Source organism: Phragmites australis, chromosome 7, assembly GCF_958298935.1.
Source record: "Phragmites australis chromosome 7, lpPhrAust1.1, whole genome shotgun sequence".
NCBI lineage: Eukaryota > Viridiplantae > Streptophyta > Magnoliopsida > Poales > Poaceae > Phragmites > Phragmites australis.
In genome coordinates, this window is record NC_084927.1 from 8,425,584 (window position 1) to 8,496,111 (window position 70,528).

The following is a 70,528-nucleotide window of genomic DNA, read 5'->3' on the forward strand; positions in this document are numbered from 1 at the left end:
GCGTCGCGCCTTTAGCTTGGCGCTGCTCAAGCCTCTCGCTACGTGTATCCTAACCATCGTCGCCACACGTGATCCAGACGTTGCTACCGCTCAAGTGGGAACAGACGAGTGGAGTTTGGCCGCTTCGTGGGAAGCCAAGAGGATAAAGTAAGAGAAAAAAAATAAATTATTTGAAAATCAGCTATACATTTGATGAGTTAGGTAGGATTTGAAATAGGATTGTGATGATCTATCAATAGGGACCGGATCTATTTAAATTAGGTTAATTTTTTTAACTAGAATGGATCTATTTCGATTTGGACCGAAATTAACGAAATGAAATTTCACCGATTCTTTTTTCGCCTACCGTGAACTCCTTGCGTGCGATGGGCCCGCGCGCTGAAGGCCACATGGGAGCCGGTGAACAGCCGCCTCGCAGCTCCTCACCGACGTTGGCTCAATGTGCTATATGCTCTGCCGCTTCCCTCCCTCGGGCGGTCAGCCACGTCGTGTCCGAATGCGCACATCGGTGGTGATGCACAGAGGAGAGGATAGGAGGTGCACAGTGGAGGCAACGACCGCGTGTAATGAATGGGGGCGCCGAGCCCGATTCGGGAGGACTAACTATCTGCCCGTTAGACATATAACATTTTTGTAATTTGTAACTGAACTTTTAAAACCTTAATACCATTTTGATTGAAACTATAAAAATGATAGAGATGCTAACATACTTATTGCGTGATTGCAATTCGTAAAATTAAATTAAGTTGCAACATGCGTTTGCCGTGGAGTATTACTTTCAGTCTGATCCATTTCAACTTTTGGTCCTACAAAATGAAATGCCTTTGATCTATTTTTTTCCCAATATATATGAGGAAAGTTAATAATTTTCATAAAAAATGAGTAGAACATAATGAAGCAGTTGTATTGCAAAACCATAGATTTTATATGAGAGCCAAACATCAATCTCTTGGTGACGAAGCAGCTAAAATCTATAGTTTCATGATGCCTTGACACACCAAATCTGCAATTTGTGATACAACTTGTTAAATATAAAGTTTTGCTTAATTTTCGTAAAAATAGTGTTTGACATTGTGTCTTGATAGTTGTACTTGGAAGAGAGTAATTCTTATTCAAATTTTTAAATCCAAATTGTATTTATAGTATTAGACATGTTTGCTGACGAGTGGGCTCGATTAGCTAGAGAAAAACTCACTTAATTAGATAACCCCAGGTGCTCAGTGTAATGTCAGATCTATAGTTGGCAGGATTTTACTGCCATGGGTGCCGAGTGGGCCTATGTAACAATAGAAAAAGATATATTATCTCTCTCCCTCGGTCTGGAGCATTCTTTTACCCGTAAATAAAAATTTATTAGAGATCATAAACATAGGTTATCGGATATATTAGATAAAAATTTAACAAAATTTAAATTAAACTCAAATAAAATATAAGTAAACATGGTAATTTTTTTATCGGTTTCACTGGTAGACCCAGTAAACTGGATATATCATCTGTTCATGCTCCTATACCATTGAAAAATAATTTTATAAGATCTAATCTCATATATTTACGATTTAAACCTAATTTATATCGTGACATATGACAAAAATTACTATAAAACTTATGATAAAAATAAAAAATTATATATGATAAAATAAGGAAAGAAAAGAAAAAATTACCATATGTCACACTATAAATTAATGCTCAGATCCAAAATCAGTTCTCCTAGGATTATTTTCCTAAACGACCCGTGCAGTGGATTGCCGTCCCGAGCCACCTGATCTCCGCGGGAGCGAGCAAATCACGTGACTATCCCTTGATTAAGGTGTGATGGAGTTAATCCTTGATTTTTGTGGTTAAACCTAGGATTTAAGTGATTTGGGCATCATGGGACGGATGGAAGACGTGCGTGCAGGCGAGGTGCAGAGGAGGGACTAAGATCTCCTGACTTCACATCGTTGTTACTGACATGTGGTGTCGGGCTCAACTGTCAGTGATAATGTCACCGACATCTAGGAATCTCGATCCGTAGAGAAGAAGAGCAGTCAGATGATACGACAAACCATGGAATTGATTAGAATGTCCGAAGATGCAAATTAGTATGTGGTATACACTAAACAAGGGTTGATGCAGGGTTTGGCTTACCGACCGGAGCTCGGTTACCGAGCTCCGGCGGTAACCAAAAAGTCGTGGTTACCGTGGTAACCGGTCGAAAATTAAAAAAAAAATCGGACAAAATTCATTTGGCGAAATTTGAAATTTAGGGGAAAAATCGTGATTTTAGCCGTTCGGTAATCGGTCGGTTTGGACCGGTTACCAAGCGGTTTTTGCGATTTATCGAGCGGGTTTCTCGAATTTTCTGCATTATCGGTAACCGCTCGGTTTTCTCTATTTTCAGTAAAGTTCAACAAAAAACCTAAAAATTATCTAAATCTTGTAAAATCAATAACTAATTCATCTGAGCTTAAAAATCAAGTGAAACAAAATTTGTTGATTTCCTTGTAACATGATCTACATGATAAAAGTATTTATACTCATAAAAATGTTCAAAATTTTCTGTGAGAAATTGTATTTGTTAAACCAAGTTAAATGCATAGTTTACTCTTTGCTAATCCAAAAATTATGAAACTAATTTTGTTAGTCTTCTTACATGATTCTATATCTTTTAAAAATACATGAACTCATGAATTAGTTATTGTAACATTCAGGATTGTGTAAATGTGTTGCGACTAGATTAATTCATAACTGATCCATCACACCTCAAAAATTAGTGAAACCACTTTTATTAGTTTATTTATACTATTATTTACGTAGGAAAAATAATAGTAGACATGAAAACTAAATTACAGTGTTGTTTCTTAACATATTCACTTTATGTTTGTGAACTTTGTAAAAATCATAGAGAAATTAATAAAACTCTAAATAAAGTGAAATTAATTTTAAAGATCCTCTTAAGATACGTTTTACATAAAAAAAATTATGTGTTTGCATGTTAAACTTTTCCTTAACATGAGTTAATAACTGAGTCGCACGCTTCAATTTTTTTCATTTTTTTCAAACTTCCTCCCTATAGAATATAATGTAAATGATATTATTTTTGAAATTTTTTTCACAGAAGGTCTTAGAATTGTTTCTAGTTTGTTTTAAGATTTTTTTTTGAATTTTTTTTCAAATTTTTTAAATTCAAATTCAGTTACCGTTCGGTTTCTGAAACCGAACCGGACCGAGATGGTTGGTTATCACGATTTTTGCTCGGTTACTGTCGGTTTTTTAACCCTGGGTTGATGTAACTAAGAAAACAACTTGTGCTTTTTACTGAAGTAGATTAAGAATGGTTGATAAATCCAAGCTAAACATTTTTCGTAAGAAAAAAAACCCGTCTAAGAAGGGTCGACGAATCATGCTGGTTTTGCATACTCCTTCCATTTTTGTTTGCAGGACTGTTTTAGAATCTAGGAAAATTTTCGTTTTACAAGGCGTGCAGCAGCACCAAATAATGCATGTGCACGAGAACGCATGCAGCTGAGTGGAGCTTCTCTCACGCATGCAGCGGCATGGATTGCTCGTTTTCTTTGCCCACGGTAGGAAAATGAGGCTTGCATGGTCTTCTCTTCGTTTGTCTTCTCAGTTTAGCAGGCTTCTTAATCTAGGTGCTAAGATGCCCTATATCTTAAAATAGAGGGGTATTCATCTAGTAATATATTACAAGTATATCATTATGTTACAGATACACTGCTACACAAGTACACGTATTGATAGGCCAAGAGGACTTAGGTCAGGCATGGGAAATAGTAATTCACTTGCAAAGGAGTAGTAGATCCAGAATAGTATTGACATGGTGGATGCTGAAATAAAAAGTAAAAACCCGTTCCAATTCCCAGACACGGCCACGCATAGAGGCATGTCGTCCGACGCTGCTACTCCCATATGATAGTGTAGAGCATGGTACCATATATTATCTCATAAAATTTGAGCTGAAGCAGCAACTTCTATAAGAAGAAAGAAAAAAAGAGAAATTTCTTCATCAGTGAATAAGACATCTGTATAAATCACTGAATTTTCTCTCTTTTATTTCTCTCTGTACAATTATTGTTCGAACTCAGATTTTATGAAATGTGAGATAATAACATGCTCTACACTATTATATTTTTATCGGAATTTTTTACATTCCTGATATAGTGTTTTGGTTGATTATTAATACACAAATCAGTTCTGTTACACAACAAAATTTCTCCTCGTCCAGACCCAACTCGGCTCTGAGTACAGGCACATGGGAAGACTGACTCGACCAGACCAGCCACCCCACCATCCGGATCCCTCCCCCATTCCCTTCCTCGTCTCGCCTCCTCGGGTGCCTTCCTTCCTCGTCGCCAACGTCGTCGAGAGCGAGGGGGAGAGAGAGAGAGAGGAAGAGACAAGGCGAAGCAGAGCGATGGGCTTCATCTCGTTCGTCGGGCGGGTGCTCTTCGCCTCCCTCTTCCTCCTCTCCGCCTACCAAGAGTACGCCCACCCCCTTCCTCTGCTCCCTCTTCTTCTTCCTCCTCCTATGCCCTCAGATCCCGTATCGTTTCACCCGGTCCCTCCCTCTTCTTGCTCGAACCGATTGAGCCCCATTTCTTTTGCCGCCGATCTCTCCTCTTCTTCATTTCTCCCCGATCTGGTCGTACGGGTCCGGGTTTGGGCTCGTATGATCGAAAGATTTCTGCTGCTGTGGTGCGGGGAGGTGATGTGAGATCCGGGCGGTGCGTTCTTGGATCTTGCTGCGGGGGATCCGAGAGTACGGTACTTGGGTTTTGAACTAGCGGTGGTGAGTCGTGTGGGTAGAGGTAGTGAGGAAAGTGGATATGGATCGGATCGGATCGGACCAGATGCTGCGTGCATTTCAGGTGCACATAGGTGCGTTTAGACTCTAGATACATGTAGACTTCACTGGTGCGTTGATGGTTCGACGGAGCTGTTTTCAGTTCCCCTGATCCCATCTGGTTCTCACCCAATCCCTCTAATGTATGCTTGGCAATTGGCTAGGCTGCGCAATGTGCTAGCAGCATGCTATTGGCCAACTGTGCCTGAGCCTTCATCCCATTGTCACCTTCCATGTTATTCGACTAGTAACATTTTCACTTCAACTTGTCTAATAGAATAATCCCTTCACTTCGATTACGTGGTTATGCTCTTTGTTTGAGGCATTAAGCATCAACAACAACTGAACAAGGTTGGCTTAAACTTTTCATGCTAGTTTCATCTTTCTATCCTGGAGTTGGTATTATATGACACATTGGTTTTTCCTAAGATGAAGATGCACTCTAAAATATTGATGTATCTAGTATCCCTGTAAAAGTACCAGCCAACTTTGTCAAATCAAATATTTGCATTACTGAGTTCAAAAGCATGTTAACTACAAACTGAAATAGCTTTTGTGAAGTTAAAGAACATTTCCTCGATTACTAGTAGGTTGCTCATTTTCCCATATGTTTGCCCTCCAAAACATCATTAGCGTTGATAAAGTCAGGGCAGTCAGACCTTTCTCCAACTTCCCCTTAGGTATATGCAACAGTTCTTGATTATCAAGGCACACTTCCAATTTTGTTTTGATGATTACAGCCCTTGATTATTCGCGCATGCTATTGAGCCCCAATGTTATGCTCGGAATTCTGCAATGTTTTTATGCTCTCTGATCCCTAAGATACTTTTGGAAATTCTCTCTTTTGGTTGTTACAAAATTCTTGTTGTTCTTCTAATGTTTGATTTCTTCTGTTTAGAATCTTGAAATTTTTCCATCGTATATGCAGGTCCATTGAATTCGGAGCTGATGGTGGACCAGCAGCGAAGACCTTGAAGCCAAAATTCAATCTCTTTGTCAAGCAAGTGTCCAAGAATACAGGGTTGGTGTTGCCACATATTGATGTAGGAATCCTTTTTATTTGACTGTCCCACTCCACTTTCTTTTTTTAGAATCCATTTGACCTGGTTTTGATATTTACTTTGTTTATTTGCAGATGAAAACTGTCATTGCTGCTACCATGTTTCTTAAAGGCTTTGGTGGTCTTCTGTTTATCTTCAGCAGTTCATTTGGAGCATTCCTACTGGTGAGCAACTAAGTACTGTTACACTCTAGTACAGCATTTGAAAATATCTCAACTTTCTCATTTCTGTATAGCATGGAACCAGAGATAGATTTGTTTCCTTTTTTGCAAGGCTATAATGATCAGATTTGTTTTCGTTCTGATGGTAAAATGGTCATGTCACTGTGTTCCTTCATTCTTTGACTTGTACAGTTCCGTAATTGCTCTAGTAGTTTTCATTCTTTTATTGCAACACGAAATTTGAAGGTGCTTATCTGTGCAGCTTATATACTTGGCGTTTATAACCCCTATTGTGTACGATTTCTACAATTATGAAATGGAGACACCACAATTTGCCCAGCTATTTTTCAAGTTCTTACAGGTTGGTTAGCCTGCTACTGTGCTATCTCACTGATGAAAGCTTTAATGTCAACCATTCCATCAATTGCTGTTTTTGAGCGTTACAAGACCCATACTTATTATCTTTTACAGAACTTGGCACTTTTTGGTGCGCTGCTTTTCTTCCTGGGAATGAAGAACTCTATTCCAAGAAGGCGCTCCAAGGGGAGGACAACAAAGACCAAGACAAACTGAAGTCAGCAATTGTAGGAGGGGAAGCTATTAGCTCTTTGTGTTTGCATACTATACAGCAGTAGATGTCCCACTTTTACTCTTGGCGCGCCCATTGAACTTAGTATATAGGATATTTAAGTTCTTGCACAATTCTATTTTCGTGTTGTGTTTTTATGTCATGATCCATTTTGCTGCAAGAACTGCTTGTGTTAATGAAAGATCGAAAGATTCGTCATAATCTCTCTGTGTGCGTGTGAACGGTGTGAGGGAGGCGAGGGGACCCAAACATCGCAAAAAGGTAGAGTGGATTAGGGTTTGTTTTATCTATGGTTATGCTAGAGTGGGCTCGTTCGGGTTCAAGCCTGAGCGGATAGGTGTAATCTAGGCCTTTTTAGGATAATTTTTTTCTGATGAGCTTTTTTGAGAAGCAGCTATATGAAGAAGTTGGTTGTTTGGCAAACCTAGTTCTTCTGAGAGATTTGTTTGTTCTAAGTGTGCAATGACTAGTGTGTCCTTAAATATTATGATGGCTTGTCTAGTTTCTAATTAAGTGTAGATGTCGATGTTCTAATTATTTTTGACATTTTGGAATAGAATTTCCAATTGTTATGTAAGATTTACAATTGCTGTGTAAGATTTTCATTAGAATTTTTAAAGATTTTATAGAGCACAAACAAGGGACGACAAGAAATTTAGGATGTGCTTGGTTACTCATATGGTTATTGTCCGTATAGATGGCATATGCATTCTGAGTAGAGTTGTATTTGTTAAAAATAAAAGTGTTTGTTTAGTTGTATCTGTTTGAACAGGTTGAGCTGAGTTTCTATTTTGTTGACTAAATCTGAGATCGTATGAATGACTGCAAGAGTTAAGCTTATAATTGATTATTCATATCAAAATGATTTTGTGATACTGACAAGTGAGTCTACCTATATAAGTTATATGTATGCCGAGTCAGGCTATGAAGGAAAGCTTGAATCAAGTTTGCTTCTCCGTTTAGGCTGCGAGCATATATTTGCATTTGTCGGATTAGATTAAAACAGTGTGTACGGATTAACTAAACATGTTTTTTCTTAAAATTATATGCATCATCAAACCAGGTTGCTCTTATGCGGATAACCAATCAAACCTTTATATTCTTTTCTTTACACAAGATCGAAACAGATGAACACAACAATTAAGAGAAAACTTGGAGGTGTAGATCTGTATGAAACAAAATAATTGTGGATAAGGCTACCCGTGTTTGTTCAACGGTGTATGAAACAAAATAATTGTGGATAAGGCTACCCGTGTTTGTTCAACGGTGTCGCATGATTGCGGGATACATTCCTATATAGTTTCAATTTGAATGCAACCATTTCACGAGACCAGTTCAACTCAACAGTGATCATAAAAAGTTAGTACATTTCGTGGTTCAAAAACAGGCACAAATATCTTCCATCACGAAACCAATTTGAATATGCACACATCAACAAATGAACTAAACCACCACATCAGATTTTTCGCACAAAAAATAAAGGGTATGTCTAGCTCTCTGGCGACAAATTTTGCAACACAAAATCTATCAAATTTACAGCCAATGAAAAATTGACACATCATCAAAAGAAACAACCGACGAATAAAGCCAAAAAAACTAACAGATTTCAGAGTCAGCCCAACATTACCTTAACGGGTACGAAAACCCAATTAGTTTGATATTGCTGCCTGATATCGAATATCATTTGCAATGCAGCCCACACTCGCGCAAATCAAACACGTATAAGCCCCAAAACAGACACGCCCAAATCAACAAATGTCACAGCTGTCAACTTGCATCGGAAGAAAGAAACTAGAAAAAAACATTCAGCACCACAACATGTTCTTTCATCACAGAAACATAGACAGCAAGCACACACAACCAAGAAGAATTCAGGCAAAGAATAAATTGGGAGAGGAAAAATAAATAATCAAGGTAAAAAAAGACAATAAGCAGCAAAATAGAAATGAGAGTAAAAAACATCTAACATAAATAATATAATTATGAACCACAAGAACAAAATATGCAAAAAAAAATGATAATAATATGCAAAGGTAAAATATTTCTATAAGACCTCTCAAGCATAGATTTGAAATTAGACGCATATGTACTATATGTGGAACATTAATTGCAATTGACGTGGCCACAATTTATACAATCAGGTAAAAGAATAGGAGATCGAGAATTACCATGACCAAGTCCTTCATCATTTCCAACCTTTTTTAGCTGCATAGAAACAAAAAAAATCACAAATCAACCAATTGAGAATAAAACTAACAAAAAGAATAAAATGGATAATGATGAAAAATGATTAAAACACATACATTCAATTGATTCAAATCATTTAAGTCAACAATGTTCAACTTCCTTTTCAGATTCTTCACTTTCTGAAGAAATAGAATTAACAAAATATGAGGAAAGTAAAATAATACATGAATCATACAAATAAAAATGTAAAGTAGATTAAGCACACAAATTACCTCTCTTTTACATAGCTCAAAAATAGCATCATCTAGTTCAGTGTCATCCCCTAGTTTGTTTACCTGTAATCAATAAAAAAGTTAATAGTAGCAATAAAGCAAAGCTAAAGTATAACAACCTATCAAAAAATAAGAAGACATACATCAACCAAATCAGGAGGCTTGCTGCTAGCATCACATAACATGTCATTGTTTAGATCGAATGAAATGCAGTCAGGGTCCATCTACAAAAAGCAAAACATCACATAAAAATAGTAAACATAACACTAAATATATAATTAAAATCACATGGAAAATGGCTGATAATAAAAAATAATGAAAAAAAGAAAAAAAAACTCATACAAAAAGTGCCAATATATATTATCATTCATACCAAAAAGGTTCATACATGAAAACACTAGTACTTAAAAAAGAAAGGCAAATAGAGTTTACAAAACACCGCACAAAAACACTAGATGCCTCCAACTCAACATCTATGATGACCCTTTGTGACACTATCACTTCGTGGCTGCATCACTAAGTGTTGGGATCTTCGATGTCTTTGAAGATTCAGCATCAGCGTCTTGCTTGTGTTTCCCAGCAACAGCTATATCAGCAAAAGAACAATCACCATATAGCTTCTCGCTATCATCTGGATCAGATTTCATCCTTACTATCTCTTTCATGTGCCAGAACCACACAACATTGAAACCAAAACGGCTACCCTTATTAAGTAAGCGATGGCGTTTAAATTCAGACTTGCAGTTCACAAAAATATCTCCATCATGACGTACACCAATAGAAAAAAATCCTTCAGGAATAAAAGACAACAAGATGCGGTTCACAACATAAACCCGGTCGACAGTGGTGCCCTTCACAGCAGCAAAAAACATGCTCAACACGTCCAAAATCAACACAAAGCATTCTTGCAGTAGAAGCAGCCATAGGGACAATGCCATTCTCCCAGCACTTAATAGCAACAAACAAAATCATTACACTATTGTAAAACAAAAAATCCTATAAAAATATCATTAACAAAAAATGAATTAATAAAAATTTAGCATACTAGTAATATTAAGATCACCAAAAAAAATTTACACAGATCATCATTTTATTTTTCCAAAATTTAGAAACTCCTTTTTACATGACATCACATAAAACAAATACGATGCACGAAAACCACCTCCCAAGTTGCAAACTAAGTGTGTTAAAAAATTCATACAAGATATCCTCCGTATCAGGTTAAAGGTCACCGTGAGAAACTTATGAAACTATATACCATTACCGATGGAACCTAGAAAACATATAATCAGAATAGAGACTAATAAGCTAGGGTCAAACATGTAGGGGAAAAAAAGAGAAAAGAGTCCATGCTATAAAATCAATAACAAAGGTATGCAAAATAAGCCTACAGAACGATGCTTAATTTCAGCTAGCACAACATTGAACACACAGAAACAATAGGCTTGAGTTTCAACAAGTCAAATCAAAGGCTCTTTGAATATTGCATGCTAAACATATAAATGATTAGTAAAGTACATATGATTACTAAACGTTTTGGTTTAGTTATCTTCAAATGGAGTTAGTAGCTCTCCGAGCCGGAGAGGTGAGTACACACAAAACCTTTAAATCTGATTCTGACCCAATCCCTTTTTTCTTTAGATGGAATATATCTTAAGGGACATCACATTAACCATATTTAAACTAACTTGAACACAATAAAACACAACTAAGGACATCACACTACTCAATACACCCCTAAAAAACAAATATGTAATAATCACATGATAAAAAGCACCCCCTAGTAAAACATATAGCAAAATTAAAACCATTCAAGGATGACATCAAAAATAACTATAATGCATATCAACAAGACTCATGTACTTGATTTGATAAAAATCTAAATTTACATGTAATAGAAGCACAAAACTCACCCTTCAAAACAAAAGACCATAGAAAAAGAGACTCTCAATTCCTCTACAACGCTCCCTGCTTCAGCACGTCTAGACGGACTAAAAACACAAACAACCAAAAAATAATGATCCATTAAATCAATCAAAAATAACTAAAAAAATATCAAACCCAGACATTGAAACTCAAAACTAGCCACAGTAGAATATAAATCACAAGAGCAAAAGCAAAACCTTATTCCTTTTACAAATCTCTAACCTCCATCACAAATCAAACCCTAGTAGATATCAAAAATAGAGAAAAAAAAGGGTAGTTACATCAGTGATGTGATAGACAATATAACTATATCCAGTACCAAATCGGTGTAAATCACTCGAATCAACCCCTTGAACTCACCGGTGCTGAAGGGGTTCGGGTGCACGATGTGGTAGTGTAACATGTAGGCCCATAGATAAGTGGTAAGTGTTTCAGTGATTAATGATAAACATATCATTGTGACTAATATGTTTGTTTTAAAGGGAATTAATTTTTTAGTTTACAATGATTGAATGAGTTTTCTTGGTTTCTCATGGAATTACATTGGTTGATCAAAAGGATATTTGTGTCAAGACTAAGGATCTTCTAGTTCTAAGTGTCACAAGATGATGAAGGACACTTAGAGTAGACATAGATCTCTTTGTCTTTTTGACTGTACTATAAGTGGGAGCTAAGTGTTGTAGCTTGACCTAGTTGAGTCTAAACATAGTTGAATGTACACTTGCAAAAATCTAACACTAGGTAGCTCATAGAAGCCCATGGGTGAAAAATTTAGAAGTTAGAACTCAAAGTTGATTGAATTGGATGAGTTACAGAAAATTTGTTCTCACCGGACTGTTCGGTGTGAGAAGCTTTAAACTCATTGGACTATTCTCCCTCTCAGTGATGGGTTCAAATGACCTCACCGGATTGTCCGGTGATTGAAGTAATTCTGCACCGGAGTATTTAACAGAAGAGTTATTTTTCAGAGAAAATCCGAGTTGAACTGACCGGATTATCTGGTGATCAGAAGGACGCATACAACGGACTATTTAACAGAAGCATTGTTTTTCTGGAGAAAATCCAACATAAACTGACTGGATTATCCGATGACATAAAGGAAGTTATCTAATATGTTTATCTAAGTCATGAACAGGTCTTAGTCTAAATTGAGAAGACTTATGACGGTTGACGCCCCTCGAAAAGAAAAGAGAAGCAATGAGTAGTACTCAATAGGATTTAAATTTTTCTATCTTTGAAATTGAGTTTAGGGTAGCCGTTCTACTAAGAGGGTTGCATTTGATTACTTGTATAGTATCTCAATGCTCAAGATAACCTTTAGAACCAATAAGTTGAGAGACATACTCACCCACGGACACCGGAAAGTTAGACAGAAGTTTACTGTGTCCGGAGTCTCCGGTGTTCACCGGATACTCCGGTCCTCAGTATTTAGGCCGGAGTCTCCGAGACAGACTCCGCCAGAAGGGGCTCGATTCCGATTTTTCTTTTTTGCCCAGAGTCTCCAGTGTTCACCGGATACTCCGGTGTTGGTGAGTTTTTAGGTCGGAGTCTCCGAGGGAGATTCCACCAGAGGTCACTCGGTTAAGCATTTATTTTTGTTGAAAAAGACCGGAGTCTCCGGTGTTCACCGGATACTCCGGTAGGAGAAAATGTTTTTACCGGAGTCTCCGAGGGAGACTCCGACAAGTGTGGCTCGGTTAGTATTTAGTCTTTTATTAAAAAGATCGGAGTCTCCGGTGTTCACTGGATACTCCGGTACTTGGAGAAGCCAGAGATTACGGCAAGTCTCCGGACTTTGTCTGAGTGGTAGCCCTGTCAGGACCGGAGACTCCGGTGTTCACCGGAGACTCCGGCAACTTAACAAAACCGTAACGGCTAGTTCTGACACAGTTCTGTAACCGTTCTGATGTCGTTTTGGATTTTAGACCGGAGACTCCGGTGTTTCTCGGATACTCCGGTCAGGTGTGTCAGAACAGTAACGGTTAGTTTTTGAGAGTGAACTATATATACTTCCACACCCCAAACATTAATAGCTTGCTGTTGCTGCTGAGCTCCACACTCATAAAGCCTTCCAAGAGCATTCAAAGTCCCTCCAAACATCTCTAGTACTTAGTTTTACGCAAATTTAGTGAGATTGTGTTTGGAGTGAAGTCAAGACACTTGAGCATTGAATTCTTCATCAAGCATTTGCTGTGATCATTTCTCTTAGAGCCTTGTGCTCCTAGACGGCAAGGCGTCGCCCGTAGAGCACCCAATCTTTGTGGAGTGCCACGGGAAGTTTGTAATCGACATCAATTTGAGTAAGAAAATTTTAGCTTGATCTTTGTGGTCGCTAGAAGAGGATAGGGTTGGAAAAGATTCGGCTCTTTGTGAGCTCCTCAATGGAGACGTAGGTACTTCTTTGTGAGGTGGTCGAACTCCGGGATAATCCCTTGTGTCCTCATTTGTGCAATTTATTTAAATTGTGTAGCTTTGAGATTTTTCATATAATTAGTCTTAGTGATCATCTTGCTATTATCTATTGTTGTTTAAGCTTTGTGCTATCGAGTAGATTTAGTATCATCTTTAGATTCTAGCTGTTCTCGTTAATTCTTAGTTGTTCTCGAGATCCTGTATAAACCAGAGACTCCGGATTAGACCGGATACTTCGGACAAACTGGAGTATCCGACCTTCACCGGAGTATCCGACCTTCACCGGAGTATCCGATATCTGTTTAATCGCTGATTAATTTTAATTTTCAGAAAAGCCTATTCACCTTCTCTAGACACTTTTAAGTACATTCAATTGGTATCAGAGCCTAACCTCCTACAAGGCTTCACCGCTTAGAGGAAATCATTATGTCGACATCCGGAAGCCCGAGGGGTTTAAAAGATGATCCGTCGAAGAATGATGATGGTAATGGTAAGGAAAACAGAAGTGAAGTTTCTTTCAATTATGATCGTTTAAATTCTTTATGCTTTCATGTTTGTTCTTATCATTCTAACTTGCTAGGTCATCTAGTTGCTTTTATTCATTCTAGACTAAGGTTTGCTCTTTGTTCTAGAATACGGTAGTTGGTTTAAGTTTTTATTAGTGCCCTATTCATCCCCTCTAGGACAATTAGATCCTTTCAGGTAGGAAGTGCGTCGCCTCTTTGCTTCACAAATCAAACCCTAGAAGATAGGAAAAATCGAAACAAACGGTGGTAGAATCAGTGAATGATAGACAAATGGGCAGATTGAGTACAAAAATAATATAAACCACTCGAATCAAACTTTGGATTCACCGGTTCTGAAAGAGGTTTGGGTGCACGATATGGTAGGAAGTGTGTCACCTCTTTGATTCGCAAATCAAACCCTAGAAGATAGCAAAAATCAAAACAAACGGTAGTAGAATCAGTGAAATGACAGACAAATGGGTATATCGAGTACAAAATCGGAGTAAACCACTCGAATTAAACCTTGGATTCACTGCTGTTGAAGGGGGTTCAGGTGCATGCCGTGGTAAGAAGAGTGTGTCGCCTATGTGCTTTGCAAATCAAAACCTAGAAAAAATTGAACAAAAAAAAAACACCAGTTACATCAATGAAACATCATAGCAAATGACTAGATCGAGTTCCAAATTGGTGCGAAACACTCTTATCAGACCTCAAACTCATTGGTGCTGACGAGAATCAGGCGCACGACATGATAGAAACTGCGTCGCCTCTATCGCAAGGGGAGAGAACGAAGAACAGCTGCGAGAGGGAAAGTGTGTGAGAGAGACAGACCATTTGGTTCCTGTCCTCATTCATAAGAGAGAGATAGTGGGGAGAGAGAGGGTGCGAAAACCGATGAGTCAAATTCAAAACAGTACAATGCCGACATGAGTTAGCGGGTAGCTGGCGCATCTAAGGGTCACAAAAATCCAATTAAAATAATCAACTCAACACACAACTGAAAGCACATCTAAGGGTCACACATTAGACAGATTTAGGGGCAAAAATATATGTCGATAGATAAATAGCACTAACAAAAAATAAAAAATTGAGTCACATACAGGAAATTCGAATTTGTACACTAAGAAATTAAAACAAAATTCCCCAGCACCGCTAAAGTCCTGTTCCTAGATTTGGCCCCCCTCCTTCCCCACCATGAGCAGACATCGAGTGGGTCGGTTCTCCCGACAAGGCAAGGTTGTTGGACCTCTCACACATGGTGCATGCAGCGAGCTATGAGGGATAGGGTTGTCAATGAGCTGGGTTTTCCCTGTCAGGCTCGGGCTCGACAAAAGATAGAGTCAAGCTCGAGTGAGCCTACAATGATGGTAGAGCTTGGGGATGCGCTCAAGATCAGCTTGAGTTCGGCTCATCTAAGCTCGGCAATGGAAGAAACCTTGAGAAATAAGAGTTATGCTAATGGAAATAGAACAAATATTATGCCAAGTTTTAGTAGGATTGAGGATGATTTCTCCCTTCTATTCCTTGTAATGTCTCTTTGGGCCTTGGGCCTTGGCGATACATAAGGAAAGTTAACATTATATAGACTTGGTAGGATAGCAAAATTATATGAAAATCGCAATACTCATTTACTCGAGCTATTCGAGCTTGAGATCCTGAGGCTGGTGAGCCAGCTTGGCTTGTTTTGAGATTGAGCATAGAACGAGTCGAACTCCAGTAGTTCGCGAGTTTTGAGTTTTTTTTAACAGCCCTAGTGAGGGACGTCGAGGAGGTGACCCTGTTCCTACGAGTTTAGTGCTTTCGCCACCGGTCATCTGTGTATAGTGGCGCTGGATCTACTATGCTGGCTCATGGGTCTATGTCGGCGGGTCATTGCACATATTCACTGCTTGACGGGATTTCATCTGCGGTACCTACACGTTCGTGATCTTTGTAGCTGTATCGAAAAAAAAACTTATGCTGCTTGGATGATGAGGAGGGCGACGGGGTGGGAGGTAACGCCGGGACGAGAACATTGGTGATGAAGAGGAGGTCGGCGGTGGTGGCTCCGGCGCCATAACCCTAGAAATCTCCATTTGTGTGAGAGGAATGAGTATAGGTCGTGGGTGCGGGGTGCAGGAGTACAAGGCTAGGAGGTAGGGGAGAGGCTATTTATATAGTGGCAATTGATGGTTAATTTTCATCAACTTGAGGGGTAGTCTCATAACCGCAAATTGCAGTCGGTGGCTTTTTCTACAAGTGAGTTACCGACCGCTTCTGTATATCAGTAAAAACGGTGCCTTTCGTAAAAGTACGTTTGAGAGAAATTGTGTAGAACCTGTTCAATAATAGAACACCATACCAACAAGCAAGTACTGTGTCCCAAGAGAGAGGGTACACAAAAATTAAGTGAATCCAAGTGGCATAGAACTATCTATTGAGATTATCACGTGAAATTCTCATGAATTGAACACGTTTCAAGCAAATACCGAGGAGAGGCCATTTAACTCAAAAATTGAAATTTCTTTGTTTCATCCGCTTTTCAGCGTAGATGCTAGATCGCCGATCAGACGGCCACTTTCTCTCCACTTGAGCACACGGACACCCAGCTTCCAGCAATCCAGTTCCACCCCAAAACGTAGTCAATTTTCCCTAGGGCAGGAGGACCTTCGCCTTCGCCCCGACTCCGGCGCCCCGCTTCGCCGCGCACTCCGCCGCCGAAGAGATGGTAAGCTCCACCGCTTCCTGTCCCATTCTTCCCTCATCCTTCTTCTCCACACAGCCGGCGAATCCGACCTGCTCCTCCTGCCCCATAACCCCCCGAGAAACCCTAGCGAGTGGCGACTAACTTTTGCTTCTCTGCTGCCCCTTGCCGCAGGACTATCTGAAGACGGTGGTGCCGTCGCAGCTCATGGCCGAGCGTGGCTCCAACCTCGTCGTTATCAACCCAGGTGCGCCCCCTCCGGAAACCCTAGCCCTAGTATCTGTTTTTCATCGCTACTCTTCTCGGCCTATTTTTTTGTGTAGAAATTGTGTAGAAAATAACATTACTTGATTTGGAACTCATCCTGTCGACAATCGGATACTGTCGTGGTTCTACAACTAAAAGAAATATGTAGCAAGGACAGTTGTTTTTCCTACATGATTCAGTTCATGGTTGGTGGCCATTTAAGCAAGTGCACGTCTTTTGTAGGATCTGCAAATGTGCGCATGGGGTTTGCTAGTCAGGATGTGCCATTCAATATACCACACTGCATTGCCCGACGCATCAATCCACAGCAGGACAAAGAACCAGGGTTCTCTGTGCGCGATCAGGTGATGCAAATAAGGGGTCCCTCTCCCGTAGCGTTTGTTGTATGCTTGCATTGCAATGTATCTTTACTGAACAAGAGTTGTGCTTGTTTGCAGATGCTCAACTGCCATGCTACTTCATCACTGAATGCAGAGCGGGAGAGGGCATATGATATTGTAAATGAAAAATTCCAACCATTTTCCTTTTGGACAATGTTTGCCACTCTAGCTAATGAGTTATTACTGTTACAGATTGCAGCACTGCTGAAAATCCCATTTTTGGATGAAGAAATGCCTTCAGCGAACCAACCCTTTCCTCCAAAGGTACTGTATGGTAGTGTATGACCATATGCCCTCACCTTTTGTCATGTTACACATACTTCAGCTTTTCATGTTAAGACTTACGAAGTAAGTGGCACCTGGAGGTAGGGTTTCCCTCCTTGAAGTTCTTTATCGGCGACCAAACTCTAGAATTCAGAGAATCCATTTTCTTTTCTCAATTCTTGATTGCCTATGAATAATCATTGATATTCTACTTGGGGAGTTGCAAAGTTATATTTAGGCAGTGGAAGGGGAGTTAGCTACATAGAGCAATTTACTGAGGAGACGCCAGACAATAGCCATATGCTATGTTGCTACAGGTTTCACATTTTCATTTCAGAAATGTGGCATTTCAATTTCCATGGTAATACCACACCCAAATTCTCTTGCTCATATAGAATGAAGGACCTTATCGTGGGGTGGCCGTGCCAAATGCTTAGCGTTTATCATGATAATGTTTTATTTCCACCAAGGAACTTTGGACTTGTTTGCTCTATCTTAAGCATTTCATCCTGTTAAGCTGATGCCACAGACAAAAAGGTGGATTTTTATGCTCCTCAGCTCATGTCATAGTGTTAAGGCTACTTCCTCACTTTCACTGTGCAACAGATGCCAGCAGGGTTGGCTTATGATGCATTGGGGCTTCTAAGATTATAGTTGTCTATAAGCTGACCAATACCTAGATAAGATTCTGGGCTTATGCAATAAGCTAGAGTACTTATAAATAGAACTTCCTGCAGTATCGTCCACTGAATAAGTGTGCTAATTCCTCCCATGCCATTGTTTTTAAAAGTTTGGCATTCCATGCCATCATTGTTACCTCCCATTTGTGGCCTGGCTTTCACCGTGTCTGTCTTTTGTGGTATTACCCAAAAAGCTCATACACTCAGTAAGTGGCAAGTACGACCCACACATCAAGGCATTGGGCCACCACCATAGACATTACTTACCAGCACAACCCTTAAGCATCAAATTTAAGCCATCAATCTAGAAGGGATCCGACATGAAGCAATCATCTTTCTCTAAACTGTTCTCACTCTTTTCTCTCATGTTGTCCGAGTTGAAATAAAAATCCAGTCTCAAATTTCCCCATTTCTGCTACAGAAGGCTTTGGCAGAACCCGAGATGTTGCTGCCAGCATTTGGCTGCTGTTCTGCTGTCCGTCTTCTGCCAATCATCTGTCCTGTATCACCACTCCCAACCGATGTTCTTCAGTGTGGTCAATTTAGTCACCTCCTTTATCATCATTGACCACCTCATTGTGGTGGCCAAGAAGGCAAGGTGCCAAAGAACTCATATAGGCAAAGCAGATCGCGGTATCTTATATGTCTCCTGCTGCCTCGATCTGTATTGTCTTGGTTGTGCTTGATGCTTGGATCTCTTGATTTCTTGTTCATTTTTTGGCCAATCTGATGGGTCTCTTGGAGAAGTATCGTACACGATGACAGATTGAGCTGAGATTTGGATGTGAATACATCTGTTGTCACTTGCCACCCACCGCGGAAGATTTTTTTTACAGAACAGATACACTCATTTAGGCCTGTGCCACTTGGTATTTTTTCTTCATTCCCATCTAAGAAAGGGCATATTGGTCTTTCACATCAAACTTAACCGCTTGACGTGCTGCTAACCATCATTGAAGCATGGAGTGCAACTTCTGAAAACCGATGGCATAGAGGAAATACACTTATTTTATGGCAGATTGTGCAATCAGGAGTTACTCGGCGGCATATGACAGATCTTCTCATTTATGAAATATAATGTCAACAAGCTAGCACATAAGTTAAGCTAACATTTTCAAGAAAGGTCCTTATACCTATCAATGAAAGATATGGGAGAAATTGGTAGATATCAAAAAATGCCTTTACGATGAAGTGTTGAACAGAATATTAGAATGTAGTATAGTAACTACATGGAATGCAGTTGCACAAGAAGGCTCTTAGATGTCCTTGAATGACTCATTGGTTTTCCAGCTATTATAAAATTGTAGAATTAGTTCTAAATTATCTCTGAGTGTGAAAATTGCTGTTATTTTTCCAGTCATGGAATGCAGAACCAAATATTTAAGACTTTAATGTTTGCAGTGCAGATATATTAGATGGTTTGCCATCACAATATTCAGTTTTCTTTTGTTTAAGAAAGGTTCCAGCATAGTCTGTATGCGCTAATGTCGTTATGTTTACCTCTTCAGATGGGACGTGTTGACGGCTTTTCCTCACAGCAAAGCAGAGATGATGGTAAATTGACTTGGACAGATGTGACGGAGAGAAGTATTAAGTCATCCACGATAATTGGTACTTTCTGATAATTTCACTTCATTCAGTGGAGTACTTCATTTTTCCTTTTTCGTTTCAGAGTTGCCGGTTGTTAACCAAAGTTAAAGTGTATATTTATGTTTAGGGTACTCCCCTTTTTTCTGTGACTTCAGTGTAAAACACCTGTCCAGTTAGTTGTGATCTAACTGATCAGTTCGTATGGTTGTGGTTGATCCAATCCCACATTGGAAGTTCACACATGGATGGACAGTATATAAACTAAAGAGAAACAAGTCTAGCAACTCTGGGTTAAATCATTTGTCAAAGCAAGGCAAAAGGCCCAAGCGAGTTGCTTTCTGTTTTTAGGTGTGTCTGTTGCCCGTCCCATGTAGGGGTGGAGCTGTAGGGAATATGCATTATGATCGTTTTTTGATGGAGCTAGCTAGCTCTAAAGTTCTAGAGAAATTAAGTTTTCCTATTATGTCTAATATTGCTTTGGTAATGAGTTTGAACCATGCGTGTCAAGTTTGACTCTGCCAGATCTGGGAAAAGCGGCCACTTGAAGTAGGCAAAGAGGATGTGCCTGACGTCAGAGGGTCTGCTACAGTCTCGTTTGGCGGGGGACTTGGAAAAAAATGAGGGAATGAAGGGATGGGGATCCATTGAAAGTAATTTGTGTCAACGATTAGGAAAAATCGTGTCGTACTTAAATAAAAGAATTAAGGTGCAGGACCTATGGCCCTACTTCAGAGATAGAGAGAGAGCATGCATCCAGGTTCAGAGATAGAGTGGTCAAGCCTCTACCCCCTTTCTATTAATCTTCTACCGTAGAGTGTGATTCACATAGCCTTGGTGAATGGTGATTGTATATCATCCCCTTACACTGCCCACTTCCACATCCCTAAGAAAGCTAACTAACTAACATGGGGGGGGTGGGGAGAGCCACCTTGGTAAACAACGAACTTCTAGCAAATAAATCTTATCTCAACAACCTCCTTCCACCTCTCACAATTATCGGGGATTTAAGACCAACATTGGTTGAAAACCTGAAGCTAGGGATGATAATGAAAACGGTAAAAATCGGAATTTCAGAGATCGTTTTCAAAGTTTTCCGATCGGAGAAGCCGGAAACGATATTTAAAAAAAAAACGAGAATGGAAACGATAAAACTATACGAAAACGATTTAGGCCACTTTAGATTGTTTTCAAGTTTTTCCATTTTTAGCAAGAAATTCCCGGTGGCAATTCTCGAAATCTGGCCCACGGACCAGCAGTCTGAGGCTCCAGGCCTCTAGCCTCCAGGCCATTGTGTGGCTGAGTATGTTACCCATCGTCCGACTCCAAGGTCCGTCGATCTGCATGTTCGAAGTGGGCGACAACACAGGGCCCACACCAGTTTTGGGGCCCTGATTTTTTGGCTAGCCTGCAGTTAGTAGAAGCTAATCAAGTCCACACTCCATTACTCAACCAAACAGCAACTCGAACATTGTTCTTGTAAACTGCACAAGTCTCTCTCTCTCCCCATACAGTTCATTCCTGCTTAAACATGTTTTAAATAATGCCAAAAGAATGCAACGAGAGATTTTAAATAATAGTGTCTAGTAGCAACTAATTCTTGAGTGCATTATTAGATATTAGAACTAAAGAAATTTTAGATCGATGCAACTAAAGTTTCTCTTTTCATATACTCCTCTTACACCTAGAGACAAACATTTATTTTCAAATGAGAGTAAACGATACTACGATTGTGTCCAATACAAATGGTTTGTTCTTTTCTTATAGAGTGCACAATGTCAGTTTGACGCAGGCCCCCCACATTTTGCGATACGGCCCTGACTCCGATGGTCCGAGTGTCCGACCCATCGTCCGACACTCCGACTCCTGTGAGGACCGCTTGATGTTGAATTGTTGATCGCTAATCGTCATTGCCGCTTGATGTCCTGCCTCCTGTTGCGTGAGATCTCAGATTTCTCGGTCAAGTTTTGGATGCATATGAACAGTTTGTGGACTGTAGGAAAACCTGTTCATACATCGGAGACTTGAGTTCAAATCAGATTGGTTCACTGAATCACTGCAGATGCAGATGGGGACTGAGCAGCTTGCGTGTTTGATAGTTTGAGACTGCGTTGTGTTCTGTATATGTATGTGTTCTTTTGGGTTTGAATTATCGATTCCCAATCGATACCAGCATGTTTCCGTCCCGATAACACCGTTTCCGGTTTTCTCATATTATCGATGTCATATTCGTTTCTAGTATTATCATTATCAACTTCATTTCCGAGGGAAAATGTGAAACTGAAAACGGTTTAGGCCTTTTCCGATTGTTTTCGAACCGTTTTCATCCCTAGCTAAAGCTAAACTAAACCAACGCCTATAACAGCACATCTCTGGTTGCTGGCTTACCTGGAATAATAGTGCCCCTAGGGATTGTCCTGCACCACGCAGGGCTTGGTCCGAAGAGGAGTGCTCGCTAAAGCAACCATCACACTGTAATTTGGATTAGTTTCTCACCACAGCAATAACTTGCATGGGGAAAGCACTATGGAAAGGAAGCAAGATGGTGGGGACAAGGACAAATGAAGATATGCTTCACACACTTTTCACGTCTGGCATATACTTGTCACTATAAAATCTCATGAACCATATTGTCTAGTTGGAGTTGGGTTGGGTACAACATAGGTGCTAACAGAACAGCTGGAGTTTTTTCAGGGTTAATTTTGTAGCTGCTGCTTTCTATCATCACAGTTACCCAGCTATGTTAAATTCATCTGTAGTTAAGAGTAAATTCTGCATAGCAATCTTCTTTCTTATAATTGTTTCGCTGAACTATTCAAATTGGCCAGAGGGGTCACTTAACAAGGATGCTGCGGAAGATACTCTGCCAAGCACATCAGGTGATGGTAATGAACATGACTTTGAAGAAACCAAGTATAAGGAAATGATATTCGGAGAGGATGCTTTGAAAATCCCTCCTTCTGAGTCATACTGTCTGAACTGCCCGATCAGGAGAGGCCATTTCAATGTTTCTAATATTTATTCATTGCATCAGGTAGGAAACCAGATTATCGCATGTTTCTTTTCTTAAAAGATAATTCAATTATAGTACTGCTTCTCTTAGTACATACTTGACAATACAGCCCGTGAAATTGTTAGGTTTGTTTCTGTTCATTTGCTGAGGTCTCCTGTAAGTTCTAGAATGGTTGAGTAGGAGTGTTTTGGCTTTAAAGTATTTGGTAGGGAACAAGATACGTCCCTTGCAACAGTGTTTATTAACAGTGTAAGAGAATAACACAATTATCCTCACCTGCAACAATTAACAGGAACATGTTGGAAGATTAATCAAATGTTCCAGCAGATCTGAAGTGATTCCTCACACACACACAGTTCCACTAGGCAATCTTAAAAAGAGAGCTTTAACAAATTTCTCCTTCATCTGAAAATAAGTATCAACATCGTGTTGAAAGATCCGCCTGTTTCTCTTATTGAAAATATCCAGCAGCCAAATCGTAATGACACATGTAGAAATCCCTAGTTCCAGCTGTACATCTTGTATGGTCTAAACTCTAAAATGTCGGTAAGATCTAAAGAAGCATCCAATGCTTTTCTAATGAGAATTCCAGCATGACACTGTAGCTTTACAATCAAATAAGGAAACCTTTATGCTAGGTAATGTGGAATTTGGGCTTGGAACTGAGATTATTTGGAAGTTACCTGCTATTCTTAGCCTTTTTTGTTTCTTCTTACATGCATTTGCTGCTAAGTTTAGGCAATGAGTTGAACTCTGGGCTGCAAATTTTTGATAATTTGCATTTTAAAAAGACCTTAGCTGGATGCTAGTAGCAGGTGGTATCTGGCTCCAAAAAGTGGTGGCAAAAAAAATAACTAAGAGATGAGTTGTCACACATATGTGACTATGTCTGTCATTCTTGTTTATGTATCATCTTACTGAAGTTCTTTTTATTTAAATATTCTGTTGCAGGTTTTAGAAGATTTACGCACTATTTGGAACTGGATACTGACAGAAAAGTTGCATATCAACGCAAGAGACAGAGGTCTATATTCTGCAATTCTTGTTCTTGGGGAGACATTTGACAACCGAGGTATTTCTCTTCCATCCAATACAATATTAGGAGGTGCAAAGATGAGCCCACCTGTTTATTAAGGTGTGTTTGGTTGGAGGGCAAGGATGGATGGGATATGGCCGCCCCTGTTTTTTGGGATATGCCCATCCAAGTTGTTTGTTTGGTTGGGTGGATGTGATGAACCGGTTTTCTGTTTGGTTGTGGGGATGAGGGTGGATGGGATGAGAGTAATTAACTAAATTATATCTTTTAATTTAAAATAATAATAGTTAACTGTACACTAATCAACGGGTACTAACACTTATCAATGCTAATCTTATCGTAGTACCTACTAATTAACAACAAAATATGCTAATTATCACTAATCACACACTAATCGATACCAATAATGCACTAATAAACACACTAACACTTAACAACCATAATCTCATAGTAATAAATACTAATTAGCAACACCATGCTAATTATTACTAATTATTTTACTAATGATTGTGATTAGCCAAGGTGGATGACCTCATCCGGCCAAAATGAATGGATCACTCCATCCAACATATTTGAGGAATATTCCCAAAAGTTAGATGGCCCCATCCACCCGTCCTCGAACCAAACGCCTAAAAAATGTGGATGGCCATGGCCATCTCCTATCCAACCTCATCCCACCAACCAAACACACCCTAAGTATGTGTCAGTACGTCTTGGTACAAACTTTCTTGGGTTAACAATACAAAGGCTTATCCAATTTCCTCTCAGAATAGATCACTTTCTTGGGTTTGTCAGTGACTTGATACAACTTTTCATGTCAAAGAGTACTACTGCCTTGTGTGATGTCAGTACTCTGTGAATTGCTGTACTAGGCTAGACATCTAGATTTTAGGGTAATTTAAGGGAGTAAACAACAGATGAAGGAAGAAAAATATGGACACGTTATATCATTGTATGCGAGGAGAATGGAGTCATGATTTTCCAACATCCGATTTGGTCAGTGTGGTATGTGGGGGTGTTCTGTTTGTATTTGACTATTTGTTAAGCTAATACATTGGTATTGATTTTCTTTATTAGTTTAACATCCTAACAACTTTTTTTTTTCAATCGACATGAATGTCAAATGTTAATTCACAGAATACACTTTCTTAGCAAGACGGTTTGGAATGTACACGCGTAGTTCTCTAATCGATTCTTTCATGTAGCACATGTTCAGATACTATGTGGTCATAGTCTTCACCAAGCTCGATTTGATTAATTGATCCTTGTGATAGTTGTGGACATGATCTTTGTGATAGTTGTGGACGTGATCTTTGTCTGGTGGCATATCTTTTATTTGTGTTGTGATCCCTAGTTTGGTTTCTGAATCTGCATCCTCTGCCAGTGTTTGCCATCACTCATCATTTGGGATGATCTCTTTTTCTAATGTTGTTCATTGATATGTCTGTTGTGCATTTAGTTCAGGAGCCTTAAGTTAATAAATTCATTATTATTAGAATTTTGAGTATACAGCTGACAAATGTCTCTTGTCAGCTGTTCGCTTTGCCTTTTTTTTTTGGCACTATTTTGTACTGCAAAGTGTCTGTTCTGTTGTTTAAGGCAGATTCTGTTAATTTTTTTCTGGTGAAGAAAAGTTAATTTGTTCAATCCATGACAGAAATAAAAGAGATGCTGTCTATTGTCCTTCACGATTTGGGGTTTAGCACAGCAGTGGTACACCAGGTTTGTCTTTGCCTCCTATCTCCAAGCATTTATCACCTACATGAAATCCTTTTTCTTTACCTGCATTTGGTATCCCAATCACTCCGTTTCACAATATAAGTCCTATTAGTTACTCTGGAGTTGCCATTTCAAATAATAAGTCCAGTGAGGTGAAATAGAGTGTAGTTCTTGCTATGTTTCCATTCTCTACCCCTACTTTAATGATGTGGGAGAGGTGGAGTAATTGTATCATGTTATTTATTATGGGCATGTGTGGTAATTTCTTATCTACTTCGCATTAGACTTAGTGCCTCCTTCCCTCTGTATGCAACTAGCAGTATGCAACTAGCTATGCTGGAGAGGAGTAGGTCAATTTGCCAAAACAACTGAGTTTTAGAGGTTCGTAGTGTAGTAGAACCATAGTTGTTATGGCGTCGGGATATCGTCGCCATAACGACGATATGTCGTCGTGGCGGAAATCCGCTTGTCGCCACAGGGACGCCACAGCTCCGCCGTGTATGGCGTCCGCCATATCGCCGTGGCGTCCCTGTGGCGTCCTCGTGGCGTCCCCGTGGCGTTGTATGGCGTCCTGTGGCACATGGCAGCTCACCGCGGCGTCCCCGTGGCGCCTGTATGGCGTCCTGTGGCACATGGCAGCTCACCGCGGCGTCCCCGTGGCGCCTGTATGGCGTCCTGTGGCACATGACGGCTCTGTGGTAGGCGTAATAGAAGGTTAGATTGGTGGTGACTTACCTGGTAATCCAGTTAAGGATTGAGGAATCCGCCCACACCATTCTATCCGCATCCATCGAGAGCCCGCAAGGACTGAGGAACCCTAGCCCGAGCCGCCAGTGGCGAAGGCGGGACAGTCGATCTCCGCCCGCCCCTGCACCTGCTGTGTTCGCCGCCCCCGCCTCGGATCTTCGGCCACCCTCGCCCTCCGTCGGCCTTGCCCTCGGTGTCTCCCTCGTCGGCTGCCCTCACCCTCGAGTTGACATCTCCCGAGCCGGCCACCCCCAGCCGCCCTCCATCGAGTAGCTCCTCGGCTCCTCTTCTATTGTGTTTTTTTTTTGTTCTGTTTCAACTCTCACGCATACTAGCAGCCAGCAGGCCAGTATCACACTATGAGCACACGCACACTAGCAGAGTAGCAGTATGCCAGTAGCACACACACTAGCAGTAGCAGTGTAGCACACTTGAGCACTTAGCACGCACACAGCTCAAGCACACATTGACACGCAGCAGTAGGCCCGTAACAGTGTAGCACACAGCTCAAGCACTGCTGCACTAGGCACACATAACAGTAGGGAGTAAGCATTAGCTATACTCTAAGCTGTAGCACACATAGCAAAGTACCACACTAAGCAGTTAGCACACATAACAGTAGCTTAAGCACACTAGCACACAATGACACAACAGTACAACTTTGAGACATGAGAGAGTTATATGTCTTTTGTGCTACATTTACATTGTTATTTGCCTTTTGTGCTACATTTACATTTTCTAATATCGCAGATTATAACTGTTAAGCTACATTTACATTGTTATTTGTTAATATCCTAGACTATAATGTGTATATTCGCCACGTGTGTATGGCGTCGCCACGCCACGCGCCATGGCGCTGTAAAGTTGTGAAGGTGGTGGGTTGCCGCGCCTCGCCATACCGCCGTAACAACCATGAGTAGAACTAGTGAGATTTGTGCTAGAGTGGAAGTTTGCTCCACTGCCAAAAGAATGGAACTTGAGCCATGGCCTACTGTCAAATGTACCGTTGCTCTAGATGACTAGAACAGATCGACACTGCTTGCTGGTGCTAGCTGTTCTGGATGAAGTGATTAATACTAGCCACTAGCTCAATGTTTTCGTAGCCATATATCAGGTACTGATGAACTTTGTGAACTCATGAGTTCATGCTAGTGGACTAATATTAGACTAGAGCAACTTGCACACAAAGGCTGAGCATTAGCTTTTAGTTAAATCTTGTCCATATAGTGTTAGCTTTGCCTGGCTGGGTTAGTAAACTATAAAGGAAATTGGTTGGTGACTAGGGGATCCGGCGTCCCCTTTAGCGAAAATGCAATGAATCCAACATGTTGCAATGTTTAAAAAATTCCAAAAAATCATGTTTGTAGTACACGTAAAGTTAAGTGAACCTGCAATAATTGAATTTCAAATTCATCTTTGATATCGATATTCAAAAACACAAGGGGTACTGTTAGCACATGATGAACAATGCCAGGTTGACTGCTTGTCTATTTTGTTTCTTGGCATATAGGATGAATTTGAAATTGAATTTTTGCAGGTTTACTTAACTTTATGTATACTACATACATGATTTTTTGACGATTTTTTTAAACATTGCAACATTCTGAATTTGCTAATGGGTACGCCAGAACCCCTGGGTACAAAATCCACACTCAAACTATAAGTATGCCTTTGTTGGGCTCAGAAGATTTGTGCTGGCAAAATTGGAGAGGCATGGCCAAGCTTTTGTATTTGATGATTCACAAAATGAAATGTGGTCAAGCATCTGACATCTCTAATTATTCTATGTTTATGTTTTATTAGGAAGCTCTAGCTGCAGCATTCGGAAATGGTTTGTCTACAGCTTGTGTTGTCAACATTGGTGCTCAAGTTACACAAGTAGTTTGTGTTGAGGTAATAATTCTCTTACTTTTATATTTCTTGCACTAACAGCTGGAAAATGTGGGACAAGGTAATAACCCTTCTATTTTTGTGGTTCTGTCACTCATAGTGAAAAATGCAGGTCCTATTTTGAATGCCAGTGACATTTTTCTGGAAAACACTACTTAGATATCAACATATCATCTCCCTTCTATGTTTGCAGGATGGAGTAGCTTTGCCCCACACAGCTTTGGCACTTCCATATGGTGGAGATGTATGTTCACCTGCACAACAGATTTCCATTACTTTGGTCATTCAATCTGTATTTTGTCACGCTCTAATGTACTACTATGCATTCAGTCCTATGTTACTTTGTGTGTCCGGAAAGGAAATCTTCCTTGGATTTGGTCTAATGTGATTGTAGTGTAGATGTAGCTGTTAGTTTCATCATCCTGTTCATAACATATATCTTACGAATATGAGCAGCAAATTATGCCTTGTGAATATTTCCCTCAGTCGAAATTCTGTAGCTATATTTTGAATTATTTTTATTTGATTAATATTTTGCTGTATAAAACAAACTCTTAACTTTATTGTGAAGGTATGTGAAGCAGTTGTATATTCCTTATTGTGGGTGTATATACCTTGCTGCTAATTGGGAGCCTTTTGTTCTGTTCTGTTTCATATGTTGGGTGGTCTGTTTTGTTGATCTTGTTATTTCCCAAGTGCTATTTATTCCCCTTGGTATTGGTGCTTCCTATTACTAGTATATGTATTCATTTCAAGAAGCGATGAAATCTGTGCAGTTTCTACATAATAATTTAATGGAACATATAATATCATGGGCTCATGGCACTCTACCATAGTATATATGAACTCTTAACTAAAACATAACGTAGTTTAAGGTATTTACTACATAGTTGTGGTTTTGTAATTTGCATGTGAGCTAGTGATAAATTGATTGTTAGATGTCATTACTGTCAGTTTTCAAATGAGGCATTCATCTCCGTGGGTAAATAGTGCTGTCTAGCTTCTTACTTTTTGTAACTGCATGAAATTACCTTTTTGGCTGTTGAATGCCAAGTGCTTGTGTTGTATACTTGCATATCATTCAATCATTATGCACTCCACTTCCTTTGTCAACAGTGCCTCCTTTGTTAACTTAATTGTCTTGTAGGACATCTCTAGATGCCTGCTTTGGGTTCAACGTCGACATGGCACATGGCCAAACTTTCAAACTGATCCAGCGAGCAAGCCTGTAGATATGCTAATGCTCAACAAAATAAAAGAGTCATACAGCCAAATAAGGGTAAGTGGCTTATTCTAAGCTTACTAATTCTTAAAAAGGTAATAACCGATAAGGATTTCCTAGATGGACACCCTGTGCCTGACTGCTGTCGTTTCAGTTTGGACATTTTGTTGTGAGAATAAACATGTGAATTATCTAAACGAGCTTCATTATGGTATTGTTGAATCGATTAGTTTCACCTGAAAGGCTAAAACTGTAGACAAAGAGGCAAATAAAAAATACTGTGTGCAGCTACTGCTGCATGATTGTACTGTTACGCAGTTTCTCCAGTGCATGGTGAGTAGTAAATATAGTATGTTGCAAACCAGAAAATTCTGCTTCCTTTTATTTTCTTTTTCCAGGTTAAATCTCCATCCTCCCCTCCCTCCCTTTCTTATGCCATTTGGAGCTGTACCTGACTGACTGCTCCAGTATGGTAAATTGGATTGGTTGTTGTATGTAGTGAAATCCTAGTAACTTATGGAAACATTTAGGGGCTGTTTGTAAAGGGTGGGTTGGGATCCAAATCTCTTGGATTTAGTACAAATGTGAACTAAACACTAAAATTCCTAGAGCAAGTCATATCAAATGATTCATCTGCCTAAGGCCTTATTAGCGGGCCTTAGGCAGGTGAATCATTTTATATGACTTGCTCCTTTTGTAGTGCATCATGCTTATTATTATAGTACAAATAGAAAAAAAGAACTCCAGTAGGATTAGGTGATGTTTTGCTGAAGAGATGACAAAATTCTCATGTTGAACACTGTAGGTTCATATCCCTTATAGGACAGATCTGGAGGTGCCCTATTGGTGTGAATTATTGCTAGTTTTGTTATCTTGCCATTTTTCATTTTTCCTTTATTTTTAAAATCCTTCATGAGTACACAAACTTATATATTATGTCGTATTCATATTAAACATGGACTTGATTTCTTGACCACATCATACTCTGCAGTATGTACTACCATACTTTGTGTGAAAATGGTCAATAAAATAAGCAAAACTTGGATTTTTTGTCTTAAAACTTTCATTGGTCATTTCTGTTGGTGGAATGTATCCATGAAATTTATTCTAGTACATTTTTTTCCCTTTTTACAGAGTGGGAGTTTTGATGCTGTTTCCCTTGTTCATTCATACGACAATGAAAGATCTGTTGGGCATCAGAAGACAAGACTATCAGCTCTCAATGTAATTCCTTGAACCTGCACATACTTATTGGTCTTTCCCTTTATTTCTTTGCTGATGTTGTCTTTCTGAGACAGCAGATAGACTACCTTTTTAGAATGGTTTGTCTTTCAAAATAGAGCATTGTCTTACGAAAGAGAGTATGTGTAAATAAGTCCTCTCTCTATCTCACATCTGCGTGCGTGCACACACACACAAACTGGATCTGTCCCAATAAACTGTCTATTGTACTGTTGCAATTGGTATTAGGTCTGATTAAGAAGGAAGATAACTCTAATAATGAATCAAACTTAGATGATTCTCCATTTCCTTGAAAAGGGTGTTCAACATACAATTGTAGTCAGGCGAAATTCAAATCCTGTAAATTGTGACCAAATAGGTTCCTTCTATGGGGCTTCTTTATCCAAGGGTTCTTGTCCCAGAAGAGTACCCTCCACCTCCTCGATCATGGTGAGATTTTGTTTTTCTTAAGTATTGATGATTGTGCTTTTGAATATGAATATTATTGTTTCATATGAGTTATGTGTACGCTTCCAGGTTTCAAGACTATGATGACATGCTGGAAGATACTTGGCAAACAAGCGACAGTCTTTACCCTAGTGGGAATGGTGGGTTTGGCATGTGGGACAGTTATCCTATGTTTCCCACTAGATTAAAGAAATTTGATAACATTGGCCTCGTAGAGGCCATTGTTAGTAGTGTTCTTTCGACAGGTAACATTTTTCTCAATATCTCATTTACCTGAAAAATAAACTTTACTTACAGTAACCGCTACTGATTACAGGACGTATTGACCTTCAAAGGAAGCTATTCTGTAGCATTCAGCTGGTATAAGTATCAGGGTTACTTTTCTTTTCTTTTAAAAAAAAAAAAATGAATACTGCTCTACAAGTCAGGAAAAGTTCTAAACTCTTTCGTGCTTTTCAGGTTGGTGGCACAGCTTCAACTGCTGGCCTTGCACCAGTTTTGGAACAAAGGTTTGTTAAATGTCGATCAGCTTGTTCTGGCCTGTTTCATCGACAACTACTGGAATAAATTTGAAAAAGTCTGCAAACATCCCACTATATGTAATTAGTGCACAAGTGTAATGACTATCTGTTATGGACTCGGGTTATTGGGGATGGATGAGGAGGATGTGCTCGGTGGCTGCTAGGGCAGCGGTATATGGAGGGGTGCTACGCAATGAGAGAGAGGGAGGCTCTTCTAATCCTTCTGTTGACGTGGAAAGATGCCACGCCAAACACCGAGCACATCGTGTGCAATATCCGGCAAGTAGCACCCAGGATACCCTGGTTGTAGCACTGCATCGTTTGACCTTCGTTGTCACCCACGCTCGAGAGGGACCCCGTTAGAGTGCAGATGGCCGGTGACTTGCCCTTGGTCGTCGAGATCAAGAATAGATATCAATGTAGATTGGAAAAGGGAAGATAATGTAAATTGTATTTGATCGATTGAATGATTCTCAATCGGCCATGACTCTCATATTTAAAAGGTGGCAGACGTTTGCCGTAAGAGATCAGGATTCATAATTCAAACCGAACAAGATTTACATATATATAATTCAGCTATGCCACGTCATCTGATCTCTAAATTTTCTATAACTAACATATCTTTCCTATTCATCCGCGTAACTCCCATATATTTACCCGAGTATTCTTTATTGCAGTTCGGCCTTGGGTTCGACTACATGCTCGACCCGAACATCTGCTCGCGTACTACCTTCTTAGTCTGACTATCTGCTTAGAGACTATATGCTCGATGCATCCATGTACTCAAATTCGTCCAGTTCTTCCACCTGTTTGGAGACCAATTGCTGAGATTCACCGTGTTCGAAGATCACCGTGGTCAGCAGTCACCTGGTTGTGGTCGCTGGTCGGTGGTCGTGGTCGGCGGTCACTGGCCGTGGTCACAAGCCGCTGGTTGTGGTCACTGGCCGTGGTCTCTGGTCGTGGCCACCGGCCGTGGTCACTGGTCATGGTCACTTACTCGAAGATCATCTCCCACATATTTGACCAGGTCCAACAATATCCCGTTGAGCCGATCATCGTTGTAATGACCATTCTAGATGCCAAATCTTGTCATCAACATCTTCTTCATCATAATGATACCCCCTGGCCTTATATTTATAGCCAAATGCCTAACAGGTTGGATCTACTAGAGATAAACCTTTACCTAATTAAAGAGATTAACTTTTTAACTAAAGGATTACTTGGTACTCAAGTTGGTGGTGGCTGCCCTAGGATTGCTGGCTACCACCCCACCTTGGCTGGGTGGCCGGCTGCTGTTCCTCCTGTTAAGCCCATAGCAGTATCGGTTCTGTTGTTTTGGTATTTAGTACTCCCTCCAGTCACAATTGACTTTTGGACATCAGCACGGTCCTCCATAATAATGCGTTTGATCACTAGTTTCTATTGTAATATATCTACAAAGGATAACAAAATTATAATATTATGGAACTACTATTCGTAATAAATCTATTCATATTACTTTGAAATGTTCAATATCAATAATTAAGAGGTATTAACGGTCGAAGTTTATATACTTTGACTGCACACAACCAAAAACTTCACTTTGAGACTAGAGGTAGTAAGTTTTTACTAAAAGCTCTGTTTCTTTGCTTAAATGAATTTTGTGATGCTGTTGCAATTGGTTATAACATTAACCCATTTTTGGACCCAATAAAGAATGGCACGATTTTTGTCAACGTAATACTCCTATTTCCTAACCATCAACAAAGGTGTATTAATCTACTTTCCATTTTTTTCAGGGTTCTTAATAAAATTCCATCAAACCAATCGATCGAGAAAGTTGAGGTGTGTCTTCGTGCAAACTTACAGATGTGGATGGGTTCCTTTTTTTTCTTCTTTTAGCAATGCATGCTCCATCTTCTGAGTTTATTGCTTGAATAGTTATGTGATTGGTCCATTTCTTGGATTTCCATTTTTCTATTCTATTAGGGAAGATCGATGTTGCTGTGAATCCACAATCTACTTTCTTGGTCTATTATTTCTTGGTTTTTAATCTCTAATATTTGAAATGGCAGGTATTGCAGTCTAGGACTTATCCGTTATTTGTTCCGTGGAAAGGTGGAGTGGTAAGTTACATCTCATCTTGATTGAAGTATGTTGCCCTTTTTTCCTCTATAGTTCAAGTTTTTGGGTGAATTCTTGGTGCATCAAACTCAATATGGCATCAGAGCCAAGGGTCATGACTTCAAGCCCTGGCTAACCAAATTTTAATAAGTAATTGTGACCCATTTCTAGTCCACGCTATGCATGAGGGAGCCCAGTTGTAAAGGTGTGTTTTCCAAATCCCAGTAGTAAACTAGTTACCTCCATGTACTGAAAAATCCCGGTGGGTATTGAGAGAATGTGATCCTGTTAAAATAAGAAGAAAATGTAATGCGTCTGTTATTAAACTGGGAACCATCTCCTGGCTAACGTCTGAAAAACTTCTGAAACAGTTTTTGAAAACCTTAAGGAGTGTTGTTGGTGCATATCACCTGTTCTAACAGCTTAAGTTTGTTGGTGCATCGAACTCAATATTCTCAATTTGGCCTTGTACCTGGCGTGATGCGTTATCAAATGGTATCACATTTTTTTTTTGTTTATAGATTGCTTAGAATTAGTGTTTCGAAAATGTCAGTGTGGATGGTGCCCTAGTGTTTCGAAAATGTCAGTGTGGATGGTGCCCTGTGGTTGGGTTAATCTTTTCCTTTCCTTTCTAAATAGTTCTGTAAAATTTCTATTGATATGTCTCAACCATATGTAAAATTTCTGTTGATATTTCTCACCATATATAAAGTTTCTATTGTTATTGTTCATTTTCCTTGTAAACAGTGCTAATAAGATAAACTGGTGCATGCAGGGAGCATATCTGGTGAAAATGGGCTAAGTGTTGGAAATTTGCAAATTCGTTAAAAACCCTACTTAGAAGTTCTAAAAAAATCGTGAGTTCTAGGTTAGGTTATGTTGTACATCCATGCAAAATTTCAAGTACAAATTCGGCCCTGTTTGTGAAAAACAAAAATGAGAAATTTCAGATGGCAGTTGCATGGATGTACAGCATAACCTAACCTACAATTCATGAATTTTTTAGAACTTCTAAGTTGGGTTTCTAACGAATTTAAAAATTTCCAGCACTTATCCCATTTTCACCAAATATGTGCCATCAAGTATTTGATATTTCTCAGATGTTAGTTGAATTTTTTAGTACAATTCTTACCAATGTTGAGGTGTCAAATCACATTTGGTTACTAAAATCCTAAAAACATTTCATGAAAATAATTTTTGTTTTACAAAACAAATCACAATTGTTATATGTTAATTTTGTATACTTGTCTGCATTGCTTTTATGTTTTATCTATATAGTGCTTATTGCTTTTTTATTCAATTAGAAATGTAAACGGGATCATAGCTTAATTTCAAAACTAACTAGGACTCTAGAGGAAAGAACATTCTGACGAGGCCAGTCACCTTCTTAGATAGGATCAGAGGTGCTATTGATCCGGAAAATTTTGACGATCCTGGTTGGTCTCTCATGATCTGGCTGACCCTCCCATCGAGTGAATTGTCTAAGTCTTTCAAGCTCACCAGTAACATCAGATCCCCAAAAGCTTGGCACTTTGACTTTAGCTACCAGCCTAAACATCATGTGCCATGCAACAGATGTGTGACTTATTGTATTGAGTTAGGCCCAAAGGGTAAGACATGAGACACAACCTCAAACCCTGGACTAGAGTACAATGACAATAATACCCGTGGCAAAAATTCACCACTTACCTTGCTCGTGGGCTCAACTTATGTTTTAGATTGCACTTTTTAAAAATATCGTACCATGTTCTTTGACTTTTATTACTGTTCCTTATTGCTACTTTATGGAAATTTCGTTGCATGATTGGTTGATCCAATCTCAAATGTATATAACTGATATTCTGAGTTGTTGGTGCTATAGCTAATGTATTTTTATTTGGTTGAAGTGTTCCTTCTTCTATATTTAGTTAATATTATCAATTTTATTTTATTTTTACAAAACATGCAATTTGACTGGGGACTGATGTCTGGGCTGGGTCTGTTAACACTGACCTTTGTGAGCCTAAGAGGAAATCCATTACTGAAAAATATTCAGTCAAGTAGTCAACTAGATCTTAATTACCAAACCAAAAAAAAAAAAGCTGTTCTCAGACAAGCACAACACTACTGTCCGGTTAGCAAAAGCCAGCCAACTTATATATTCAAAATGTCAGAGTTATATTGTTCAAGATTTTGTATTTGGAACATGTATATGAATTTAAACTAATTTTGTTCTGTAAGTAAAGGGCATAAAAAAATGTCAGTTAGACTCTGAAATAGGCCTACCGTCTGTTTTCTGTTTTCTGGCAAAAGTCGAAATGTGTTTGTCGGTTTCTTGAACCTGCTTCTGTGCTGGTGATTGTAACGTCAGGTAACAGTGTTCATGGTGAGGTGAGCTGAAATCCCCTGGCGGTCATGCTTATAATGTCATGAACAAGCATGTGCCATGGAGGTTATCGGATTCTACACTTCCATTTATGCCGAATCTTCAAATCTGCATTTCATTTAAAAGAATTGAAAATTCAGAATACTAGAAAATCAGCCAAAAACCTGGTTATGAAAACCCTGATTGTGTGTATCATTCTTAGGTTCCAAATTCATCTCGAGTTCGTTGTCCCATTTTTTTTTAATTTTATACAAAAATATGTGTATCATTCTTAGATTCCAAATTCCTCTCGAGTTCGTTGTCCCATTTTTTTTTAATTTTATACAAAAATGTAAATAATCTGTACATGTTGATTGGAAGTGTTCCAATGAAATAAAATATGAAAAAGCTATAGAATAATTGAGTTTGTAAAAAAAAAGGATGTATGAATATTGGAATTTGGCTGATATGGGATGGAGGTTGCTGGTTTGTTTATGGGTGCCATATGTTGTGTAATAAGTTCTTCCACATCAACCCAGTGTTGGTGAAATTGGAACTGATGCTAACTGATGGTACATATTGCCCTTTTTGCCCCCCCTTTTTGCTGTCCTATATTTGAGATTCCTAAATCCTTGCTTTACTTCCGGGCAGATTTTGGGTGTCCTTGATACTGGTAGGGATGCTTGGATTCATCGGGAAGATTGGATTAAAAATGGTGTCCACATTGGGAGTGCCAGGAAATATAAGGATTCCTATTTTCTTCAGGCACAAGTAATGTGCTACTACAATACATAACAGGTGTTCTCTTTCTCTCTCTAGGTGAGCACTTTGTACAATTGTGCTATCCTTTTTGCATATTTGCAGAGTAAGCCGTAGCTTTTCTGTTTCAATTGTCACATCATATCTATGCGTTTATTTTATTGTTTAAAAATGTATGCAATTCAAATGTTGAATCCGTTGTATACTAAAATTTCTGTCACCCGGTATAAAACTTTGCCTCATGGAGTCCCTTTTGCCCATTCTTTCAAGTTATAATGGAAGCTCCAATCAACATGATCTACCTAGTCTATCATGGTACGGTTTCATGATTCATGGCATAGCTCTTGATGGTAATAGATTTCTTGACTAACCCAAACGTGTCTAGTACCTAAGTGAATTTAACAAACAAATCTCGAGGACTTTGTTTGAATCTGTATAATTATCAGTCCCATTTTATAATGGGCCAGTAGGGGCTCATATTTCGATGGTATCAGAATGAGTGTACCAGTTCCAGCACACGTCCAGTTCAACATGAGATGCGTGGCTATGCATTAGACATATGGAAACAACAGAGTATGATTAGATTGACCTTTTTTGGTCAACAACTTAAGCTTTTGGCTAAACTAGTTTGTGCATGAAGTGCTACGTGAAGGATCACCCCGGATTCGGGGTAATGGCGGAAGTTAAGCATGATGGAATGGTGGACGGAGGATTAAACCACTTGAAGACGGAGGAGGGCTACATTCATCAGACGTTTTCCTGGGGAGGCACAAAAGCTGGAGATTTTGTTGCTTGGCCAAGAAGCTCGCGTAGTTTCGGTGTCTTCAATTTCTTAGAAGAGGGCCGAGGGATCTCTGTAGTGCGAGCGCTTCCGTTTTATTGGCACTTCCCTTTCAGTTTGAACAATTATGTACCACGCACCTATGTGTCTGGTTTCGCTAATTGAAATGGGGGCTCAACCCCATATCTAAAAAGATCGGTGGACTGCAATTAACTATGGGCCCAGGAAGACAAACAAATGCTCAAACAACATAAGCATGTACATGTGACATTAGTGCAAAACACCTGATTTAGTGTGCTGTTTTCTTAAACATGGCTCAAGATGGATTCCGCCAAAAAATACATGGCTCAAGATGCACTGGAAGTACTCCGATCAAACGGTAGTAACATATGGCACCTACCGTGGGTAGCAAATCCCCTCGTATTTTATGTGGGTTGTACTTTTTTTTGTTTGAAGTACACAGGTCCACAAACCAAACATGGATTCGCACGAAGCGTGGCACTAGGAAATTCGATTTTATTTGCCACGCTCATATAGATTGAAAAATGCATATATGCCTATTAGCTTTGTCATGACAACACTTGCCTCGTGCGAATCAAGGGACCTGAATTGGATTCGAAATCCGTTCTTGCAATTTAATCGAACAAGGGTGGTGGTAAGCAAAAATTGATAATTCCTTCTCTAAAAGGCCAAACCATATAAACGCAAACTTGGAACCAGTTCCAGTGATGATAATGTAACAGAGTAGGGACCGAGTGCTTGCTCGGTTGTGTGAGCTGGGCTTGAACCTAGGTGCCTACCTTCTTCTTACCTGAACAGTAGAGTTTCTCACCATAGTTTTTGTGAAAAAAATAACACACTTCCTATAGCACAGGGGACTGCAAATGCCTGAAATTTTAGTCCAGCGCCGCTGGTGAGGTCAGTGGAGGGGGATTTTAGCGTTTTGGATTTCAGGAAAGGCTGCCATGCTTAGAGGAAGGCTCGGGGCAGTGGACGGACTGGCGTTGGGATGTAGTGTGGGGGTGCGGCGCTGTGGGCTGCAGGCGAGCGGTGATGGAGGCAAGGAAGCGGCCCGACAACATTGTGTTAGCGTGGTGGCGGATATGGATCCGACGGTGAGAGTTGTCAGAGACCAAGGAGGCTGGCGGCATGGGGGCAAGCCGTGGGAGGAAGGTGAGCTTCTTTGCAAGGAAGAAGATTGCCGGAGGTTGAATATGTAGTCTGGATGGTAGGATCGCAATCCGAGGGTTTCGAGGCATCGACTGGAAAACGGCGGTTTTCAGTCGGCTACCCTATAGCAGCTCCAAAAAAATAATGTAACAGAGTACGGTTTTGAGTTTTTCAGGAGTAGCTAACATTTTCTCGTCGGTTCACGATTCTTAGAGCCTGATTTAACTAACACTTGTGCTGCCCACCTGCGCGGCTACATTTCTGTCATGTCGTCACCAAGGGCCACACGGCCAGCGACAGCCTCACCAGGTGATCCTAGCTCACGGTAAGAACAATCTCACCGAAGCTGAACGCCCCTGACGCCCTGGTCACTATGAACTTGATCGCCACCTCCCGAGTTCCTCCGGGAGCCACCTCGAACCACCCCGGCCGCACGGTGACATCCACGCCGGACGGCGGCAGCGAGGAGCAGAGGTACGTCTCGGGGTTGCTAGCCACTTTCGTCACCATGCGCCGGACGGACATTGAGCCCCGCAGAGCGGAGACGGTGACGGACGGCAGGTTGAGGTCCGCCGGAGAAGCTAGCGGCGCCTGGCATGCAGCTCCGGCAGCGGCCCGGACGTCGTCGGGGCCGAGCTGAGGCAACGAGCAGCCCAGGGTCATGTGCTCCGGCGGGGTTCACGAATCCGGCGCCGTAGTCGAATGGCGTCGCGGGGTGCAACGAGCTGATTTCGAAGCCCTCCGACATGATCGGCGTCCCCCGGTTGTCGTGCCTCCAGGCTGTGGTCGACAGGGCGGAGGCGATGGCTGAAGGTCCCCACGACGGGTGCCTCTGCTTGATGAGCGCCGCGACGCCTCCAACGTGCGGCGCCGCCATGCTGGTGCCAGAGATTAATGCGAAATGGTTGCCGGCTAGTATCGGCCCGTTGGCCCTGAGCGCGCTCCAGGCAGCCCAATATCTGGTAGCCGGGCGCGAGGATGTCCGGCTTGAGCACGTCTGCCAGCGTTGACCCACTGTCGGCGACGTCTGGACCTCGTGACAGTACCGGGCCACCACCGGCACCGTGTCTGTGGACGTGGCGACTCGTTCTTCCGTGATCGCCGCCGTGGCGCCGAACACGGTTGCGCTGCCCGCGTACACCGTGTGCTCCGCGTAGTACGACCATATCACCTGCAACACGTACACGTCTAATTCAGCACTGCAACTAGGACGAATCGGTTGGCAATTGGTACTCATCGATCCATCACCTGAGCGTCGTCGACTCGGGGTACCATGACGCCTGGAACGGGGAAAGGTAGCGGCTGCGCCACGAAGTCTCCGTACCGTGCGTCGGCCACGAGGACGAAGCCGGCAAACCCAAGAGCCTCCGCCATGTGGAGGATAGCGGTCACCGTCGACGTGCCGTTGTAGAACCCCTGCGAGAAGGAGCAGATAACGATGCTGCCGCGCAGCACGTCGGCACGCCAATGAAGCGCCTCTGCGTCCTGGCATTCCTCTGCGCGTTCCATGGAGGCGGCATCTGGAGCCGCGGCATCCTTGGCCGCGACGAACCTGAGCTGGAACGTTGGTGCTGCAAGAAATGATAGTTGTAGTATATACGTGTCAACGTGTATAGCTTGATGGGAACAAGAACAATGCGTTGCACTGTTGCACATTTCAGTGTAGCTAGTATACCTGACAAGCCGAGCCCCGGCCGGAATGTGGCGACCGTCGCCGAGGACCAGCCTCGGCGTGTAGCTCCGGCCAGTGGTGCCGGCGGCGACGGTCATCACCCACGGGCTGTAGGAGACGACGGAGGACTCGGTGGCCCTCGGTTGCCGGCGGCCTGAGCGACAAACACGCCGGCTCTCCTCGTGAACAGCAGAGCAACGTCCAGCATGCTGAGGAACGTGACTTTGCTGGTGGGACGCGCATCTGGTCCAACGGACAATACTAGCACGTCCACCTTGTCTTGTGTCGCCTAAAAGAATTACACGATGACATTTACAAATTAAAGTGGTTCATTATCTAAAAGAAAAATTAAAGTGGTTCAATTCACCAAATGGATCCGTGTCCCAAAATTGAGTCGGTGTGTCCAGTTACAAAATTGAGTCGGTGAGTCCAGTCAGAAACACGTCAAATTTGCAAGATTTCAGTACTAGAAACGGAAAGTCTAAGGACTGTTTGGATTATAATGTCTAAGTTTAAACAGATTTTTTTTTTAGGCAGTGTTTGATTGCTACCACAATTTCAGTTTATCTAACTTTTTAGCCTCCTAACCAACTTGTCATAGATAAAATATTTTATCAATGTTTGCATAATATTATTTAGTCAATTTTCTTGCCACAAAATTTTTAGCAAGACTAAACTTGAGAAAGCAAGTTGAGATATACCTTGATTTATGCTTTTGTGATGAGTGATTGATAATGTGTGGCTTTGATTGAGTACTTATTTGATTGCTAATGCATGGGTATGTACTGTAATGATAATCTTGTCTAACCAAAGTTGTAAGGAATTGGAGTTAGTTCGGTGCAGAAGGTTTTCACTCACCGGACAATTCGGTGTGTGGGTTTTCGATCTCACCGGTTAGTCCGGTGTATGACAGATATGAGCACTAGACTAAATTCTACAGCGAAGATTTTTTGGCGCCAAAATTTGAATCAAGCGTCGGATGGTCCGGTGTATGCACGGGTAAGCACCGGACTAATATTTTCAGAGAGGCTGAAATGTATCCCTAGAGCAGAAGAACTCACCGGATGCTCCGGTGAGTGGAATGTGATCACTAGAGGACAACACCAGACTATTTCTTGCAGAGAAGGTTTTGACGCCAAATTTGAAGTGAGGGCCCGATTGTCCGGTGTAGGCAAAAGGTGATCACCAGACCAATATTTTCAGAGAGGTTGTAAAACTTTGTTCCAATAGAGATGTACCCACCGAATGGTCTGGTGTGTGCTCAAGTGATCACCAGACCATATTTTTCAAAGAGGAATTTTTCTCGATGCAAAATGGAGATGTACTCACCGGATGCTCCGGTGTTCAGAGGATGAACACACCGGAACATCCGGTGTTCACATTTTGGGTCACGTCTGTTCTTCTCAATTGGGATTTGATTTGGACTAACATGTGATGATATTACTTGGCTCTGAAGATATGTGTCTGCTTGTCTATTGATGTGCAGGTGTTAGATGCAACTTGACAGTCAATGACGGGTGATCGGGGCCAAGTGGGGTGCTTGGTGCCGAACGATCAAGGAGGCCGAACGGAGTCAAGGGTGATCCTAGCTACACACATGAAGATCAAGCAAGGCATGTGATGAAGGTTGATGAAGACGACGTGTTAATAAAGTCAAGCGAAAGGGATGTCGGTGCAAGTGACAAGGGGGTCCGAGGGATCGGGAGTGGGAGAGACTTGCCAGCGGTCAAGATCGCAAGACGGATGACACACGTCAACATCGGGATGCTTGCTTGAGGGCAAGTAAAGTAGCGACAAGTCACGCTTTGAGAAGCGTTCGAGGCGGTTTCGCGGTTTGACCTCAAAACCTTGGAAGGATGGAGTACACGTGGCATCATCGTGAAGCTAGCGTCGAGGCGAAGCTAAGTCGTGCAGTGTCATGGCCGTTTGATGGACGGAACAAAATTCAGACCAAAATACCCTCGTGGTAGGTGGGAGACCATTGTTAGCAAGGGGTAATTTGGGGACAATGATGCTTAAGGGTTAAGCAACCCCTCTAGGCCTATAAATAGAAGGGGTTGGCTGGTGGTAACCCTTGAGCCAGCCATTTCAGATCCAAGAGATAGGCTTTAGGAGAGAGATGAGAGGATATGCTTAGCCTTGTAATAGGTTAGAGCTTGTGGAGAGAAAAAACTTCTTGTAATCTGTCTAAAATAGGGCTGATCTATGAGATAAATGAAGTGCAAGTTTCTTCATTCGCTCGTGCTCATCTCCTTCTAGTCTCCTTCTTTTGGCTCTGTGTTTCTGTGAGGAACCGTCCAAATAGTATTCTAATTAATCATCAGGAGAATCATTATTCATAATCACAACCTCGATGATTAACCAGAATACCATTCCGGTAGTCCCGGCACGTGTTTTGTGCATAGGATCGGAACACATGCTTTCCAACTCAAATATCACAACACAATTTAATAGAGAGCAAGTAATTAAGCTGTATTATAATACTTAAACATGCAACTGCTTCTACAATTTACAACAAAAGAGGAACAACAACAACTACGCAGCAGAAGATAAACCTATACAACAAAAGAGTATGGAGCCGTATGCCCTTGGGCTCCATACCAAAAGTGCCGGAGTTCGGAGTAGAAGGTGCTACTCCTGCCCGCCACCCTGATCGGCAGGCACAAAGTAGCCAAACACTGCCTCTTCCTTGCCAACCTGTGAACCTGAAACTTAAGGGCAGTACCCTTAGTACGAAGGTACTAGCAAGTCTTACACAGTATGAGTATATATATTCTCGACTCCAAGGATCATGCATTTAAAGCTGCAGCAAGGATTAAGACATGTTTAAGTTCATTAAGCGGTAAGCAACCTAGACTCTAGGTGTAAGCAAACGACTTAACCAACCATCAACTCAAACCCTGCCAACCAACTGATCAGAACAGATATATAAACAACAAGTATATAAGAGTAAACCATTACCCCAAACCACCGACCACATACTGACCAAACCACCCAAACCAACCATGCCACAACCTACATCGAAACTCTACGACCAAAACATGGTCGCTCGGTGGAGATAAGCGATAGCAATGCTCATGACCGAGAGCGCGGTAGTTCGAACTGATTATACACCCTGCAGGGGGATACTCCTGGACCCACACGACACAGGGACCATACGGCTTGTGCCACCCGCTAAGATGCACACAAGGGGTACCTGTGACAACCTTTCCCAACCAGGCCCAACCATGTGGATCAACCATAGCTCGGCGCGGCGGTATTAGAACTACTCCACGAGCAAACCAATACCGCTAAAAGCCCGGACTCAAACCGGACTCACACCATCTATGACGAGGCCCACATGACCACGTCTGCGAAGGTAATCAGCTCGCCTACCATTATATCAGCATGTGGTGAGTAAGGTAAGTGCTAAAGCCGACTACACCGACGGTCGGTGCTTAACCGGTACAAGCGGTCTACGGTGTCCGGGTTCCCTCCCCGAACTACCTGAGGACTCCTCGTGAGCAGATGACACCCCTAACACCGCCCACACCTCCTCTCAACTCACCACTCACCAAACCGACTCATCATCAACACAACCACAAGTGTGAACAAGTAATAAGCCCTAGGCTCGCGACAACGGTGGACGCCGTCGTCGACTTCTACCGGAAAGCCTAAGTATCATTAAGCATAGCGAACTATAATTAGACCTCGATGACTGAAATGGGAGAATGCATCGGCATAGGTTCTACCCAACTCGGTACCCGACACATGCAATGTATACATAAGCGTAGATAACATATTAGATTTTCAAGTAGACACGGTGCAATATGAACGATGCTTGCCTTGCTGCCCTAGCTGCTACTCACAGCTACCCGAACCACGATCACCACCGTTAGAACCTCCGGGAATAGCCTCGCTCGCCTCTGTCGTCGAATCGACGTTCTCTATAAGAATAACGCGTGCAATATAATGAATATTATGAAAAGAATGATGCTTCATAGCACGCGATAACAATGCAAAGCGCCATGGCACAAGTTTAACGCACTAAAGATTTCCTAATTGAGATTAGGGTTAACCATTCAATCATCTTTGGATTAATCCAAGCACAACCAAGGCTTAAACCAATTTAGGATGCTAACTGTGCTAAACATGAAAATGCATATTTTTACTAAACAGGGAATAAATCAACAAGATTTACAGAATTGGAATCATCACTTTTGGAATTACACATATTTAACTATGAATTAACAAAACTTAAACACATTTCATTAATTCAATAATTCCCAGAACACATTTCATGGCTGCTGGTATTTTTAACTTGTAGAGCATGGTAATACAAAGCCAACAAAATTGGTTTCAATATTTTTGGAGCTATATACATTTTTCTACGCATTATACAAGCTATCAACCGATTTATCAATACATATTTAAATCTATCTGCATTTTCCACTTAAACCAGATATTAAATAGCCTCAACCCTTTTTCTACTGGTGCTGATCTAGCTCAAGCCACTAACAGTGGGCCCAGCTCCCTTGACCGAAGTAAAAAATCGGCCCACGGCCGGCGCGCGCGCAACAGGCGGATGGCCGGCGGCCCTTGTGGTGGCTGCAGGCGGCGAGCGGCGGCCTGAACGGCCCGGCCGAGGGCGGCAACAACACTAGCACGAGCACACAGTTACGGTGGGGGCACATGTCGACACTGGCGACGGCCGGAGCACGGTGAGCGGCGGCGAGGGGTGAGACTAGCACGGCGGCGGCACGGTTGGCGTCGCCGGCGGCGAAACCGTGGCGCAATAGACTCGGACGAGGGCGGCTATAGCTTCTACGAGGGCGCGTGGACCAAATGGCACGGCCCAACGCCGAGGAGCTCGACGGTGGCACGGCCGGCAGCGAGAGCTGTGGCGCGGCGGCAGCCGGTCGTTGCGGACGCACGCGCCAGCGACGGGACGGAGGGAAAACGGCGCGCGCATAAGGTGTACAGGAGCACGGGGAAGCTCACCATGCAGCGGGTTGGGCCGGAGAAGTGAGGACGCGGTGGGTCGACGGAGGACGGCGGAGCTCGGTTGCCGCCGTTGGGGAAGAAAGCGCGGACGGCTCCAATTCGTGCGGGAAACGGCAGAGGAGGGCCTTGGCGTCCTCCCTCGGTGCTCCACCCTGCTCGAGCTCGGCAGAACACGCCGGTGGCACGTGTTTTTGGCCAGCGGCTGCGGCTCTGCTTTGCTCAGCGCTGCGCTGCTCTCTGTGCTCACTGGTGCCGCGCGAGAGGAGGAGCAGAGAGAGGAGAAAGAGAGAGGGCAAGGGGAGGGGGATAAGGCCTGGGTGCTGATCTTTTGGCCGGCAACGTGGAGGTGGCCACCAAAGTCAAGCATGGCGGCACCGCTTGTTCTGTGAGAGGGGACGGCAGAGAGAGCAGAGAAGCCGGAGGGGGGGATGACAAGCGGGCCTGAGGAACAGTAACCGGCCGGCAAAATATCCCCACTACTTTAGCCATCCGTTTGAATGCCTTCCCAAGGTCCAAAATTGGTAAAACAAATTTTGTTTGAAACTAAAATTCATAAGGAACCCATTTGAACTTGTTTGACCCAGAATGCTTGAGCCAATTTTGAATAAAAATTGTTCAAAGATGCTATCTTTTCCAACTTGTGATAATTTTTATGCCTTCTAAATATTTCCCAAAAATTTGGGAAAATTCATTTATATTCTTCTCCTGGCATCTACTAATTTCTAAAATTGTCACCAGACCTATGTTCCATAGAAGTTTTGGGAGATGCTTTACAACGCATCAGTTAAACCTGGTTTAACCAAATTCGGTTTAATCCACATTGCATGTCTATACTGCTCAAAACAAAAACAAATGATGCTAATGATGCTCATTAGCACTTAATTACATGTTTAGAAACTCTGGGCCGTGACAGTTTCCTTACGAGTTTGTCTTTTGGCTTGTGATTTTCTTTTCTCCTTTTGAGCTGAAATTTTCAGCACCATGCGAGGTTGATCTTTTTGTTGCTAGGGGCATAAAATACACGTACAATAGTATAAATTTGGGTATTGCATTCCATTGCCTCTAAGTCATCAACTTTGAGATCTTTCTTGTCCGATGCCCATCTTTTAGTCTTCTTTGTAAAGTTTGAAGCTTTTTGTGACAAGGATCATGGATTGACTTTATATCGAACCTCGTGTTCATACTTTATCCATAGAGTCACAAGGTTGCGGGTTTCTCTTGTGTTTCTCTCATTTTGCTTCCACTTTCTTTTTCTTAGAGGAGCGTTGGGAGATCAAGTAAGAGAAGGCCATCAAGTTTCGCAAGAAATTTTGTGAGATGCCTATTCACCCCCCTTTAGTCACCGTGTTCGGTCTTACAATTAGTATCAGAGCCGGTTAGATCCCTAGTTGATCTTAACTTTTTGTGATCTGTAGGCGACATGGAGAGACATGAAAAAATTCCTTTCTTTGATGGGCGTGATTTTTCGTATTGGAAGGTACGCATGGAGGCTTATCTTCTAAGCCAAGGAAGTGCTATATGGGAGATCGTGGACTCCCGATACGAGATTCCTGTCACTCTTACCACTCGGGTCCAAATTGAACAATATGAGTCCAACAACAAGACTCGTAATATATTGTTCACTAGCCTGAGTAGGAACGAATTTGATATGGTCGAACACCTTCGTACTACCCGGGAGATCTGGACTACTCTAAGTGTCTTTCATGAGGGCACTAATCAGATTAAGGCCAGACGCCAAAGCACATACAACCAAGAATATCAAATATCTGTACAAGGCCCTGGAGAGTCTTTGGATGCGATGTTTGCTCCCTTTGATGGCATCATTAGCAATCTTTGTTCTACTGGTGATTTGTCATATTCTGACCATGAGCGAGCAATCAAACTTCTCTATACTCTTGACCGTAGCATATGAGAGGTGAAGATCTCGAGCATTGAAGAGTCATGAAGTTACGACATGTTAACTTGTGATGAACTCTTCAGCAAGCTTAAGTCCACCAAGATCGCCAAGGCATCTCGTCTAGGCCTAGGAAACCCCCTGTCCTAGAACATGACGTTGGTTTCAAGCACTAGTGGTGGCAATTAGACTGGATCTAGCCTTTCTTGTGCTAACACTTCATTCGGTGGTTTTGCTTTGTCTTCCTTGGTTTCTATCACTGAGGAGGAAGTGGATACTTGGGATGATGAGGATCTTGCACTCATCGTGAAAAAGTTCACTCGCTTCTACAACAACAGGAGCGACTGGAGGAGGGGCGATTCCCCTGCTTGCTTTGAGTGTGGTGATACCACCCACTTCAAAGCGGACTGCCCCAAGCTCAATAAGAGGGAAGATCGTGACCACGACCACAATAAGCTCAAGAATAAGGGCAAGAAACCCTTCTTCAAAAAGAACAATGACAAGATGGCCAAGAAGGCGGCCAAGATAGCTTCTAGGGCGTTCGTGGTGGCTCTCAGCGATATCGACGCTTCCTCAAGCTCGGAGGAGAGCTCGGAGGAGGCGGAGCAGCCCATGAAGAACAAGAAGAAGGCCAAGGACTTCACCGGCCTCTGCTTCATGGCGGACGACAACGACAGTGACCTCGAGCTTGATCCCTCTGAGGTACCACTCACCTATGACCAGCATTCTGTTCAGGTTGATACCTTGAATGATGCGCTCATTAGCTAGGATAGATTGCTTAAGAAAGCGGTTCGTGAGGTTAAGGAACTCAAGCTTAGGCTAGAATATTCTTTTTCTGAGCTTGAGTTACTTAGGACTAGGGCCAAGGTTGTGGATGAGTGCGAGAGTTGCTTGATGGTCATGATTGAACTTGCCGAGCTTCAGCATGTGAATGCTTAAGTCGCCAGTAGGCTTGAGACTGCCGAGAAGAAGCTCCTTGGGGAGGAGTCTAGACCTACTCTCTTAGGCGCTTACAAGAATTGCCCTTTGCTCTCAATGGATGTTGATGTGAAAGCCAAGCGCATAGAAGAGTTAGAGTCTAGATTGGAGAGTGCTGAGAGTTCGAAGAATGTGCAACCTATCTATCCCACCTGCATTATCCTTAAGGACAAGCTTAGCTGGGTTAGAGGGCAAGTTGAGAAGCTTTTGGCCGAAAATGAGTTTCTCCTTTCTCTTGTGGAGAAGTGCTCAAAAGTAAAGGGCAAGATGGATTTGATCTTGGCCAAGACTAAGATGTGTGCCGATAAGGTGGGTTTGGCTCTTGGGTTGGGTTTTGAGAGGGTTGCGTATTCTGGGGTTGAGAAGACTGTTTTCACCACACCTACTACCCTAGAAGCTGAAAAGTCCAAAATCAATACTCCTCCACAACCCACCAAGAAAAAACCCACACCACAACCTCTCAAAAAGAAATCCATTCCATCACACAAGAGAGCTTCACAACCAAAGATGAGAGCCCATGTGAGTGAGCCTAGAGTGATCGGCAGTCGTGCTTCTGAGAGAGTCTATCACTACACCTACTGCCAGAGGGAGGGTCATCTAGTTGGGTTTTGCTTTCGCTGTAGGAGGGATGAGCGGCGTGAGTGGGAGTGGAGCAATCGGGATATGTACCACCCTTCTGTTGGTGTACATGGGCCTTTTTCTCGCTCCTACCCACGAGCTTCTAGTGCTCTTTAGTTTCTTTCTAGAGGTGCTGCCCGATTTGGATCTTACCATGACTCATATGGTTTTGGATCACGTGTAAGAGGTTTTGAGTCGCAACGCTTTGGCGAACCACGCTTTTCTCGTCGTGGTTCTCGCCCCCAACATGCTAGTATTGACTTGCATACCCCTGCTTTTACCTCTACTCCTTGAGTGTCACAGTGCTGGATTCCCAGGAAGTTTCTTACTTACCCCAGCACTGAGCACTCGAGCATGTCTTATTTGATGTAGATGGCAGGTAGAGGCCTGGAGAACAAGTGGCTCACTGACTCCGATTGTTTGCGCCATATGATCGGAGATGCATCATGATTCTCTAGCCTCACCCCGATGAAGCGACATGAGTATATTACATTCGGGGATGATAGAAAAGGAATGGTGAAAGCCAAAGGTACGATAAGGGTGAATGAGAGTTTACTCTCAAAGATGTGGTTTTGGTGGAGCATCTGGGATACAATCTTCTCTCTGTATCTCAGTTGTTAGATGAGGACTTGGAAGGGCATTTCAAATGCGATAGATCTCGAGTTCTTGATTCTTCTGGCACTTTGATTTGCAAGATTTCAAGAGTAGGGAGATTTTTTGGAGTAGATTTTTCTGAGTCTCTTGGTTCTTGTAGTTGTTTGATTGCTCAACCTTCTACTGAGTTTTGGATGTGGCATAGGAGATTAGGGTATATGAGTTTTGATTTACTTACTCGTTTGATTACCCTAGGGTTGATCCGAGGATTGCCCAAGCTCAAGTTTGAGAGGAACCTTGTTTGTGCTCCTTGTCGGTATGGCAAGATAGTTGCCGCTCCTCACCCACCAGTTAAACTGGTGATGACTGAATGACCGGGAGAACTTCTTCATATGGACACTGTTGGTCCATCCTGAGTTCATTCGGTGGGTGGAAAGTGGTATGTATTTGTCATTATTGATGATTTCTCTCGCTATTCTTGGGTCTTCTTTCTTGTGAGCAAGGATGAAGTGTTCTCACACTTTTGGAGCTTGGCTTTGAGATTGTTCAAGGAACTCCCTGATACATTGAAAGCAATTCGCAGTGATAATGGCACCGAGTTCAAGAACTATCTCTTTGATGCCTTCTGCCTTGAACATGGCATTGAGCACTAATTTTCTACCCCACGCGTTCCTCAACAGAATGACGTGGTTGAAAGGAAGAACTGGACATTGGTTGAGATGGCTAGGACGATGCTTGATGAACATAGGACTCCTAGGAAGTTTTGGGCTAAAGCCATAAGCACAACATGCTACATCTCCAACCGGATCTTCTTGTGCTCGATCCTGAATTTCACTTCTTATGATCCGCGTTTTGGGAGGAAGCCCAAGGTTTCGCACTTGAGTGTCTTTGGTTGTCGGTGTTTCATTCTAAAGCGTGGCAATCTTGACAAGTTTGAGTCGCGCTCTTCGGATGGTATTTTCTCGAGGTATTATCTTCATGGTCATTCTTACAGGGTTTTTAATCTTGACACTAACACCATTTTGGAGTCATGTGATGTGACCTTTGATGAAGCAACCCCTTGTGCTAGTCCTGTCTTTAAGTGTGCAGATGATCATGAGATGAGTGAGAGCATCTTTGTAGATGGTGACCTTCCAGCTCTCAGTGATGACGAGTATGATCCACTTCTTCCCTCGACTACACCTGCTCTAGAGCTGCTTCCTGCTTCTTTCACTCTAACAGAGGGTCTTGCAGCCACTACATCCTCTTCGGCTGCTCTCGAGCCTACACCAGCTGTGTTTGAGGGGGAGGTTCTCTCATAGTGTAAGGCCCCTCAACACATTCAGCGACTTCACCCTCCACAAATGATGATTGGAGGTCTTGATGAGAGGGTAACGAGGTCAAAATTTGCTTCTCATGCTTATTTTACAGATTCTGCATTGATTGCTTCTTTTGAACCCCATGATATTGGACATGCTTTATCTGATTCAAATTGGGTCAATACCATGCATGAAGAGTTGAAAAACTTTGAGAGAAACCAAATTTGGATCCTTGTAGAGCCACCCTCAAATTTTCACACCATAGGCACAAAATGGGTTTTGAAAAAAAAAAAAAGGGGAGGATGGGTCTGTATTGAGAAACAAGGCTAGACTTGTGTCTCAAGGTTTCAACCAGATAGAAGGGATAGACTTTGGAGAGACCTTTGCACCCGTAGCTAGGCTAGAAGCTATTAGGATTCTTCTAGCATTTGTGGCATCCCGAGGTTTCAAGTTGTACCAAAATGATGTCAAAAGTGCTTTCCTTAATAGCTTCATAGAAGAAGAGGTCTATGTCAAACAACCCTCGGGCTTTGAACATCCCAAATACCCAAATAGAATGTATAAGCTTAGGAAGGATTTGTATGGGCTTAAGCAAGCTCCTCAAGCTTGGTATGATAGGCTTAAGTCCTTCTTGATAGAGCATGTGTATGAGATGGGATCCGTGGATAAAACTTTGTTCACTCTCAGGCATGGCAATGATTTCCTACTAGTTCAGATTGACGTGGATGATATCATCTTTGGTGGTTCCTCTCATGCTCTTGTAGCCAAGTTTGCAGAAACTATGAGCAAGGAATTTGAGATATCAATGATGGGTGAGCTCAACTTCTTCCTTGGACTGCAAATCAATCAATGCAAGCAAGGTACGTTCGTCCACCAAATGAAGTACACCAAGGATTTGCTGAAGAAGTTCGACATGAGCAATGTGAATCCCTTGGCGACACCGATGGCTACCTCAGCGGTGCTTGATCCGGATGAAGATGGAGAGGAGGTGGACTAGCGAGAGTACAGGAGCATGATTGGCTCCCTCCTGTACTTGACAGTAGTAAGACCGGACATCCACTTCGCCGTTTACTTGTGTGCTCGCTTCCATGCTTCACCAAGGATGTCTCACCACCAAGTGGTGAAATGCATACTCAGGTACCTCAAGTACACCCTCGAGTATGGTCTTTGGTTTTCCGTTGTGAGGAACCGTCCAAACAGTATTCCAATTAATCATTAGGAGGATCATTATTCATAATCCAACCTCGACGATTAACCAGAATCCTGTTCTGGTAGTCCCGGCACGTGTTTTGTGCCCAAGGATCGAAACACATGCCTCCGACATAGTACATCACAACATAGCTTAATAAAGAGCAAGTAATAAATATTTATATTACAAAAATTAAATATGCAACTGATTCTAACAATTTATAACAAAAGCGAACTAGAAGGAGACAAAACCCCCTAAACTCCTAACTATCCAAAGATCTACGCAGCAGAAAGAATAAACTAGACAACAAAAGAGAGTGAAGCCACATGCCCTTAGGCTCCACTCCAAAAGCTCGAGCTTCGGAGTAGGATGCACTACTCCTGCCCACCACCGTGATCGACAGGCACAAAGTAGCCGAACACCGCCCCCTCCATGGCAGCCGGAGTACTTGCATCAACTTAAGGGCAGCACTTGGAGTACGAAGGTACTCACAAGACTTACACAATATGGGTATATAATATCCTGACTCCAAGGATTATGCATTAAGCTATTAGCAAGAATATAAACATGTGGTTAAGTTAATTAAAGTGGTAAGCAACCTAGACATATGTGTGAGCAACTAACTTAACCAATACATATGACATTACCCTGCAACTACCAACTGATCATATGAAACTGTAACCACAATAGTATCAAGGTATAACAAGTGCCATCTCGACCACCTCCCACATATCCGAACCACAAACCACATACCTGAACCATATAACCGAACCAACCACGAGAACTCTACGACTGGGTGCAAATGAAACAATAGCATGCTCATGACCGAGAGCGCGGCAGTTCGAACTGTTTATACACCCTGCAGGGGGTACTCCTGGATCCACACGACTCGGGGACCATACGGCTTGTGCCACCCGCTAAAGTGAACACAAGGGGTACCCGTGTCAACCTTTCCCATCCAGCCCCAACCGTGTGCGGCATGCATCGCTCGGCGCGGCGGTACTAGAACTACTCCCGAAGCAAACTAGTACCGCTTACAAGCCCGCCCGCTCACACCGTTGATGTTCAGGCCCCACAAAGCCACAGCTGCGAAGGTATTCGGCTCGCCTTAACATTAGATCGGCATGTGGTGAGTAAGGTAAGTGCTAAAGCCAACTACCCCGACGATCGATGCTTAACCGACGCAAAGCGGTCTATAGTGTCCGGTTTCCTCTACCGACCTACCCAGGGGAACTCCACATCCGAGCAGGACAAACACCTCCTAGCACTGCGCACACCTCGTCTCATACTCACCACTCGACCAACCAACACCAACAACCCAACACGGTAACCATTGTGAAATTAATTTAACCTATAGCTCACGAACGATGGGACCTATGCATTGCTAAGCATCTCGCATCACTTTTAAGTTAGACCTTATCATGAATAAACCCAGGCTACAAGGATATAGATCAACAATAATTCAAGGTATAGACAATGCAATTAACATAGGTTCTACCCATAAAAGCCCGACATCGACTTCCTATACATGCAAACCTATACATAAGCATAATTTATCAATATTTAGACTTTATTCAATTCAATTGATAGGGTGCAATATGTTAGATGCTTTCCTTGATGCACTGGCTCACAAAGGTGGGGTACCTCCGGATCACCCTCGCTCGCCGGGATCATCGGTTCGGTGTTCTCTAAAAAGAATAACGCGTGCAATGCCATGAGTATGGATGAAATGCAACAATGCATGCCACAAGATGCGCAAAACATGTTAAAAGTGCAAACATGAGAGCTAGAGCAAAATTGGGACTCAAACCAATTTGAAAAGTTGCCAAAAGTGCGGAACCTCCGGACATATGCGGACTATCCGCAAAATTATGCGGAACATCTGGACATTGCACAACTCCGGCAAACTCCGGACTATCCGGAGAATTCTCCGGATACTCCGGACATATGCGGACCCTTCGGACTTTTGTCCGGACACTCCGGACCTGGGCTGAAAATTTGTTTTCGACGATTCGTCGATCTATTTAACCCCAAACTTGAATCTATGTTACATACTCCTGTGCATATACCATACCAAGGGTTCTAGACTAACTTTGTAGCTTAACCCTAAGAAAATCTTGAATACAATTCAAATTGCCATTTTCCCAGAAAGTGCGGACCCTCCGCACTTTGATGCGGAACCTTCGTATTTGTGCGGACTATCCGCACTTTTATGCGGATACTCCGCATTGCCCAGAACTCCTCTGATTTTGGGGAAAAATTTGCCAAATCGAATTGCGATCTTTTCCAACTAAAGAGGAACATGTTTGAGATGGTTTATGGAGTCTAGAATTCACTCATCAACCTAGCAACTCGATTCCTAACTCAAATCTCATCTGAATCCTCATTTTGGTCCAAAATCTCAAAAACTCATGAACTTTGCTAAAACTCGAAATCAATCAACCAAATCATGAATTCTTGCCATGGGGAGCCTATGAGACTTACTCAAGATACTTGTGGAGTTGGGTGACCGCCGAGGAATGGAGGAAACAGAGGGAAATCGAAGAACTCCGGTGTTCCTTGTGCTTCAACCAAGAACACCAAAAGACATCAAATCCAGCTCGAATCTTTCAAGAAAATGAAAATGAATTGGATGGATGAGTAGCTTATGAACTCTAGAATGCAATGGTACCACATGCATACCTTCAATCCCTCTCTTGAGGTCAGATTTTGGAAGAAATAGAGAGAGGGAGTGAGAGCTTGAGTAGGAGGGGGAGCTCCTCCTTGTGGCCGGTTGGAGCACCAGAGTGAGGGTGGGAGCAGGTGGGAGAGAGAGAGAGAGGTCAGGTGGGGGCTGCCCACTTGAGTGGTTGGAGGGTGGGGCCACATGTGGGGCCCACAGGTAAGTGAAAAGGGTCCATTTTTGTTGTGAATTCAATCCTTTTCTCTCTCGGATTTCTTTCTCTCATTCAAATGATTTCAAACGAATTGCATTAATATTCCGAATTATAATTATGCAAAATTCAACATAATGCTTAAAAAGCATGATTATGCTTAATTGCGTGATTAAGAATTTAGGACGTGACAAACCTCCCCCCTTAAGAGAATAGGACAATGAGTCTAGGAACCATGTGAGAGATATCACGCGGGGAGATGCGGAACCTAATGCAATACTTTCATTCAACATAGTGATGAACATAGACATGCGAGAGATTCCAAATGTACAACATTTACACAACGCTTACAAGCTCTCAAAAAGCTCGGGATACTCGGAGCGGATTTTATCCTTATGCTCCCAAGTTGCTTCGTCTTCTGAGTGGTTTCTCCACTGAACCTTGATGAATTTGATAGATTGATGCCTTGTCTTGCGCTCCGCTTCTTCCAAGACATGGATTGGTTGCTCACAATATGACAAGTCTGGTTGCAACTCTTGGGGTGCAACATCAACGACCTCGGTCGGGACTCGGAGGCATTTTTTCAATTGTGACACGTGGAACAAATTATGCACAGCGGAGAGAGACGGAGGCAAGTCCAGTTGATATGCCACCTCTCCACACCGGCCAACAATTTGAAACGGTCCAACATAGCGAGGTGCCAGCTTGCCTCGGATTTGGAAACGTCGGACACCTTTGAGAGGCGAAATCTTGAGATACACATAATCTCCAATCGCAAACTCGAGATCTCGGCGACGGCGATCCGCATAGCTCTTTTGTCGTGATTGTGCTATGAGAAGACACTTTCAAACAGTCAGAACATGATCTTCGGCCTCTTTGACCAAATCCGGACCTAGAAAAGCCCATTCGCCAGATTCGGACCAATTCAGTGGCGTTTGGCATCTCCAGCCATAAAGAGCCTCAAACGGTGACATCTCAATACTCGCTTGGAAGCTGTTGTTGTAGGAGAACTCCGCGAATGGCAAGCATATGTCCCACCGCTTCCCATAAGTGAGAACACACGCTTGAAGCATGTCCTCCAGAATCTGATTCACCCTCTCAGTTTGGCCGTTGGTCTAAGGGTGGTAAGCGGTGTTGTGGAAAAGTTCAGTTCCCATGGCCTCACGAAGGATTCTCCAGAAATGAGAAGTGAACTGAGTGCCTCGGTCAGAAATGATCTTCTTCAGAATTCTGTGGAGACAAACAATCTGAGTGAGGTATAGCTCCGCATATTGCTTGGCTGAAAATGTGGTCTTGACGGGTAAGAAATGAGCGGACTTCGTCAATTGGCCCACAATGACCCAAATGGAGTCATAGTCTTGAGAAGTCTTCGGCAATCCAGTAATGAAATCCATGCCGATCTCCTCCCACTTACAGGAGGGAATAGGCAAAGGCTGGAGCGTACCGGCCAGCTTGAGATGCTCGGCCTTCACTCTTCGGCAGACATCACACTCAGCTACATATAGAGCGATCTTTCACTTCATGCGAGTCCACCAAAATCTTGGCTTGAGGTCTTGATACATTTTTGTACTCCCCGAATGAATAGAAAGCAATGAATCATGAGCCTCATCGAGAATCTTCTTCCTCAAAGCCTCAACCTTCGGAACCACGAGACGGTTCCCAAACCACAGAATGCCCTGCTCATCTTCAGAAAAGGATAAGGCCTGACCGATCTTCATCTTCTCTCGGATTCGGGCCATGCCTTTGTCATCCTCCTGAGCTGCCTTGATATCATCTAGAAGAGTGGATTTGATCTCCCGGTTGGCAATGAATCCATCCGTGACCATCTCGAGCCCAAGCTGGCGGAACTCAACACAAAGTGTGGAATTCCCGGGCTTGACCCTAAGACAATGGCAATGAGCTTTTCGGCTCAAGGCATCGACGACCACATTCGCCTTGCCGGGGTGATAATGCACTTCTAGCTCGTAGTCCTTAATCAGCTCGAGCCATCTTCATTGCCTCATATTCAAATCTGCTTGAGTGAAGATGTACTTCAAACTCTTGTGATCCGTATAGATACGGCACAAGTTTCCCAGCAAGTAATGATGCCAAATCTTCAGAGCGTGCACGACAGCAGCAAGCTCTAAGTCATACGTCAGATAATTCTCCTCATGGCGCTTCAATTGATGTGAGGCATAAGCTACGACCCGGCCTTCTTGCATAAGAACGCAGCTGAGGCCCATGCGAGAAGCATCATAATAGATGTCAAAGCCCTTGTCCACATTAGGCTGAGCGAGAACGGGAGCGGTCGTGAGTAACTTCTTCAAGGTCTGAAAGGCGGACTCACACTCACTTGACCACTCGAACTGGTTGCCCTGCTTCAACAATTTGGTCATTGGCTTGGAAATTTTGGAGAAGTTCTCGATGAACCGGCGGTAATAGCCCGCAAGTCCGAGAAAACTCTGGATGTCAGTGACATTCTTGGGCTGCACCCAATTGAGCACATCCTGCACCTTGCTCAGGTCAACTGCAACACCGTTCTCTGACAAAACATGACCTAGAAAAGCCACCTCCCTGAGCCAAAACTCGCATTTGCTGAACTTGGCATAAAGTTGATGGTCTCTGAGCCAGCCAAGAACAATACGGAGGTGCTCAACATGTTTTGCATCAGTCTTGGAGTATATAAGAATGTCGTCGATGAAAACCACGACAAACTTATCCAATTCCTCCATGAATACCGTGTTCATCAAATACATGAAGAATGCTGGCGCATTCGTCAATCCAAAGGAAATGACGGTGAATTCATACAGGTCATAGCGAGTTGAGAAAGCTATCTTTGGAATATCCTCCAGTCGAACTTTGATTTGATGATAGCCCAGTCTCAAATCAATCTTTGAGAAAACCCGGGCTCTAGTCAATTGATCAAATAGAATATCGATCCTAGGGAACATGTACTTGTTCTTCACTGTGACTTCATTCAGCGGACGGTAATCGACACACATCCGCAGGGTACCATCCTTGTTCTTCACAAAGAGTGCCGAGCATCCCCAAGGCGAGGAGCTCGGACGAATGAACCCCTTCTCTAGCAACTCCTTCAACTGCTTCTTCAGTTCCGCTAATTCATTAGGTGGCATCCGATATGACCTATTCGAGATTGGAGCCGTTCCGGGCATGAGATCAATAGAGAACTCAACCGCTCGGTTGGGCGGCATTCCTGGCAACTCATCCGAAAAGACATCCGGGAATTCCCACACTACAAGAATACTCAACAGATCTATGGCAGGGACAACCTTTAGGGCAAAGAGACAATGATTGACACCCGCAAGCTTCAATTGAATTCGGGTGCCGGACAGACCACTTAGAGTAACTATTTGCTGAGCACAATCCATAACAGCTTAATTTTTGGTGAGCCAGTTCATTCCCAAAATGACATCTATCCCCTTTGAGTCCATCACCAGCAAGTTTGCACCAAAATGCGTCTCATTGATAATGACCGACGCTCTGGGCACACACTGACTCACTAGAATCTTGGCCCCGGGTGCATCGATGACATACGGTGAAGTGGTGGCACTAACTTTCAGCCCGTGTCGCCAGGTATATCTCATAGCTATGAAGGAGTGAGAGGCCCCAGAATCAAACAGAACCAATGCAGGAATGACGACAGAATTGAAACTCATACTCAACGTACCCATCAGGACGGTATCACCCTCCTGAACCTCGTCGGCATTGATGTGGCGTGCTCGGCCACGCTTGGGGACATGGGTCGCCTGAGAGGATTGTGGCACAGACTGAGTTGGTGGTGGCCTTAGGGCTGTCATCGCGGCTCCCGGCCTCGGGTACGGGCAATCCCGAGCGTAGTGGCCAACACGGCCGCAGTTGTAGCACGGGCCACCAGGACCACCTGTCACGCTCACTTGGGAGCCGACGGGTCTTGTAGGCTGTCCTTGTGGAGTAGAGAAGGACGGACGCTGCACTAACCACATCGGTTGTGGAGCAGTCGGTGCTGACATGTGAGATGGTGGAGGCTGACTCTTAGTGCGGGCACGTTGAGAGCTCCTGCCTATGGAAGGCGAGGGACCCCTCTTACACTTCTTCTCCTCCTGGTGGTTCTTGAGCTTGAACTCCACTGTGAGCGAGGTGCTCACAAGTTTGTTGAAATTGGTGAACTCGTGCGCCAACAACCGATCTTGCATCTTTGAATTGAGACTATTAACGAAGCGGTATTGTTTCCGCTCGTTGGTGCTCACTTCATCTTGAGCATATTGTGCAAGGTGGTTGAACACCTCCACATATTCCATCACCGATCAGCCTCCCTGCTTGAGGTCCATGAACTCCTGTCGCTTGATCTCTATAAGACCCTTGGGAATGTGGAAATCCTGGAATGCCTGGTAGAACTCCGCCCAAGACACCCGATGATTGGCGGGATGCATGGCCAAATAGTTGGACCACCATGCGCCTGCCGGGCCTTAAAGCTGATGGGCGGCGAAGAGCGCCTTCTCGTTGTCCTCACACCGAAGGAGAGTGAGCTTCTACTCGATAGTCCAGAGCTAGTGGTCGGCATCTAGAGGATCCTCAGCCCGCGTGAAGGTAGGCGGCTGAGTTCTAAGGAAATCCGAGAAGTCATCTCGGCGTCCGGCTCCACCTCCTCCATGAGGGGCCGTGTTGTGCACTAGGGCCTCAAGGAGCGCCTGATTCGTCTGGTGGTTCTGCTCAATTCGCATGAGCACTTCCGCCATGCTCGGCGGTGGAGGCGGCGGAGGGTTGTTCTCATTAGAACCCTCGGGAAGATCTCCCAAACTGCCACGGGTTCTCATCCTGTTGTGACGATGAGAAGAAAGAGAATCGAAGGTTTATTTCCGACATAGGTGAAAAAATCAACTCCAACTAATACTATTTTGCTATGTCGGATCTCGCTTACTTGGATCCGTATATTATATATTGATGAAAATGCATGTCCAAAGGCATGATGCAAAATGAGCAATGAAACATTAAGTATGCTCACTTCTGAACTACACGTATCTTTCTCAAATGCATCTCACCCCATCAAGCATCACAACCACATACGTTATACTTAGGGGCATAATATGGCAGATTCATACATATTGACAGGAAAATGCATAAGTAAACTTTAGTTGGTTGCTTAGTGGGTTTGACACACTTACTAAACAACGTTCTAATTGTGTTTAGGCTACTTAATTAAACCAAGCTCTGATCCACGCTATGGGGAACCGTTCAAACAGTATTCTAATTAATCATTGCATACTGAATGATGGAGAAAATCGATAATGAAAAATGTACGTTCATCAAGGGATAGCTGGAGCTTTTGCATTTGTGCTTTTGGAGTTTATGGCTTGCCTTTCTTCTCTTCTCGGTGAGCTTTTGTGCGTTCTTAAATTCCTTCTTCTGTTCTTTGTAATGTTGTCAATGCACTCATCAAGGGGAAGATTGAGAAACCAAGTTGAGATGTGCCTTGGTTTACACTTTGTGATAAGTGATTGATAATGTGTGGTTTTGATTGAGTGCTTGTTTGATTTCCAATGCATAGGTATGTACTGCAATGATAATCTTGTCTAACCAAAGTTGCAAGGAATTGGAGTTAGTTCGGTGCAGAAGGTTTTCACTCACCGGACAATCCAGTGTGTGGGTTTTTGATCTCACCGGATAGTCCGGTGTATGACAGATATGAGAACCAGACTAAATTCTATAGAGAAGGTCTTCTGGCACCAAAATTTGAATCAAGTGCCGGATGGTCCGGTGTGTGCTTGGGTAAGCATCAGACTAATATTTCCAGAGAGGTGTGCCTGGAGCAGAAGAACTCACCGGATGCTCCGTTGAGTGGAATGTGATCACCGGAGGATAACATCGGACTAATTCTTGTAGAGAAGGTTTTGGCGCCAAATTTGAAGTGAGCGCCGGATTGTTCGGTGTAGGCAAAAGGTGATCACTAGACCAATATTTCCAGAAAGGTTGCAAAACTTGGTTCTAGTGGGGATGTACCCATTGGATGGTCTGGTGTGTTCTCAAGTGATCACCTGACTATATTTTCTAGAGAGGGATTTTTCTCGGTGCAAAATGGAGATGTACGCATCGGATGCTCCGGTGTTCAGAGGATGAACACACCGGAACATCCGATTTTCACATTTTGGGTCACATCTGTTCTTCTCAATTGGGATTTGATTTGGACTAACATGTGATAATATTACTTGGCTCTGTAGATACATGTTTGCTTGTCTATTGGTGTGCAGGTGTTAGATGCAACTTGACAGTCAACGGCGAGTGATCGGGGCCAATTGGGGTGCTTGGTGCCGAACGATCAAGGAGGCTGGGCGGCGTCAAGGGTGATCCTAGCTGCACACATGAAGATCAAGCAAGGCATGTGATGAAGGTTAATGAAGATGACGTGTTGACAAAGTCAAGCGAAATGGATACCGGTGCAAGTGACAAGGCATTCCGAGGGATCGGGAGCGGAAGACTTGCCGGCGGTCAAGATTGCAAGATGGAGGACACACGTTAACATCAGGATGCTTGCTTAAGGGCAAGTCAAGTAGTGACAAGTCACGCTTTGAGAAGCGTGTGAGGCAGTTTCGCTGTTTGGCCTTAATACCATGGAAGGATGGAGTGCACGTGACATCATCGTGAAGCTAGCATCGAGGCAAAGCTAAGTCGTGAAGGTATCATGACCATTTGATGGACGAAGCAAAATTCGGACCAAAATGCCCCCATGGTAGGTGGGAGACTATTGTTAGCAAGGGGTAATTTAGGGACAATGATGCTTAAGGGTTAAACAACCCCTCTAGGCCTATAAATAGAAGGAGTTGACTGGTGGTAACCCTTGAGCCAGCCATTTTAGATCCAAGAGATAGGCTTTAGGGGAGAGGAGATGATATGCTTAGTCTTGCAATAGGTTAGAGCTTGTGGAGAGGAAAAACTTCTTGTAATACGCCTAAAATAGAGGACCTCTGAGATTATTGAAGTGCAAGTTTCTTCATTCACTCGTGCTCATTTCCTTCTTTTGGCTCCATGTTTCCTTGCGAGTTTGTCTTTTGGCTTGTGATTTTCGTTTCTCCTTTTGAGCTGAAATTTTCAGCACCATGCGAGGTTGATCTTTTTGTTGCTAGAGGCATAAAATATGCGTACAATAGTATAAATTTGGGTATTGCATTCCCTTGCCTCTAAATCATCAACTTTGAGATCTTTCTTGCTTGATGCCCATCTTTTAGTCCTCTTTGTAAAGTTTGAAGCTTTTTGTGACAAGGATCATATATTGACTTTATATCGAAAATCGTGTTCATACTTTATCTATAGAGTCACAAGGTTGCGGGTTTCTCTTGTGTTTCTCACATTTTGCTTCCGCTTTTTTTTAAGGAGCATTGGGAGATCAAGTAGGAGAAGGCCATCAAGTTTCAAAAGAAATTTTGTGAGGCACCTATTCACCCCTTCTCTAGTCGCCGTATTCGATCCTACAAAACTTATGAAGCAACATGTGGTAAAATTAGTTATAAACCAAACAGCCCTAAATCATAGCCGCCCGTATCCTAGTCGACCAAAGGGTTGAAGAACTCAATCAACCACCTTTGATCACCGTTTCCATACCCCTATCCAATTCCTTTCACCTATGTGGAGCCACATCGACCAGTTTCCCCATTCCCTTTCACTGTTTCACACACCCGAGGAGGAGCTGAAGAGCCAAGAAGATCATGTCGCGCCCATTGCCCTCCGTGTACTGGTCGCACGGCGTCGCTGCCTCGACCACTTGCCTCCTAATGAACCCCCATTGATCGTCGCCTCCGCCTCCGTCAACATGACCGTATCGGGTGGGGACTTGAGGAGGTGGCATCACTACCACGATGTTGGAGGAAGAAGGGATCATGGCAGTGGCAGTGAAAGTGCCAGTGCCAGTTCCAGAGAGAAGGTATGGTTCCGTCTTTTAATTCTTTTTGTGTTGAGCTTTTTTAATTCAATTTTGATTTAAATTTGTTTTCCCCTTTTCTTTTTTTTGTTTATTCTTTTGATCAAAACGTTTCTTCTTGATTTTTGGTCTAAATTTTTATCAAAACTTTTCAAGATGTTTGGTCAAAAATTTTGATCAAAAATTGTCTTCCATTCTTTTGTTTTTTTGTTGAAAGATTTTTCTTCAAATTCCTTTTTTTTTTTATCAAAATTGCTGTTCCAGAATTTTTATATTTTTTTGTTTCAGATTGAGGAAAAGACAATGCACCAATGGGAAAAGGGCTTCCTTGTTTTCCCTGTCAGAACTCGAGCGCGATGGTGACCATGTGCGCGCTAATTAGTAGGCCTCCCTGCTTAGAGGGAGGCTACCAAGTCAACAGGTCGGGAGTTCAGAGTCAGGCCACCAGAGCTATGGATGAGTGAGTCGGCGATAGGTGGGTTTAGGGGCGGAGCTAGGAATTTTTATGAGGAAGGCCAACTTGTGACAGATGAATGCTGGGGGGGGGGGGCAAATTCAAAATTTCATTGAATTATATGATAATTTTTTGTGTTCTTAAGAGGTGTTCACCTAGCAGCGCTTTGGGCTCACAAAGCGAAGGGAATGAGCTCGGCCCAAGCAGCGTAGGCTTGTGAATCTTCTCTAACGGGTCCTCAAACCGATGGGGGTTATAAATCATTAATTCATCGATTGATTTAAGATTTCAAGGCAGCTTGAGCCATTGAAAAAGAGAGAGCTTTGTCTATCGGTGAACAACAGATTGGCGGAGCTCTTAGCATTGCGTTGTTTTTCTCTCCTTTCCTATTAGCGAGTTCCGATCCATTTGCTCTATTTTTTTTTTCGTTCCAGGCCAACCTCCTTTTCCTCCCCAACTTACCTCTAAGCATGGAGTGACTACACGCCGTACCAACGCCTAGGCTGTGTACACTATATGGTGCACAGAGGCCTGAAACCTTTTCTATTATCTAAAGCACACATACAATATAAGGATTTTTCCTGTAGTATTAATGGCATGAATGCCACCCATAGTCCACGTTGGAGCTCCACAAACGATATGCTCCCAGTTGGCACCTGGTCACAGCTCTTGAGCCACCAAGTCACAAAGACAAGGCCTCTACCCGGATGAGCCACCAAGGCAAGGTCTCACCACTAGCCTCTCTTCCGGTTCTTTGCCACCTGAACACTTCAGAGTTTGAGCCACCAAGACAAAGGTCTCCGTGTCCCCGCATAATCGCCTTGTCGCCGCTCCACACCAAGTTGAAGGAATAAAAAGCTTGCCGGTGAGTCACCAAGACTCCAAGGTGCAAGCGTACCACTAGGTACAAGGTTGGATCACTCCTTGATCCACTCTCTAGGTAGCAATCACCTAGCAACACTCTCTCTAGGCCTATAACCACTAATCACTCACTAATCTTGTGCTTGATCACCTTGGATAATCACTTTAAGTACTTTGGTGGCTTGGATATCTTCTTAGGTGTACATGAACTTCTCTGAACTCCAGCACCTTCAAATGGCCGAGTGTGTGGGTATTTATAGCCTCAAACTCGCGTACTAGCCGTTAACCCAATGGCTCTAAAAAGCTATTAATACCAGATGATCTGGTAAGAATAGTAGTACTAATACCGGATCATCCGGTGAGTACACTCTCACAAACTAGCCGTTGGAAGCCCACTCAAACCTCTGTGAACATCGGACACTCCGGTGTATACTTCATATCCATCACCAGACTATTCGGTGAGTTATCCTTAGCCATCCGAGCCTTTCCTTCTTCTCTGCGTAAATTTCTCTGGTGTATTCATCCGGTGCATATCACTCCATCACCGGACTATCCAGTGAGTTGACTTTAGCCAACCGAGCAAATACAACCCTCTCTGGAAATAATGCTCTGGTGTACACAATCTTCATCACCAGACCATCCATTGTGTTAAACTTCGTTCTGCCTCTTTGCACTGTTCATTTTCTGGTGTATTGTCCGGTGTTCATCTCAATCACACCAGACCGTCCGATGGGTTGAACCTTCGATCTTCAGCGGCTGCATCCTTCTCTGGTAATAATGCTCTAGTGCATTCATCCTTCTCAACAACAGACCATCTGGTGGGTTCAACCTTCTCTTCTTTTCTCTGGAAATGCTCCGGTGCAACTCCCACTGATCACCAGACTACCCGGTGAGACATAACCTTCATTCTTCAGCACAACACCTTCTCTGAAAGAATTGCTCCGGTGAGCACTCTGCTCAAACACCAGACCTTCTAGTGAGGTCTTCAGGCCTCTCTCCCATTTACAAATATACTCCGGTGAGTTCAAACATCCGGAACACCGGACCATCCGGTGAGGCAAATCTTCCTAGGACTTCTCCAATTCAGCTCAACTTTGTCCTGGCTGCAGTGGTTTCTTCATGTACTACATCCATGAGACCTACTAACATATATTCTTGACAAATATGTTAGTTCTATTGACTATGTTGTCATTAATCACCAAAATCACAATCATGGCCTAATAGGGCCATTTTCGCTATAATCTCCCCTGTTTTAGTGATTGATGACAACACAACCAAAGTAAGTGACAAATAATAAATGATACCAAATATAAATATCACAAGAGAGCACAAAGACTTACCACATTTCTTGGATGCATATTCTTACCACTTAGTCCCTCTTTGTTGTGGCTCTCTTTTTCTCTATTGCCACTATCTCCCTTGAACGACCTATGCAAGAGCTTCTCTTTTGTCAATCTAGGCACCTAGCATCTTTTCTTCTCTCCCTTTGTCAACTTCGGCATTCCTAGATGTCTTGCTTGTTGCTTGTTTATCTTGCTTTGGTCGTCAAACTTCTTCCCCTTTCTCAACAATCTCCAAAAAGGACTATAAACACATGTTGACCTCAAGAGAAAAATATTGGAGCACATGGAAGAGAGCTTCATAAATCATGATCCAATAAAAGGATACAAATTATATGGATATCACTAGAAAAGAATGATACCAATTGTAGACTATGAAAGCACATGGATCATAATTTGTGAAACTCATATAATATAGTCTAAACTTTCCCTATATATGTGCATACATATGATGAGAAAGAAATATATGCACAACTGGACAATAAGTCAAGATAGGAAGTTTTAGCTATATTATGTATGGAGGTAGCTCAAATGAATAAAACATTTGACAATGATACCAATTGAAGCATTTAAGCATTGCATACCTCCGGGATATGTTGATTGCTCCATAAGACTACAAAAGATGTCAATAGAAACATATGTTAGTCTCAAAATCACAACCTATAGGATACGCTCCTCCTAAATATGTGCATACAAGTGTTGAATACTTGTGAGATATATATACACTTGTTATTGATAACAATGGAGATTTATCCTATAGAATGGATCATGGCACATAAAAGATACCAAATGTAAAAAAACTGATGCCATGAAAAGAACCTACAACTAATAAACCATATAGGTTGCTCATGTGTTAGAGATAAACACAAGCAATCTATCATATGAAAACCTACACTTGAAGGGGATTAGGGTATGTGATGATCATGATCTTCATCAATACGCCCATCTTGTATACTTGGCTCATTTGCTTGAATCTTCACTTCATCTTGTGAGCCAAGTCTCTAAATCCCCAAGCCGACTTGTGGTTCAAGTATTCTTTGGAATCCAAACTGATTGAGGCCCCTTTATGTTGGTGATGACTTCCTTGGCATCCAATTGGTTGGTTCCACCTCTGGTCCTTTCTCCCAACCATGTGTGCAACTGCTTTACCATTGTCCTTCTTGTTGAGCTTGTAGTGGTTGTTCTTGGTCTTCATCTTGTAGTTGGGCTTGGTGTAGAGATTGGAGCTTGTTAGAGAGGTTCCCATCTTCTTTTTCTCCTCCTTGATCTCCTTCTTAGCTTGCTTGCATTGGAAGGACTTGTGGCTTTCTTGATGGCATTTGAAGCATGTCACGGTGGATCCCTCCGTAAGCTTCTTCATCATGGTTGCACAGTTATCTTGAGGAGGTAGAACATTATTCTTACCCTTTAGCCTTGCCAAGTCCTTCTTGAGCTTGTCCACTTCTTGCTTGAGCTCATCATTCTCTTATGCAATGAGGTTGTTAGATGATTCTACAATAACAATCTCAACACAAATCTCATTGCAAAAGGGTGAGCATGATATATCATTTAAATCATTGCAAGAAGTAGAAGCATCTACCTTACGATTGTAATTAAATAGAAAGGTAGATTGCTTCAAAGGGACCTTAGTTTGAGAGTCAATGCACTCAAATTTAGCTTTAAGTTCATCATGCTCCTTGTTTAGCAAATTGAATTTGCACAATAATTGTTTATAATTATAAACAAAAGTAGCTCATTGATGTTCTTAAGTGCATTGAATTTCTTAAGCTCTTTTGATTGTTTCTTAAGGGCCTTTTGTTACTCATTGATCAAATAAAGGAGTTCATCATAGGAAGGAGAATTCTCATCGGATTCATCATCACTTACATCGCTATCCATATCTTTGGCCATAAGGTATTTGTGAGATGACTTACGCGATGATGACTTGTGTGATGACGACCTTGAGGAAGAGCTTCTCTTGGAGGAATGGATGGTGATGCTCTCATGACTTGGGCTTGAATTTTCATCATCACTCACCCATATTCCTGTGCTAGCAAGTTCCTTGGCTCTTCCCCTTATCTCCCTCTTCTTTATCTTGGTCTTCTTCTCCTTCTTGATGTGATCAACTGTGTTGACCAAGTCTTCAATGGAGATAGGATGATCAATCTTTGTATTGATCCTCTTCATATTCTTCCTTAACTTTGAGAAGAGCTTGGTCATCTTAGAATCAATTTCTTCATCACTTGATGTGCCTTGATCATCCTCTTCATAGCTCTCTTCATCTTGATCACCATCATCTTCGCTTGAGCTTGACTCTTGATCTTGTCTCCTCATCCATGCCTTCATGTGTTGGCATTGAGCTTGCTTGCTTGTGAGAGCAAGGTTCTTGGTGTTGGGTGAGGAAGAAGCTTCCACCTCTATGTTCATTGTCATCTCATGGACGGTGATCTTGCTGAGCACTTGACTTGGAATCATCTTCTTGATGTCATTGCTATCGTAGATGATGGAGACTATCAACTTACACTTTGGAAGAAGAGCTAGGAGTATTCTTCTCACTATTTGATCATCTTCAATTGGCTTCAAACCTAACCCATTTATCTCATTGACAAGAATATTCAAACGCGAGTACATATCATTTGCACTTTTATGGGGTAATTGCTTGATGCCATTGAGCTTAGTAATAAGCACATGATATTTCTCATTGCGCACATCCTTTGTGCCTTCATGTATTTCAATGTGACTAGTCCAAATATCATGTGCATTAGTGAGAGAATAAACACAATTAAATACATCAACACATATAGATGATAAAAGGATACTCTTGGCCAATGCATCTAATTACCTCTCCTTGTTGGTGATGTGAGGTCTCATCCCATCCTCGGTGACTCTCCAAACATCTAACCCTCGGGCTTGTAAATAACAAGTCATTAGAATTTTCCACTGGAGGAAGTTTGTGCTATCGAAAAGTGGAGCACTATGGAAATCCATCCTAACCTCGAATATCACAACTCACTAGGCGATGAAGCCTAACTGATCACAATGAGACTAAGGCTCAAATGCCACTTGAATTGGTGAAATCTTGTGAAAGATGTGAAGCTCTAACATAAATTGTAGAGCTAGATGTGAGTCCTAGCTATGATACCAATTGAAGGGGGGGGGGGGGTGAATTAGGATACTTAGAACTATTTTGGCTCTAAAAACAACACAAGTTAAGCCTATATCAATTTCTATCTAAATGTGCTCTAGGTTTATCTAGTGTGTCTACTCTACCGATCAAAGCACTTGCAACCTATCTAAAAGGTAAATTGAAAGAATGTAAATGCGGAAACATAAATATGGTAGAGAGAACAAACTAGGCACAATGATTTTTTCCTGTGGTATCGATAGCATTAATACCACCCCTAGTCCATGTTGAAGCTCTACAAAGGATATGCTCCCAGTTAGCACCCGGTCATGACTCTTGAGCCATCAAGTCACAAAGACAAGGCCTCCACCCGAATGAGCCACAAAGCCACCAAGCCAAGGTCTTACCATTAGTCTCTCTTCTGGCTCCTTACCACCATGATCACTTCGGAGCGTAAGCCACCAAGGCAAGGGTCTCCGCGTCCCCGCACAATCGCCTTGCTACTGCTCCACACAAAGTTAGAGCGTCAACAAGCTTGCCGGCGACTCACCAAGACTCTAAGGTGCCGGCGTACCACTTGGTACAAGGTTGGATCACTCCTTGATCTATTCTCTAGGCAGCAATCACCTAGCAACACTCCCTCTAGGCCTATAAGCACTAATCACTCACTAATCTTGTGCTTGATCGCCTTGGATAATCACTTTAAGCACTTTGGTGGCTTGGATGTCTTCTCAGGTGTACATGAACTTCTCTGAACTCCAGCACCTTCAAATGGTCGGATGTGTGGGTATTTATAGTCTCAAACTCGCGCACTAACTATTAACCCAACGGCTCTAAAAAGCTATTAACACCGGATGATCTGGTAAGAATAGTAGTACTAACACCAGATCATCCGGTGAGTACACTCTCACAAACTAGCCATTTGAATCTCACTCAAACCTCTGTGAACACCGGACACTCCGGTGTATACTTCATATCCATCATCGGACTATCCGGTGAGTTATCCTTAGCCATCTGAGCCTTCCCTTCTTCTTTGTGTAAATTGCTCTGGTGTATTCATCCAGTGCACATCACTCCATCACCGGACTATCCGATGAGTTGACTTAAGCAAACAGAGCCAATGCAACCCTCTCTGGAAATAATGCTCCGGTTTGCACAATCTTCATCACCGGACCATCCGTTGTGTTGAACTTCGTTCTGCCTCTTTGCACTGTTCATTTTTCGGTGTAATGTCCGGTGTTCATTCCATTCACACCGGACCGTCCAATGGGTTGAACCTTCGATCTTCAGTGGCTGCATCCTTCTTTGGTAATAATGCTTTGGTGCATTCATCCTTCTCAATACCGGACCATCCGGTGGGTTGAGCCTTCTCTTCTTTTCTCTGGAAATGCTCCGGTGCAACTCCCACTGATCACCGAACTATCCGGTGAGGCATAACCTTCATTCTTCAGCACAACACCTTCTCTGGAAGAATTGCTCCGGTGAGCACTCTGCTCAAACACCGGACCTTCCGGTGAGGTCTTCAGGCCTCTCTCCCTTTTGACAAATATACTCCGGTGAGTTCAAACACCCGGAGTACCGAACCATCTGGTGAAGCAAATCTTCCTGGGACTTCTCCAATTCAGTCCAACTTTGTCCCAGCTGCGGTGGCTTTTTCATGTATTACATCCATGAGACCTACTAACATATATTCTTGACAAACATGTTAGTTCTATTGACTATGTTATCATTAATGCTCAAAATCACAATCATGACCTAATGGGGCCATTTTCCCTACAACCGCTTGCGTTGGCGCTATGGTTATGGGCACCCCCTCCGATGCCATTCCCTCCTTGCCCAACGTGGGTTATAACGGTGTGTGGGTGCCTCCTCTCCTAAGCAATTTCCTTCTTTTCATCCGGGATGGACAGCACCCCAGAGGCTGTTATTTGATAGAATATCACATCCTATCCATGACCGATTGGAGCATGT

General features: G+C 42.6%; 2 protein-coding genes and 1 pseudogene across 5 annotated transcripts; 2 read left to right on the top strand and 1 right to left on the bottom strand.

Annotated features, from left to right (window-relative positions):
- Positions 1 to 4,258: 4,258 nt before the first annotated feature.
- On the top strand, positions 4,259 to 6,855 carry LOC133923948 (uncharacterized). Its single transcript, XM_062369265.1, has 5 exons — positions 4,259 to 4,482; positions 5,772 to 5,886; positions 5,979 to 6,068; positions 6,328 to 6,426; positions 6,537 to 6,855. Exons 1-5 carry the CDS (start codon positions 4,415 to 4,417, stop codon positions 6,636 to 6,638), a joined length of 474 nt encoding a protein of 157 aa, XP_062225249.1. The 5' UTR covers positions 4,259 to 4,414; the 3' UTR covers positions 6,639 to 6,855.
- Positions 6,856 to 16,513: 9,658 nt separating this feature from the next.
- LOC133923947 (actin-related protein 9) lies at positions 16,514 to 37,939 on the top strand. 4 transcript variants are annotated; one of them, XM_062369260.1, is made up of 21 exons: positions 16,514 to 16,664; positions 16,815 to 16,887; positions 17,130 to 17,251; positions 17,345 to 17,404; positions 17,480 to 17,551; positions 19,740 to 19,842; positions 22,647 to 22,852; positions 23,783 to 23,903; positions 25,525 to 25,589; positions 28,137 to 28,226; positions 28,417 to 28,467; positions 29,371 to 29,502; positions 30,580 to 30,669; positions 31,046 to 31,116; positions 31,204 to 31,379; positions 31,451 to 31,494; positions 31,594 to 31,643; positions 33,434 to 33,479; positions 33,710 to 33,760; positions 36,754 to 36,921; positions 37,502 to 37,939. In XM_062369260.1, the coding sequence occupies exons 1-20, from the start codon at positions 16,662 to 16,664 to the stop codon at positions 36,895 to 36,897; spliced, it is 1,770 nt and encodes a 589-aa protein (XP_062225244.1). In that variant the 5' UTR covers positions 16,514 to 16,661; the 3' UTR covers positions 36,898 to 36,921; positions 37,502 to 37,939. The 4 variants fall into 4 exon arrangements, with proteins under 4 accessions (XP_062225244.1, XP_062225246.1, XP_062225247.1 ...); XM_062369262.1 differs by having other exon boundaries at positions 36,754 to 36,900; XM_062369264.1 differs by lacking the exons at positions 16,514 to 16,664; positions 16,815 to 16,887; positions 17,130 to 17,251; positions 17,345 to 17,404; positions 17,480 to 17,551 and adding an exon at positions 17,610 to 17,868.
- Positions 37,940 to 38,063: 124 nt separating this feature from the next.
- On the bottom strand, positions 38,064 to 59,188 carry LOC133925383 (subtilisin-like protease SBT2.4; annotated as a pseudogene).
- Positions 59,189 to 70,528: the final 11,340 nt, after the last annotated feature.

Coding starts and splice junctions, on each gene's coding strand:
- LOC133923948 (XM_062369265.1), top strand. CDS start 4,415: ATGGGCTTCATCTCGTTCGTCGGGCGGGTGCTCTTCGCCTCCCTCTTC. Junction 4,483..5,771: donor CTCCTCTCCGCCTACCAAGA/GTACGCCCACCC, acceptor TCGTATATGCAG/GTCCATTGAATTCGGAGCTG. Junction 6,069..6,327: donor CATTTGGAGCATTCCTACTG/GTGAGCAACTAA, acceptor TTATCTGTGCAG/CTTATATACTTGGCGTTTAT.
- LOC133923947 (XM_062369260.1), top strand. Junction 17,405..17,479: donor GGGAGAGGGCATATGATATT/GTAAATGAAAAA, acceptor TTACTGTTACAG/ATTGCAGCACTGCTGAAAAT. Junction 28,227..28,416: donor CACAAGTAGTTTGTGTTGAG/GTAATAATTCTC, acceptor CTATGTTTGCAG/GATGGAGTAGCTTTGCCCCA.